Source organism: Oncorhynchus mykiss, chromosome 17 (genome assembly GCF_013265735.2).
Source record: "Oncorhynchus mykiss isolate Arlee chromosome 17, USDA_OmykA_1.1, whole genome shotgun sequence".
Taxonomy (NCBI): Eukaryota; Metazoa; Chordata; class Actinopteri; order Salmoniformes; family Salmonidae; genus Oncorhynchus; species Oncorhynchus mykiss.
This window is the reverse complement of record NC_048581.1, coordinates 9,277,713-9,349,801: the sequence shown is the minus strand read 5'-3', so window position 1 is coordinate 9,349,801 and position 72,089 is coordinate 9,277,713. Positions and strand designations below refer to the sequence as shown.

The following is a 72,089-nucleotide window of genomic DNA, read 5'->3' as shown; positions in this document are numbered from 1 at the left end:
TGAGGACGAGGCTGGGGATGCTGTCTGGGCCTGCAGCCTAGCGAGTGTTAACACGTTTAACATGTTTTACTCACGTTAGCTGCAATGAAGGAGAGCCCGCAGGTTTTGGTAGTGGGCCGTGTCAGTGGCACTGTATTGTCCACAAAGCGAGCAAAGAAGTTGTTTAGCTTGTCTGGGAGCAAGACATCGTGGTCCGCGACGGGCTGGTTTTTCTTTTGTAGTCCGTGATTGACTGTAGACCCTGCCACATACCTCTCGTGTCTGAGCCGTTGAATTGCGACTCCACTTTGTCTCTATACTGACGCTTAGCTTGTTCGATTGCCTTGAGGAGGGAATATCTACACTGTTTGTATTCGGTTATGTTTCCGGTCACCTTGCCCTGATTAAAACCTCTCTGGGATATGTGGGACACTAGCGTCCCACCTGGCCAAAAGACAGGGAAAATGCAGAGCGCAAAATTCAAATAAATTACTTTAAAAATCAAACTTTCATTAAATCACACATGCAAGATTGCAAATTAAAGCTACACTTGTTGTGAATCCAGCGAAAGCAAAAGATGCTACTTTCTGAGGATAACACCGTAGTAAACAAAGAAAGAAAAGCATTTTTCAACCCTGCAGGCTCGACACAAAACGCAGAAATTAAAATATAATTCATGCCTTACCTTTGATGAGCTTCTTCTGTTAGCACTCCAATATGTCCAATAAACATCACAAATGGTCCTTTTGTTCGATTAATTCCGTCGAAATATATCCAAAATTTCCATTTATTTGGGGCATTCGATCCAGAAAAACACCGGTTCCAACTTGAGCAACGTGACTAAATATCTCAAGTTACCTGTTTTATTTTTTGTATTTTTTTATTTCACCTTTATTTAACCAGGTAGGCTAGTTGAGAACAAGTTCTCATTTACAACTGCGACCTGGCCAAGATAAAGCATAGCAGTGTGAACAGACAACACAGAGTTACACATGGAGTAAACAATAAACAAGTCAATAACACAGTAGAAAAAAAAGAAAAAAGAGTCTATATACATTGTGTGCAAAAGGCATGAGGAGGTAGGCGAATAATTACAATTTAGCAGATTAACACTGGAGTGATAAATGATCAGATGGTCATGTGCAGGTAGAGATACTGGTGTGCAAAAGAGCAGAAAAGTAAATAAATAAAAACAGTATGGAGATGAGGTAGGTAAATTGGGTGGGCTATTTACTGACGGACAATGTACAGCTGCAGCGATCGGTTAGCTGCTCAGATAGCAGATGTTTAAAGTTGGTGAGGGAGATAAAAGTCTCCAACTTCAGCGATTTTTGCAATTCGTTCCAGTCACAGGCAGCAGAGAACTGGAAGGAAAGACGGCCAAATGAGGTGTTGGCTTTAAGGATGATCAGCGAGATACACCTGCTGGAGCGCGTGCTACGGGTGAGTGTTGCCATCGTGACCAGTGAACTGAGATAAGGCGGAGCTTTACCTAGCATGGACTTGTAGATGACCTGGAGCCAGTGGGTCTGGCGACAAATATGTAGCGAGGGCCAGCCGACTAGAGCATACAGGTCGCAGTGGTGGGTGGTATAAAGTGCTTTAGTAACTAAACGGATGGCACTGTGATAAACTGCATCCAGTTTGCTGAGTAGAGTTTTGGAAGCTATTTTGTAGATGACATCGCCGAAGTCGAGTATCGGTAGGATAGTCAGTTTTACTAGGGTAAGTTTGGCGGAGTGAGTGAAGGAGGCTTTGTTGCGGAATAGAAAGCCGACTCTAGATTTGATTTTAGATTGGAGATGTTTGATATGAGTCTGGAAGGAGAGTTTACAGTCTAGCCAGACACCTAGGTACTTATAGATGTCCACATATTCTAGGTCGGAACCATCCAGCCATCTGTAAACTTTGCCAAAACATTTCAAACGACTTTTGTAATATAACTTTAGGTATTTTTTTACGTAAATAATCACTAAAATTGAAGATGAGATGATCTGTGTTCAATACCGGAGGAAAACAAACTGTAGCTAGCTTTCTGATCACGCGCATGTATCTAACAGTACACTTCAAGTGACCCTCGTTCTGAACAGGGCTACTTCTTCCTTACACAAAGGAAAAACCTCAACCAATTTCTAAAGACTGATGACATCCAGTGGAAGCGGTAGGAACTGCAAGAAGGTCATTAAGAAATCTGGATTCCCAATGAAAATCCATTGAAAAGAGAGTGACCTCAAAAAACAAAAATCTGAATGGTTTGTCCTTGGGGTTTCGCCTGCTAAATAAGTTCTGATATACTCACAGACATGATTCAAACAGTTTTAGAAACATCAGTGATTTCTATCCCAATCTACTAATAATATGCATATCTTATCTTCTGGGGATAAGTAGCAGGCAGTTGAATTTGGGCATGCATTTAATCCGGACGTGAAAATACTGCCCCCTGTCACCACAAGTTAAAATCAGTGGTTTGAGCTTTCAGTTTTGCGCGAATGCTGCCATCAATCCATGGTTTCTGGTTGGGAAATGTTTTAATAGACGCTGTGGGTGCAACATCACCGATGCACTTGGTAATAAACTCGCTCACCGAATCAGCATATTCATCAATGTTGTTGTTCGACGCTATGCGGAACATATCCCAGACCACGTGATCGAAGCATTCTTGAAGCGTGGAATCCGATTGGTCGGACCAGCGTTGACCAGACCTGAGCACGGGTGCTTCCTGTTTTAGTTTCTGTCTATAGGCTGGGAGCAACAAAATGGTGTCGTGGTCAGCTTTTCCGAAAGGAGGGCAGGGGATGGCCTTATATGCGTCGCGGAAGATAGAATAACAATGATCCAGGGTTTTGCCAGTCCGGGTGGCGCAATCGATATGCTGATCAAATTTAGGGAGCCTTGTTTTCAGATTAGCCTCGTTAAAATATAAATATTATTGATACCATTTGAAATAAAACACTTTGAAGTCTGTGGAATTGTGAAATAAATGTAGGCGAATATAACACATTAGATCTGGTAAAAGATGTTCCATCATTTTTGAAATGCAAGAGAAAAGCCATTGTTACACTTTGGAGTCTAGGCGCAATTTAGATTTGGGCCACGAGATGGCAGCAGTGTATGTGCAAAGTTTTAGATTGACACTGCATGGGGCTGAAACTGTAGAACCCAGTTCCTACATTTGAATATAAAAATGGACTTTATCGAACAAAACCATGCTACATTTTAACTCTGGGAACCTCAGGATGACATATCAGCACAAGATTACAGAATGTAAGACTATTATAAACCTTCAGAGGTGAATGTATCAAACCAGTTGCCATGATAAAAGTGTTTTGTTGTTGTGCGTTCTCCTCCAACAATAGCCTGGTATTATTTTCACTGAAATAGCTACTGTAAATTGGACAGTGTAGTTAGGTTAACAATAATTTAAGCGTTCTGGTCATATAAGACATGTCTATGTTTTGGGAAATGTTCTTGTTACTTACAACATCATGCTAATCACATTAGTGCACGTTAGCTCAACCGTCCCGTGGGGGGACACAGATCCCATAGAGGATTAACGCCTTTTTTTAAATGTTCGCCTAAAATGACATACCCAAATCTAACTGACTGTAGCTCAGGCCCTGAAGCAAGGATATGCATATTCTTTGGTACCATTTGAAAGGAAACACTTTGACGCTTGTGGAAATATGAAATGAATGTAGTAGAATATAACACAAGAGATATGGTAAAAGATAATACAAAGAGAAAACAACCGTTATTTTGTATTTTTTATGTACCATCATCTTTGAAATGCAAGAGAAACGTCATAATGTATTATTCCAGCCCAGGTGCAATTTAGATTTTGTCCACTGGATGGCATCAGTGTATGTGCAATGTGCAAAGTTTTAGACTGATCCAATGAAGCATTGTATTTTGTTTTATGACTTCCCAAATCTGCCTAATTTGTTTATTAATAACTTTCATTGTTCAAAATTGTGAACTCTCCTCAAACAATATCATGGTATTATTTAATTGTAATAGCTACTGTTAATGTGACAGTGCAGTTAGATGAACAAGAATTTAAACTTTCTGCCAATACCAGACATGTCTATGTCCTGGGAAATGTTCTTGTTACTTACAACCACATGCTAATTGCATTAGCCTTCGTTAGCTCAACCATCCCGTGGAAGGGCAACCGATCCTGTATCAAAAAAATATAAAGGAAAATTATTGGATGAAACATTGAATTTGGTATTACTGCTATTATTCAATTGAAACAATAACAGATTCACTACATGGAACAACAAATAATCCCGCCCAATAATCTAAAATTAGTTTGTTTCTGAAGTGTCTGTCCTATATATGAGAGATATAAGAAAGATCAGGAAATTCACTTTAAGACCACAAGATGTCACCATAAAAAAAATCCCAACACTTTCCCTGGCTTCCACTGCTCTTACTCAACAAAAATGTCCTTTGTCTCATCACAACTTTTGGAGATATTTCATTAAAATGATTTTGTGGTAAATTGATCAAATCTTTTCACATTTTGAAAAAGTTGTAGATATATTCCAATGTTAGATCTATAGCTGTTTCTTAAATATGCAAGTAAGAAAGCCTTAAGATAATGAATCCACTTGTTTAGAGAGGGGCAGTTACCCTGGTACATTAAAAAACACCCCTTTCCTAAAAACAACATTTCATTAAATAACTAAAAAAAGAGTTAACTGTAGCCATGTATTTCCCTTTATAGTTTGTCTAAGCAGGACATTCATCTACATATATATTTTTTTCTACAAACGTTGCTTTTTTTGTGTCAGCAAATAGACATTGCTAGTTTCCCTCTAGTACCCTATTTATTCCCTTAGTTCAGTTTAGTGCCTATCTCCATAACACATTATTATTTTCTTACTGGTACCGGGGACCTTCAGACGAGTCTTGTGAGGCTTGTGGGCGTCATAGAGCAAACCAGAGAACACATCTGTCCACAGAGGGGTCATATAAGTGAAGCCCAAACCGTTCTCACGCTACAGACAGAAGTTGGAAAAAGAGGCTGCACCGACTTCAGACGAGTCTTGTGAGGTTTGTTGACGGAAAACGCCATTGTGTTCGGGAAGTCTCATGGTCTGACAAACATCGCTTGAGATCTAACAGTTTTCACAGCAGATGCGGAATGGCGATATCGGCAGATGCGTTGGATTGAGACATGCAGCCCATGCAACAAAAAAACAGATACAATATCTCTAGCTTAAATTGACAGATTTTGATTATTTGTTTTATGTTAGATTTCTGGGGAAATTGTAGGCGAAGGGTTAATGTTTTGTTTTCCAGTGCTAAATGTTTTAATATGTTTTTGTTGCCTTAATGAACATGACCCGCCTCATGGGCCTTGCTAATTATTGCAAATCTCCAAACAACATTTAGTATAACTCTTCTCCAATAGAGGGCGCTAAACGCCCAGACTAGAAAACGCTACACAAGGGGCCTTTCTTTTGCCTGCCACTGCAAAGGTTAGTGGAGGTGCCTGAAAGAGATCCTGGCGGGGAATCAGAGGAGTCTAAAGTATTGAGGAATCGGAGGAGTCTAAAGCATTTGGGGAATCGGAGGAGCCTAAATCATTGAGGAATCGGAGGATCCTAAAGCATTGGGGAATCGGAGGAGTCTAAAGCATTGAGGAATCGGAGGATCCTAGAGCATTGGGGAATCGGAGGAGCCTAAAGCACTGGGGAATCGCAGGAGCCTAAAGCATTTGGGGAATCGGAGGAGCCTAAAGCATGGAGGAATGGGAGGAGCCTAAAGCATTACCTAAACAAACAGTTAATAATGACCACAGTTAACCTCTCCACCCTGACTGTTGTTAAGTTGGCATGTAGTGAGGGCTTTCCCTGACAGCTGGTTGGCTAGCATATTTATAGATGACGTGTGTGAGTGTTTTAGGAAATTGGGGATCAACGGCTGTACTCAGCAAGGGCTTCCCCTGGGCTGTCTGGCAGGAAGTATTTATGTACTAACGTGGTGTGTGTGTGTGCTCTGTAGAGGGATCACTGCAGTAGATATGAGTGTTTAGAAGGAAACACAATGGAACATCTTTCAAAATGTTTATCTTAAGTGTATGATTATTGCCTTTTAACTGTGTCCCATGTCTGCCAGAAATGATTGCCTTTCAGGGCTGAATTACCTTTATTACATTACATGGAATTGATTGTTTGTAATTTATGTTACTTAAAACCTCTTAAGGATACGCCCCCTTTTTTCAACATTCGCCTAAAATGACATCCCCAAATCTAACTGCCTGTAGCTCAGGCCCTGAAGCAAGGATATGCATATTCTTGGTACCATTTGAAAGGAAACACTTTGAAGTTTGTGGAAATGTGAATGTTGTATGTGCAACGTTTTAGACTGATCCAAGGAACCATTGCATTTCTGTTAAAAATGTTGTATCAAGACTGCCTAAATGTGCCTATTTTGTTTATTAATAACTTTTCATATTCAAAATTGTGCACTCTCCTCAAACAATAGCATGGTATTCTTTCACTGTAATAGCTACTGTAAATTGGACAGTGCAGTTAGATTAATGCAGTTATACTTTACAATGCCAGGATGTCATACTCATTCAGGCTTTTCATCTACTATGAATTCCCTGCACACTATTGAGGAAGAGAATAGTCTTTTCAGACTCAGAATATTGGCACATTGAACCATGTCACAGACTGTAGAATAAAACTCTGTGGATGGAGCTGAAACAATGATGTGACATCTGTTCTGCCATCTTGATGCACGTTCCCCATAGCCTTCATTAGATCATGCCTTCTCAGTATGGACGAGCCTAGTATGTTGATATTTGCCACTTAATGCATGTTGTAAATAGAATATACTGGTAGTACATAACATATACATTGAGTATACAAAACATTAGGAACACGTGCTCTTTCCACAACAGACTGACCAGGTGAAAGCTATAATCCCTTATTGATGTCACTTGTTAAATCCACTTCAATCGGTGTAGATGAAGGGGAGGAGACAGGTTAAAGAAGAATGTTAAGCCTTGTGACATGGACAGTGTACGTGTGCCATTCAGAGAGGGAATGGGCAAGACAAAATATTGAAGTTTCTTTCAACAGGGTATGGTAGTACTACCACATTGAACAGTAGATATGAGGTTCTGTTCTGCATCTTTCTTTCAACACCAGACCCACTACTGGTGGGCGTGGCCAAACAGCATTTCATTTTTCCTGGCAACCCTTCCAAAGAGCCTATCGGCATGGACGTGGCGTCTCATTGTAGATTTGGAGACTTGGTGACCCGAAGACGCGACCAAGTTCTGTTATTCTCCAACTTTCGGGCCTTGGATATTTCTTTGTTTCCACAACCGTCTTCCTCACTGTGTGTGGGGATAAGATTCACTTGTGCAACAGAATATTTGTATTAAATTGTGCTGTCAATGTTCACTTGAACCAGGTGTAAAGGACGTCATGCTGCTTGCTTAGCGATCACCACTTCCTCCTTATTCGGAACATACCGAGGCTCAAACTCTGGACCTCCTTCTCACAAACACATGACCTCTATCTCACAAACACATGACCTCTATCTCACAAACTCAGGACCTCTATCTCACAAACACATTACCTCTATCTCACAAACACATGACCTCTATCTCACAAACACATGACCTCTATCTCACAAACTCAGGACCTTTATCTCACAAACACATGACCTCTATCTCACAAACACATGACCTCTATCTCACAAACACAGGACCTCTATCTCACAAACACATGACCTCTATCTCACAAACACATGACCTCTATCTCACAAACACATGACCTCTATCTCACAAACACATGACCTCTATCTCACAAACACATGACCTCTATCTCACAAACACAGGACCTCTATCTCACAAACACATGATCTCTATCTCACAAATACATGACCTCTATCTCACAAACACATGACCTCTACCTCACAAACACATGACCTCTATCTCACAAACACATGACCTCTATCTCACAAACAAATGACCTCTATCTCACAAATACATGACCTCCTGAAGAGTCTTGACCAGTCGCACCACCAAAAAGCTAACAGTTCAGCAGCACAAGTGGAGACACTGCAGGCTGAGGACTGAGTTTCAGCTCCCCATCTGCTACACAAGCAATAACAAGTCTATACCCGATTAGGAAAAAAGTATTTTAATGTATTCGGTAATGTTACACTTATCCAGGTTTACCAGAGGGTTCAAATTGCAATGATTTAGAGGCTAGATGGCTTCGTCAGCAGAGCGGAGGCGTCACAGTTTTATGAGATGGATATAAATATAATCCACAGTGACGGGAGAGGTTGGAATGAAGGCCCAACAGTCAGCCAACACAGACTAGATACATGGTGTCAGAAGGCAGTCATGGAGCAGTGAGCAGTTACCTACTCTGTCAGATTACTTTAGTTGCAGGTTTTGTGAAATCTGTGTTTCTGAAACCCAATGGCCACCCTCCATGCTGACAACATTGAAGATGCATGCTAGATCTCAGATTTGATGTTTATTAACATATCGGCTGACTACATCATATAGTATAGCAATCTGACGTGGCTCACAACTACTGCTTGATGCACTGCAAGCAAAAAGAGACTCTAGAATCATGATCCTATCTGACCTAAAGAGAAATGTCCTGCCTCGGGCCATGGAGTGTGAGGGCAAGTGTCAGACACATTGGTCCCACACTGATGTCACTTCCATGTTGTGATTTTGAACATAATTAGTGTTGAATAAGTTCTGAAAGAAGAGGAAGCATTAACTAGTTCTGAAAGAAGAGGAAGCATTAACTAGTTCTGAAAGAAGAGGAAGCATTAACTAGTTCAGAAAGAAGAGGAAGCATTAACTAGTTCTGAAAGAAGAGGAAGCATTAACTAGTTCAGAAAGAAGAGGAAGCATTAACTAGTTCAGAAAGAAGAGGAAGCATTAACTAGTTCAGAAAGAAGAGGAAGCATTAACTAGTTCAGAAAGAAGAGGAAGCATTAACTAGTTCAGAAAGAAGAGGAAGCATTAACTAGTTCAGAAAGAAGAGGAAGCATTAACTAGTTCAGAAAGAAGAGGAAGCATTAACTAGTTCAGAAAGAAGAGGAAGCATTAACTAGTTCAGAAAGAAGAGGAAGCATTAACTAGTTCAGAAAGAAGAGGAAGCATTAACTAGTTCAGAAAGAAGGTTGCTTAGAAAGTCACTGTCTGTATGCCGGGTATGTAGGTATTAGGGGTGATTCCTCAAGAAACTAGAACAAAAACAAGACCACGATGTTGGAGATGATCACATTTAATCCATAGAGGGTCCTTTGGAGGAAGGATTGTTGACATATATTTGACATTAGTTAGTTTTTTTGGGGGGGTTAATATTTATTTTTCACAAACAACACAAAAACAGAACACCAACTACACAAAACATTCTCTAAGATGGTCAACATACAATTTCTAAATTCGGATTTTAAAGCATAATTGAGAAATAATTAAATGAAGTTGGATCATATGTGACATTTAACGACCCTGTTAAAAATCAGGTATGTGGTTCTGGGTAATGGCTGAATGGAACATTACGAGAGTGTGTTGTGTTGTGTGTCTCTATACAAGTTGATTTTCTAAGTTGCATCTACAGTAAATTGTTGTCATATTGGCTTAGATGTGATGTTAGAAAGATTTTAAATGAACATTGAGCATTGATCAATGCCTTCTTAAGAAGTTGGTGGCCACTAGCTTCTTAATGTTTTGCTGCGCTGTTATGAACCGGTGGCCACTAGCTTCTTAATGTTTTGCAGCGCTGTTATGAACCGGTGGCCACTAGCTTCTTAATGTTTTGCTGCACTGTTATGAACCGGTGGCCACTAGCTTCTTAATGTTTTGCTGCGCTGTTATGAACCGGTGGCCACTAGCTTCTTAATGTTTTGCTGCGCTGTTATGAACCGGTGGCCACTAGCTTCTTAATGTTTTGCAGCGCTGTTATGAACCGGTGGCCACTAGCTTCTTAATGTTTTGCTGCGCTGTTATGAACCGGTGGCCACTAGCTTCTTAATGTTTTGCAGCGCTGTTATGAACCGGTGGCCACTAGCTTCTTAATGTTTTGCAGCGCTGTTATGAACCGGTGGCCACTAGCTTCTTAATGTTTTGCAGCGCTGTTATGAACCGGTGGCCACTAGCTTCTTAATGTTTTGCAGCGCTGTTATGAACCGGTGGCCACTAGCTTCTTAATGTTTTGCTGCGCTGTTATGAACCGGTGGCCACTAGCTTCTTAATGTTTTGCTGCGCTGTTATGAACCGGTGGCCACTAGCTTCTTAATGTTTTGCTGCGCTGTTATGAACCGGTGGCCACTAGCTTCTTAATGTTTTGTTACGTTGTACCTAATGAACACAACCCTGATTCTGATCCAACAAGTTGAGTACAACATTATTTATGAAGTTGCAATATTAAAGTTGACTTTTATTATGACTGTTTGATATATTATGACTTTTTGGTACATGGCCCTGTTCGTGGGATAAATTGCAGGACTATGAAGCAGAGGCTCCTATCATCAGGTCTTCAGTCATCCCAGATATAACAGCTGCTATAGAGGTCAAGGATATTACCAAAGCAGCAGTTAATAGTCGGTCGACTGCCCTTGAAAACCAACTTCTCCTTTGGGCAACGGCCTATGATCATGATATGAGTCAGGAACATTTACTCTAGTGTCAAAATTGACTACAAAGTGTAACTAGGATAATTAGGATAAATACAGGATAAATAATCATTCTGGTGTTGTGAAGGACAGCACTGTGACAGGGATCAACATCCTGGTTGGACTGGAGGATGGTACGGTACTGGTGGAAAGATATGGCTGGCAACAACACCTGACTCTGTACTTCAGGCCGCTGCCACAGTTCAAGCAGTACCAGCACTTCAGGTGAATATCATTTTCCTTGCATTGTATGAGGTTCTTCTTCTTATCTAAACTTGGGAGGTGAATTGATGTTGTGGAAGGTTGTAATGTCTTCTACATTATTTTTTGTTATTTCCTGTTTTACAGCTTTGATGCTCTGGAGCCTGGTGTTATTGTCACCAAGGAGCGTTCGGACCTAGTCAGGACCAGCTTTCATTTGCTGCGCAACGCTAACATCCTCCCATAGATGGTTTGCCTGTACGAGCACCACTTGGACTGGACACAGCTAGTCAAATGTATGTTTTTGAGAAGATCAGGGAGTTTAGTCAAATATAGATTCCCTTGTTCATGCGTGGTTCGGACGGACCAGTCATCAGCACTATCTGCAGTGCCTCTATTCAAATGACTCTCCTAACACTCTCCTGCTGCTCAGCCACTTTAACCACTGATTGTATGCATATAACTACCTCATCTATCACTGATATGGTTATTGATATTGTTCTTGTACATACTGTAGATTGTTTTATTTATATTGACACTATCGATTTCTGATATTGCTACTATGCAAGTAACCATTTGGCTGTACCATTTACACCTTCTGTAGAGACCCGTCCACCTGGCAAGATGTTGCTGAGGGGTTATAGCATTTCTTTCACATGACCCGTCCACCTGGCAAGATGTTGCTGAGGGGTTATAGCATTTCTTTCACATGACCCGTCCACTTGGCAAGATGTTGCTGAGGGGTTATAGCATTTCTTTCACATGACCCGTCCACCTGGCAAGATGTTGCTGAGGGGTTATAGCATTTCTTTCACATGACCCGTCCACCTGGCAAGATGTTGCTGAGGGGTTATAGCATTTCTTTCACATGACCCATCAATTTAGACAAGTGTGTTTGGGTAAGCTTCATCTAATATTTATAAAATGTTTTTATCTGGACACTTTCTGTTTACTGGGAATTTTTCCTTATTGTAGGCTACTACTTTTACTACTTTTATTCTTAATCTTTACTACACTACTCACTGTTTAGCAGAAGACCTCACATGTGCATTCTTAAACAAGTGGGTGGGGCTAGCTTAAGAGGGTGTGAACAATGCTGAATGGGTGTAGACAAAGGAGAGCTCTTCAGTAGGTACCAAAACATTCAAAGGCCATTTTCACAAAAGTGAGATTACAAGTTAATCAACATTGAAAGCAGAATTACTTTCCCATTGTTCCTAAAAAAAAATGCAGTTTATACCATTTTGTAGCTCTGAGTATCTACTTTTGTCCAATGTAAAAAACACAATTTCAGATTTTGCTTCATAAGATCGATTTGAGCAGGTTGGTCACATATCATGTTTCACCGAGTCATGGCTGAACGACGACACGGATAATATAGAGCTGGCACGGTTTACTGTGCACCGGCAGGACAGAGAAGCTACGTCTAAGACGAGGGGCGGGGGTGTGTGTCTATTTGTCAATAACAGCTGGTGCGCAATGTCTAATATTAAAGAAGTCTTGAGGTATTGCTCGCCTGAGGTAGAGCACCTCATGGTAAGCTGTAGACCACACTATTATTCGTAGCCATCTATTTACCACCACAAACCGATGCTGGCACTAACACCACACTCAACATGCTGTATAAGGCCATAAGCAAACAAGAAAATGCTCATCCAGAAGTGGCGCTCCTAGTGGCCGGGGACTTTACTGCAGGCAAACTAAAATCTGTTTTAACTCATTTCTACCAGTGTGTCACATGTGCAACCAGAGGGAAAAAACTCTAGACCACCTTTACTCCACACACTGAGACGCATACAAAGCTCTCTCTCGACCTCCATTTGGCAAATCTGACCATAATTATATCCTCCTGATTCCTGCTTACAAGCAAAAACTAAAGCAGGAAGTACCAGTGACTCGCTCAATACGGAAGTGGTCAGATGACGCGGATGATACGCTACAGGACTGTTTTGCTAGCACAGACTGGAATAGGTTCCGGGATTCACCCACTGACATTTTCAAACTCTCCCTGACTGAGTCTGTAATACCTACATGTTTCAAGCAGACCACCATAGTCCCTGTGCCCAAGGAAGTGAAGGTAACCTGCCTAAATGATTACCGCCCCGTAGCACTCACGTCGATAGACATAAAGTGCTGTGAAAGACTGGTCATGGCTCACATCAACACCATCATCCCAGAAACCCTTGACCCACTCCAATTCGCATACTGCCCCAATAGACGACGCAATCGCAATCACACTCCACACTGCTCTTTCCCACCTGGACAAAAGGAACACCTATGTGAGAATGCTGTTCATTGACTACAGCTTAGCGTTCAACACCATAGTACCCTCAAAGCTCATCACTAAGCTAAGGAACCTGGGACTAAACACCTCTCTCTGGAACTGGATCCTGGACTTTTTGACGGCCCACCCCCAGGTGGTAAGGGTAGTCAACAACACATCTGCCATGCTGATCCTTAACACTGGGGCCCCTCAGAAGTGTGTGCTTCGTCCCCTCCTGTACTCCCTGTTCACCCATGACTGCGTGGACAAATAGGACTCCAACCCCATCATTAAGTTTGCTGATGACACAACAGTGGTAGGCCTGATCATCGATAACGATGAGACAGCCTATAGGGAGGAGGTCAGAGACCTGGCAGTGTGTTGCCAGGACAACAACCTCTCCCTCAATGTGAGCAAGACAAAGGAGCTGATCGTGGACTACAGGAAAAGGTGGGCTGAACAGGTCCCCTTTAACCTTGACAGGGCTGTAGTGGAGCGAGTCGAGAGTTTCAAGTTCCTTGGTGTCCACATCACCAACAAACTATCATGGTCCAAACATACCAAGACAGTCGTGAAAAGGGCATGACAACACCTTTTACCCCTCAGGAGACTGAAAATATTTGGCATGGGTCCTCAGATCCTCCAAAAGTTCTACAGCTGCACCATCGAGAGCATCCTAACCGATTGGTATGGCAGAGGGTAGTGCGTATGGCCCAGTACATCTTGGAGCCAAGCTTACTGCCATCCAGGACCTATATACTAGGCGGTGTCAGAGGAAGGCCCAAAAAATTGTCAAAGACTCCAGTCACCCAAGTCATAGAGTGTTCTCTCCGCTACCGCACTACAAGCGTTACCGGAGCGCCAAGTCTAGGACCAAAAGGCTCCTTAACAGCTTCTAACCCGGGCCATAAGACTGCTGAACAATTCATCAAATGACCGCCCGGACTATTTACATTGACACCCCCCCATTTGTTTTTACACTGCTGCTACGCTCTGTCTATTATCTGTGCATAGTCACTTTACACATTCCTACATGTACAAATGACCTCTACTAACCTGTATCACCGCACATTGACTCGGTACCGGTAACCCTTCTATATAACCTCGTTATTGTTATTTTATTGTGTTACTTTTTATAATTTTTTGACTACTACTATCAGGTATGAAGGTAAGATCCAGATGCAGACCACGTTGATTAAACGATAATCCAACAGGGGCAGGCAATAGACAAGTCAAGGCAGACAGGGAGGTGGGGCAAACCAGAGGTTTCATCTGACCAAACCAGAGGTGGGGCAACAGTACCGGGTGGCAGGCAGGCTCAGGGTCAGGGTAAGGCAGAGGTCACTAATCCAGAGGGGGGCAAAGGTACAGGTCGGCAGGCAGGGTCAGGGGCAGGGTAAGGCAGAGGTCACTAATCCAGAGGGGGGCAAAGGTACAGGGCGGCAGGCAGGCTCAGGGTCAGGGTAAGGCAGAGGTCACTAATCCAGAGGGGGGCAAAGGTACAGGTCGGCAGGCAGGGTCAGGGGCAGGCAGAGTGGTAGGCTGGCGGGTTCAGAGTCAGGACAAGCAAGGTTCAAAAACAGGAGGACAAGAAAAGAGAGACTGGGAAAAGCAGGAGCTGAGACACAAAATGCTGATTGACTTGAACAAACAAGACGAACTGGCAACAGACGCACAGAGAAAACAGGTATAAATACACAGGAGATATTGGGGAAGATGGACGAGACCTGGAGGGGTGTGGAGACAGTCACAAAGACAGGTGAAACAGATCACGGTATCCCATCTGGTTGCACTTAGTGGGACTATCATTTGTTTTTCAAAAGGACAATGATCCAACACACCTGCAGGTTGTTTAAGAGCTATTTGACCAAGAAGGAGCGTGAGGCAGTGCTGCATCAGATGACCTGGCCTCCACAATCACCTAACCTCAACCCAATTTAGTTAGTTTGGGATGAGTTGGACCGCAGAGTGAAGGAAAAGCAGCCAACAATTGCTCAGCATATGTGTGAACTCTCTGAAGACTGTTGGAAAAACATTCCAGGTGAAGCTAGTTGAGAGAATGTCAAGCATGTGCAAAGCTGTAATCAAGGCAAATGGTGGCTACTTTGAAGAATCTCAAATATATGTTTAACCCTTTTTTGGTTGCTAAATGATTCCATATGTGTTATTTCATAGTTGTGATGTCTTCACTATTATTCTACATCCAGAGATGTTAGATCGGGTTCATGTCCGGGCTTTGACTGGGCAACTCAAGGACATTTGGGGCGGCAGGGTAGCCTAGTGGTTAGAGCATTGGACTAGTAACCGAAAGGTTGTAAGTTCAAATCCCCGATCTGACAAGGTTTGTGGTTCTGCCCCTGAACAGGCAGTTAACCCACTGTTCCTAGGCCATCATTGAAAATAAGAATTTGTTCTTAACTGACTTGCCTAGTTAAATGAAGGTAAAAAAAAATCAATTAAATAAAATTCAGAGACTTGTTCCAAAGCCACTCCTGCATCTTGGCTGTGTGCTTAGGGTAGCTGTCCTGTTGGAAGGTGAACCTTCACCCCAGTCTGAGGTCCTGAGCACTCTGGAGCAGGTTTCATCAAGGATCTCTCTGTACGTTTGGGGGTGGCAGGGTAGCCTAGTGGTTAGAGTGTTGGGCTAGTAACTGAAAGGTTGCAAGATCGACTCCCCGAGCTGACAAGGTACAAATCTGTCATTCTGCCCCTGAACAAGGCAGTTAACCCACTATTCTGTCATTGAAAATAAGAATTTCTCTTAACTGACTTGCCTAGGTAAATAAAGGTAAAAAATGTATTATTTGCTCCGTTCATCTTTCCATACAAACCTGACCAGTGTTCCAGTCCCTAACACTGAAAACATCCCCACAGCTTGCTGCTGCCACCACCATGCTTCACTGTAGGAATGGTGCCAGGTTTCCTCCAGACGTGACGCTTTGCAATCAGGCCAAAGAGTTCAATCTCAGTTTCGTCAGACCAGAGAATCTTGTTTCTCGTGGTCTAAGAGTTCAAGAGGATTTCGTATGCCTTCCGTCTAGGCCACTCTACCATAAAGGCCTGATTGGTGGAGTGCTGCAGAGATGTTTGTCCTTCTGGATGGTTCTCTCATCTCCACAGAGGAACTCTAGAGCTCTGTCAGAGTGACCATCGGTTTCTTGGTCACCTCCCTGACCAAGGCCCTTCTCCTCCAATTGCTCAGTTTGGCAGGCCGGCCAACTGTAGGAAGAGTCTTGCTGGTTCCAAACTTCATCCATTTAAGAATGATGGAGGCCAATGTGGTTTTGGGGACCTAAAATGCTGAAGACATTTTTTGGTACCCTTCCCCAGATTTGTGCCTCGAAACAATCCTGTCTCGGAGCTCTACGGACTATTACTTCGTCCTCATGGCAAGGTTTTTGCTCTGGTGAGCACTGTCAACTGTGAGACCTTATATAGACAGGTGTGTGCCTTTCCAAATCATGTTCAATCAATTAAATTTACCACAGGTGGACTCCAATCAAGTTGTAGAAACATCTCAAGAATGATAAATGGAAACAGGATGCATCTGAGCTCAATTTCGAGTCTCATTGCAAAGGGTCTGAATACTTGTGTAAATAAGGTATTATTTTTAATACATTTGGTAAAATTTCAAAAAACCTGTTTCCACTTTGTCATTATGGGATATTGTGTGTAGATTGATGAGGAATTTACTTGATTTTAATACATTTTAGAATAAGACTGTAACGTAACAAAATGTGGAAAAAGGGAAGGGGTCTGAATACTTTCCGAAGGCACTGTATTGCTGTGGAAGCTGGATGTATTTCTGACTCGCCTGTTTCTGAACATGGACATATTGGGCTTGTAAATGATCTGTTGCTTTAGTTTGCTTCCTGTAACTCTGCCATCGACTGTATGGGATCAACTTGGAGTTTCATGAACAGCTCAGCAGGTTTGATACCATCTCTATGAGGCAGGGTCAGAAAGCAATCCTAAACTACTTTAGGCTGCATGTATTTCTGACACCCAGTTTTGGATCATGGTCATGTTTGGAGAAGGTCACTAGGCAGGGGGTAATAACTGTGGACTTGTTAGTCCAAAGATCTGTAAAGCTTGCTGAAAAACACAACAGCTCCCCATTTGATCCAAGTGTTTATCCTTGTAAATGTATTAGATTAATATTACATTGACATTACACTGCATGCTGAAAGGGGGAGCACAGAGAGATCCGATACAGGCCAGCACATTATTTTGGCCTTATTAGTCGACCATGAGGTCCTCACATTGCTGACACCGTCATAGATTTACAGAGAGATATGTGACCTGGAAAATAAGATCTGAATTAACCGAGCCAAGATTGGATGTTTTGTAGGTCCATGCCACAGCATGTGACATTTCAAATCCAGATATAGACTTTAGTGGCTTTGACATTTTAATGGATTGAATCGTGTAAAATGAAATGCTGACGTGAGCCAAGGCTCTGGGGCGTCTCAGGCCAACTACTATGCGGGTCATTTTACAGAACAAAATGTATTGGATCAGCAGTTACTCTCCCTGCTAAAATACAAATGTACAATAAAAAACTCAACTACTTAATGACATCTGTCAGTTAATAACAGTATATCAGGGGGCTTCAACTCCTGTTCTGGACAGCCCATCCACATGGTGTGTCAGTTAATAACAGTATATCAGGGGGCTTCAACTCCTGTTCTGGACAGCCCATCCACATGGTGTGTCAGTTAATAACAGTATATCAGGGGGCTTCAACTCCTGTTCTGGACAGCCCATCCACATGGTGTGTCAGTTAATAACAGTATATCAGGGGGCTTCAACTCCTGTTCTGGACGGCCCATCCACATGGTGTGCAGGCTTTTATTCCACCCCAGCACTAACACAGTGGGTTCAGCTAAATCAAATGATCATAACCTTCAATTTAGCCCTTAATTACATTAAATCAGGTTGGGATTCCTATGAGTTGGAAGCCATCAGCCAATGAAGAAGAATAGAATTGACCACTCTAAAATGGAGATAGCCTCAATGGCACTGCCCATGATGTCACAGCTACTATAATGGCACAGATACAAATATGAGTCCTCTATCTATCTGTTGTTAACACCTCTCATTGGCTAAAATGGTCACACCTAATCTCACCTCGTCCCATTTACATTATTAGAGTGGTCACTAAAATATATTGTCAATATAATGAACAATCTTTGGCAAAATCAACTTGTTGTGAAGGTTCATGCCACCCCTACAGGACTCCCAATTGCTCCTAATTACCCTAGGCCACGCCCCTTCCCTCCACACCTGTTCCCACTTCCTAATCATCTCTCCACTGCCTATTTACACCCCTTTCATTCCCCATGTAGAAGTGGTGAGTAAAGTGCACATTCAAATTGTGTCAACGCCTTTACACCACCAGAAGAGAATTGGAGATGGCGGAAATTGAGGTTTTTGTTTGAAAATGCTTGTGAGTCGAGTGAAGCTAATAGTACAGAAAGTGAGAATGAGTTGGTTACCATGGCGAAGAAGAAGGATAACAAGAGAAGCAAAGCTGTGGTGGAAGAAAAGGTAATCACGAGACTCGTTTTTAGTCCGAGTGTAGTATTTTAGATCAATGCTACTGTTCTTTGATGAGTCTCTCCCTTCTCATTTAAAGTTAGGAGTCATGAGATACCCTGCTGGAGCTTTTGTTCACCAACCCCTTCAGTGTCATAAATGGAACCCCCTACGGAGAATGAAGAAGTGGTTCACTGCACTCAGTAAGGATAAATGTCATACTTCATTTCACTGCACATCTAATAAAGTCCCAACATCATTTGTACACGTGATACATTGCCTTAATAAGTCACACTGCAAAAGGGGAAACTATTGGCCTAACCCACTAAATGACAAGCTAATGTCTCATAGGCAGTTGTTTGTCTAAAGTTTTAAATGACAATTTTATGTTTCTACATTTCCACAACCTAACCTTCCTATTGGCCTTTACAAACCCCAACCCCAACTCCAACTCCTAAACCTTAATCAAACCCTCACCTCGTGCTCTGTGTTCCTGTTCCGCTGTGTAATAAATACTGAACCTGGATTCTTAATCTCAATCTCCTCATTGCATTCTGACCAATGAAAACATCTCAATACAATAAATCTGCTTTTTATGCCTCTGTTTTTAGTCTGGTTGGGGTGGGCATTCTATGTTGTGTATTCTAGGTTTTGTATTTCTGTGTTTGGCCTGGTATGGTTCCCAATCAGAGGCAGCTGTCGATCGTTGTCTCTGATTGAGAACCATACTTAGGCAGCCTGTTTTCCCACTATGGTTTGTGGGTAGTTGTTTTCTGTCTCTGTACCAAACAGGGCTGTTTCGTTTGTTCCGTTTTGTTATTTTTGTTCTAGTGTTCAGTGTAATTAAAAGATCATGAACACGTACTACTCTGCACCTTGGTCCTCTCCTTCTTCTCCCGACGACAATCGTTACAGAACTACCCACCACAAAAGGACCAAGCAGCGTGGTAAGAAGGAGGAATGGACATGGGAGGAGATTCTGGATGGGAAGGGATCCTACACATGGGAGGGATCGCCTCCCATGGGAACAGGTGGAGGCAGCCAGGAGAGCAGAGGCAGCAGGAGAGGTGAACCAGCGGTATGAGGTAAGACAGTGCAAGAGGCCTGAGCCAACTCCCCGTGCTTACTGAAAGAAGCGCAGTACTGATCAGGCACCGTGTTATGCGGTCAAGCGCAAGGTGTCGCCAGTACGCGCTCATAGCCCGGTGAGCTATAGGCCAGCCCCCCGCAAGTGCCATGCGAGAGTGGGCATCCAGCCAGGGCGTATTGTGCCGGCCCAGCGTGTTTGGTCTCCGGTACGCCGTTTCGGCCCAGGGTATCCTGAGCCGGCTCTGCATGCTGTGTCTCCGGGGCGCTGGGAGGGTGCAGTGCGTCCTATTCCTGCGCTCCGCCAGTGCCGGGCGAATGTGGATATTGAGCCTAAGGGAGAGGTGCGAGTGATATGCACCAGATCTCCAGTGCTCACCCACAGCCCGGTTCAACCTGTGCTTGCACTCTGGAGGGTCCGGGCTAAAATGGTCATCCAGCCTGGAGGAGTGGTGCCAAGGCTGCACACCAGAGCTCCAGTGCTCCCCCACAGCCCAGTCCTTCCAGTGCCTCCTCCACGCACCAGGCATCCTATAGGTCTCCCCAGTCTGGTGGGTCCTGTGGCAGCGCCACGCACCAGGCTGTCTCTCCGTCTCCTCCCTCCAGGTTCTCCCATCTGTCCGGAGCTGCCAGAGCCGCCCGTCTGTCCGGAGCTGCCAGAGCCGCCCCTCTGTCCGGAGCTGCCAGAGCCGCCCCTCTGTCCGGAGCTGCCAGAGCCGCCCGTCTGTCCGGAGCTGCCAGAGCCGCCCGTCTGTCCGGAGCTGCCAGAGCCGCCCCTCTGTCCGGAGCTGCCAGAGCCGCCCGTCTGTCCGGAGCTGCCAGAGCCGCCCGTCTGTCCGGAGCTGCCAGAGCCGCCCGTCTGTCCAGAGGTGCCAGAGCCGGCCGTCTGTCAGGAGCTGCCAGAGCCGCCCGTCTATCAGGAGCTGCCAGAGCCACCGGTCAGTCAGGAGCTGCCTGAGTCGCCCTTCTATTCGGGGCCTGCTGCAAGGGTCCCCAGTCCGAGGTCGGCAGCGAGGGTCACCGCTCCAAAGGCGCCACTTAAGTGGACCAAGACTATGGTGGAGTGGGGTCCACGTCCCGCGCCAGAACCGCCACCATGGACAGATGCCCACCCAGACCCTGCCCTATGAGTTTAGGCTTTGCGGCCGGAGTCTGCACCTTTGGGGGGGGGGGGGGGGTACTGTCACGTCCTGACCTTAGTTCCTTTTTATGTCTCTGTTTATTTTGGTCAGGGCGTGAGTTGGGGTGGGCATTCTATGTTGTGTATTCTAGGTTTTGTATTTCTGTGTTTGGCGTGGTATGGTTCCCAATCAGAGGCAGCTGTCAATCGTTGTCTCTGATTGAGAACCGTACTCACGTAGTTGTTTTCTGTCTCTGTACCAGACAGGACTGTTTCGTTTGTTCCGTTTTGTTATTTTTGTTCTAGTGTTCAGTGTAATTAAAAGATCATGAACACGTACCACGCTGCACCTTGGTCCTCTCCTTCTTCTACCAATGACAATCGTTACACAATCCTTTGATCTATATTTAATTCCTTTATTTGGGGGGATTTGCCTGTATTGTGTTGTTAGGTATTACTGCACTGATAGGAACATAAGCGTTTCGCTCCACCTGTAATAACATATGTAAAATATGTGCTACGTGACCAATAACATTTGATTTACAACTAATCATGATCTCAATTTAGCCCTTAATTACTTGAAATCAGGTCCAGTATGTTAGTGCTGGAGTGGAAGAAATACAATTCAGTTCAATCAGGAAGTAAACAAAATTCCAAAATGTCACAATGCTTTAAAATAGACATCATTTCAGTTCACTTCCTGAATTGACTTGAAATGACCCCTGATCTGCATTGTGCGAAGGCCCATGGTTGTGAAGTCAGATGAGGTCTTTGTAGCCAAATGCACAGTTGTCTAGTTGGGTATGACAGCTGTACATATTCCCCTGACACTGATCTAAGGCCAGTATTATCCGGGAAGGTAACTTCTGCCCAGAGCAAGTTTGGAGTTAAACATGTCCCTCAAATATAAAAACGCAGGTCATATATCATGCAAGATCTTTGCACATTAAAATCAATATCATAAATGTTTCGTCTGCATGGTGCTAATGTTCTCTCCACCCACAAACACGGCAAGTAAATATCTTGTCTAATAACTGTGGCATCGGTGCCAGAATTAGGCTGCGTTGGCAGATATACCAAACAATAAACCCTGGCTGCAGTGAAGACTAGAGCACAGTCCAAGAAATGAAAAGGCCTTGATGGGATCCTTCCAGATGGTCACCCTGCTCAACTAGTGTATCCAGCAGATATGAGGCTTCTTGTACTGATGTGCTGTGTGGACACTGGGCATAAAGAATGAATCAATATCAATACATACCAGTAGATAAGGTAATCCAAGCAATAACAATAACCCTAGAGAGGGAACAAATAAATGAAACGGATGGCGTTTAAACCCATTCTGACACAAAGAGAAGAGTCAGGTGTGAGAGACAGAGACCTACACAATCTATACATACATCCACTTTGCTGTATGTTCCCAGTCCATGTCCCCAGTTACTGCCAATAGAGGAGCAAACTTGTGGACACCTAAAAAATAACGTCCTTCTCTGTTATGGACATGTTCATTTTATTACACCTTTTAGAACCCCACCTTCCTGCTGAATAGTTCAGAACAGGACACACACACGTCTGATACACCTTGGAATACAAGGCATAACCAATATCTTTCAGTGTTTTTGTTTTCCCTATGACTCACCTAAGGGGTCTTGCAAATCACCCCTAACAACCCAAAAGTACCAGGAACAACACAATTAGAAATAAAAATAAAAACCACCTTACTTACATAAATATTCAGACCCTTTGCTATGAGACTTGAAATTGAGGTCAGGTGCATCCTGTTTGCATTGATTATTCATTAATCAATGCAAACAAGATGAAACAAGATTCTCTGGTCTGATGAAACCAAGGTTAAACTCTTTTGCCTGAATGCAAAGTATCACGTCTGGAGGTAACCTGGCACCATCCCTACGGTGAAGCATTATGTTAGGGACTGGGAGACTAGTCAGGATCAAGGCAAAGATGAACGGAGCAAAGTACATAGAGATCCTTGATGAAAACCTGCTCCAGAGCACTCAGGACCTCAGACTGGGGTGAAGGTTCACCTTCCAACAGGACAATGACCCTAAGCACACATCCAAGACAACGCAGGACTGGCTTCGGGACAAGTGTCTGAATGTCCTTGAATGGCCCAACCAGAGCCAGGACTTGAACCCAAATTAACATTCCTGGAGAGACATGAAAAATAGCTGTGTGAAATGTTCCACAAAGCTAAAAGCACTCCTACCGAACTCTGTTCTTTTGTTGGGAACATTGTATGTAATGACTTCCTATCAAACTCTGTTCTTTTGTTGGGAACATTGTATAAAATGACTTCCTACCGAACTCTGTTCTTTTGTTGGGAACATTGTATAAAATGACTTCCTACCGAACTCTGTTCTTTTGTTGGGAACATTGTATGTAATGACTTCCTACCAAACTCTGTTCTTTTGTTGGGAACATTGTATGTAATGACTTCCTACCAAACTCTGTTCTTTTGTTGGGAAAATGTTATAAAATGACTTCCTACCGAACTCTGTTCTTGTGTTGGGAATATTAAATAAAATGCTAAATATGAGAGGGCTCTGACATTGTTTTTTTTAAAGTTTAGTTTTCAGGGAACATGTGGCTTTATAAAATTCTTCCTCAAAATATGCCACATTTTCAGTACTTGAGAACAAATGAGCAAACCCCTTCTACCATGTATTAAGTGCCTGTGTGTTATCAGAGTTTAACCCCCCCCCCCCCCCCCCTCTCTCTACCAACTGAGTCACACTGGACAAAACTATAACACCAAATGTTTCATACCACACGTCTAAAGTTTCGATGAGTTCTAACAGTGTTCTTGGTGCCATTTCAGACCAGAGGAAATCATTTTCCATGTTTATTTGCTTACTTGTATCCCTTTGCAGGGGATGTGTATGTTGCCCCGAGTGATGCTCTGTGGTCTCTCAGAAACTTCATGTCCAACAGAAAAGGTCATAAATAAAGGTCATCGTTGAAGCCAGCTCAGCTGCTAAGCAGTTAACTTCAGAGTGTAATAAACGTTTGAGGCAGTTATATCCCTGTCAGCAATATGAGTGGATAAGATTATTGAAATACTGTACTGGTGATATGTGTCATAAGAATCCTACTGGACCGTTTTAGCCAACTGAAATGTGAGACGAATAAAAGTGCCTCCAGAAGTCTTCATTAGGAACATGGATCCTTCCACATATTGAGCCCCTTTTGGGGTAGTGAAACATGGGTTCTTCCACATAATGAGCCCCTTTTGGGGTAGTGAAACATGGGTTCTTCCACATATTGAGCCCCTTTTGGGTAGTGAAACATGGGTTCTTCCACATAATGAGCCCCTTTTGGGTAGTGAAACATGGGTTCTTCCACATAATGAGCCCCTTTTGGGTAGTGAAACATGGGTTCTTCCACATAATGAGCCCCTTTTGGGTAGTGAAACATGGGTTCTTCCACATAATGAGCCCCTTTTGGGTAGTGAAACATGGGTTCTTCCACATATTGAGCCCCTTTTGGGTAGTGAAACATGGGTTCTTCCACATAATGAGCCCCTTTTGGGTAGTGAAACATGGGTTCTTCCACATAATGAGCCCCTTTTGGGTCGTGAAACATGGGTTCTTCCACATAATGAGCCCCTTTTGGGTAGTGAAACATGGGTTCTTCCACATAATTGAGCCCCTTTTGGGTAGTGAAACATGGGTTCTTCCACATATTGAGCCCCTTTTGGGTAGTGAAACATGGGTTCTTCCACATAATGAGCCCCTTTTGGGTAGTGAAACATGGGTTCTTCCACATAATGAGCCCCTTTTGGGTAGTGAAACATGGGTTCTTCCACATAATGAGCCCCTTTTGGGTAGTGAAACATGGGTTCTTCCACATAATGAGCCCCTTTTGGGTAGTGAAACATGGGTTCTTCCACATAATGAGCCCCTTTTGGGTAGTGAAACATGGGTTCTTCCACATAATGAGCCCCTTTTGGGTAGTGAAACATGGGTTCTTCCACATAATGAGCCCCTTTTGGGTAGTGAAACATGGGTTCTTCCACATAATGAGCCCCTTTTGGGTAGTGAAACATGGGTTCTTCCACATATTGAGCCCCTTTTGGGTAGTGAAACATGGGTTCTTCCACATAATGAGCCCCTTTTGGGTAGTGAAACATGGGTTCTTCCACATAATGAGCCCCTTTTGGGTCGTGAAACATGGGTTCTTCCACATAATGAGCCCCTTTTGGGTCGTGAAACATGGGTTCTTCCACATATTGAGCCCCTTTTGGGTAGTGAAACATGGGTTCTTCCACATATTGAGCCCCTTTTGGGTAGTGAAACATGGGTTCTTCCACATAATGAGCCCCTTTTGGGTAGTGAAACATGGGTTCTTCCACATAATGAGCCCCTTTTGGGTAGTGAAACATGGGTTCTTCCACATAATGAGCCCCTTTTGGGTAGTGAAACATGGGTTCTTCCACATAATGAGCCCCTTTTGGGTAGTGAAACATGGGTTCTTCCACATAATGAGCCCCTTTTGGGTAGTGAAACATGGGTTCTTCCACATAATGAGCCCCTTTTGGGTAGTGAAACATGGGTTCTTCCACATAATGAGCCCCTTTTGGGTAGTGAAACATGGGTTCTTCCACATAATGAGCCCCTTTTGGGTAGTGAAACATGGGTTCTTCCACATATTGAGCCCCTTTTGGGTAGTGAAACATGGTTTCTACCACATAATGAGCCCCTTTTGGGTAGTGAAACATGGGTTCTTCCACATAATGAGCCCCTTTTGGGTCGTGAAACATGGGTTCTTCCACATAATGAGCCCCTTTTGGGTAGTGAAACATGGGTTCTTCCACATATTGAGCCCCTTTTGGGTAGTGAAACATGGGTTCTTCCACATATTGAGCCCCTTTTGGGTAGTGAAACATGGGTTCTTCCACATAATGAGCCCCTTTTGGGTAGTGGAACATGGGTCCTTCCACATATTGAGCCCCTTTTGGGTAGTGAAACATGGGTTCTTCCACATATTGAGCCCCTTTTGGGTAGTGAAACATGGGTTCTTCCACATAATGAGCCCCTTTTGGGTAGTGAAACATGGGTTCTTCCACATAATGAGCCCCTTTTGGGTAGTGAAACATGGGTTCTTCCACATAATGAGCCCCTTTTGGGTAGTGAAACATGGGTTCTTCCACATATTGAGCCCCTTTTGGGTAGTGAAACATGGTTTCTACCACATAATGAGCCCCTTTTGGGTAGTGAAACATGGGTTCTTCCACATAATGAGCCCCTTTTGGGTCGTGAAACATGGGTTCTTCCACATATTGAGCCCCTTTTGGGTAGTGAAACATGGTTTCTACCACATAATGAGCCCCTTTTGGGTAGTGAAACATGGGTCCTTCCACATATTGAGCCCCTTTTGGGTTGTGAAACTTGGAATGAAAAAGTTTTATTTCACCTAATTTTAACATTCCGTCGTAAAGAGAACACGTTCAACTTAATAAAACACGTTTTCCCATCTCAAGAGGTTCAACTAAAATAATACTATAGTAAGTGCCTCTTCTCGACCCGCTGTTGCCACCTGCTTTTACACCAAGATTTGACTATTAGATGTTCAATGTTGGCATTGAAAAAAATATTTCAAAAGGAAAAGGATTCATCATATTAAAACAAGAGTTCAGATCACGTTGACCTTAAAATGAATCACTAATCACATTAAATAAATAATAATCTTCCAAAATGTATTTGTCAAAAGCAACAAAACAACTAGCAATGAGAAAATGATTGTGGAGGTTAAAATCTTCCTAGAAGTCACAGAGGGTGCACATAGGGACATTCCTAAATGCATTTTGCCACTTTAGCAAGTCTATTTATATTAGAGATCAAAGCATTTCATAACAGGCTATAATAGGCTTTTAAAATGCAATATTGGTTCACCATTTCTACTTAAAATGTCAAAGGGATGCTAAAGGGACTCATTTCGTGGAACAACTATCATACTGTTGATAAACTACATAACCAAAAGTATGTGGACACCTGCTCGTCAAACATCTCATTCCAAAATCATAGGTATTCATATGGAGTTGGTCCCCCCTTTGCTACTATAAAAGCTTCCACTCTTCTGGAAAGGCTTTCCACTAGATGTTGGAACATTACTGTGGAGACTTGCTTTCATTCAGCCACAAGAGCATTAGTGAGATCGGCACTGATGTTGGGCGATTAGAACTGGCTCACAGTCGGTGTTCCAATTCAGCCCAAAGGTGTTCGATGGAGTTGAGGTCAGGGCTCTGTGCTGACCAGTCAAGTTCTTTCACACCGATCTCAAAAAAAACATTTCTGTATGGGCCTCGCTTTGTGCACGGGGGCATTGTCATGCTGAAACAGGAAAGGGCCTTCCCCAAACTGTTGCCACAATGTTGAGGGCACAGAGACACCTAGAATATCATTGTATGCTGTATCGCTAATATTTCTCTTCACTGGAACTTAGGGGCCTGAACCATGAAAAATAGCCCCAGACCATTATAGCTACTCCACCAAACTTGACAGTTGGCACTACACATTCGGACAGGTAGCTTTCCTCCAAACCCAGATTTGTCCGTCAGACTGCCAGATGATTTTGCGTGATTCATCACTCCAGAGAACGTATTTCCACTGCTTCAGAGTCCAATGGCGGCGAGCTTTACACCAGTCCAGCTGGCGCTTGGCATTGGACATGGTGATCTTAGGCTCCTGTGTGGCTGAAATTTGATGAACTGGCTTGTTGGAAAGGTGGCATCCTATGACAGCGCCACGTTGAAAGTCACTGAGCTTTTCAGTATGGCCATTCTACTGCCAATGTTTGTCTATGGAGATTGCATGGCGGTGTGCTCGAATTTATACACCTGTCAGCATTGAATCCATTCATTTGAAGGGGTGTTCACATAGTTGTATGTATGTTTATATATAGTTTACCTAAACATTATTTAACAGTTTTATGAGCTACTGAAAGCCTAAATGTTTCCATTCTAGCTTTTAAATATTCATTTAATATGGTTCCATCAGGGTGATAAATCAAATGAAGCAAAGCACGAGGTAACGACCATCTACGTCACAAGCATGAGGTGAGGAGACAGTTCAGATGTGTTTACAAGCTAAATAATATAAATAACAGGTGAACATATATATAAAGTTGTTGATGAGGATTAATGCCACTAAAATGGAACTAAATAAGGTCAGATTAGATTTAATGAAAACAATTTCAGGATATTGGGGTAACATGGATTCCACTACAGTATTTGAGGGTCAGTCATAGTAACATTGGAATCAATTAGATTAATCAAACTTTTGATATTGTCATAACTATTAGTAATGAAATCTCATTTATGTTAATTCATTGAAATTCAATTCGGAGACAAACATTAAAAAGTCATGTAATGGGAGAGTGGTGCTCCTGGAAGTGGGAGGTGCTAGTGAGACACAGACACACAGAGGTCTCTCATCCAACTCATGTCCTTTCCCAGAGTGGTCCATAATTAACTTTTGCTTGGTTGGCACTTCCAACCAGATATAAGGAGGCTGAGGCCCCAGCATCCATGAGTCAGATACCTTCTTCCTCTGTGGTAAGACCTCTCCACCTCCTTAGATTTTTAAATGTATCTCGTCCTTGCACTCAGCATCTGAGGCAGTAGCTAACTGCACTGTTTGAATTGAGTTCTGTAAGATTTTACAATATAAAAAAAAATCTGTGACTTTCATTTACAGTCAGAAGTGGTGCTCCTGCACTTGAAAGGGTGTTCTAGAATGTAACTGGGTTTTCAGGGGAATTTATTTGAATTCCTGACTGAATGTCTGGATGTGTAGTAAATTAAAGTTACCAGTTGCACCTGTAGTTGAATTTGACATGTAATGATTGAGTTAAATGTTTTCTAGCCCTTCAGGGGTTCAATGATAAGGCTTTAGACTTGTGTGTTTTCACAACACTCTCATGTTTCACAGGGTCCTCCAATAAGTACACATTAATCTGTAGGAAGGGGAAAAAGAAGGTGAGACATGGTTTGACTCTTCACATAAAAAGTGATGAAAATATTCTGAGAGAGATACCGCTCACCTAACTCTGTTGACTGGGGAGGAAGCACCACAGAGTCAATCATGTTTCTTGTTTCATCTCTTTCCTAGTTATCCGTCACCATGAGTACGGACGCAGAGATGCAAGTCTACGGCAAGGCTGCCATATACCTTCGTAAGTCTGAGAAGGAGAGGATGGAGGCACAAGCCATGCCCTTTGATTCAAAGAACTCCTGCTATGTGACAGACAAGGTGGAGCTGTACCTTAAGGGTTTAGTCACTGCCAGGGCCGACGGGAAGTGTACTGTAACAGTTACCAAACCTGACGGCAGTAAGGAGGTAAGTCTGATCTGAAAAGTATTCAAGTTCCAGTTTGTGCAATCACTCTAATTCTTGAAAAGTCAACTAAATGCAAAAACAAACCTCCAATGTTTTTTGTAAGCAGAATATAAACTTCAAAGACATCAATTTTAATGCTGCTATTTAAAAATGATATGTAATTTCTCATGTTGACTAGTCAAGAATCACCAGATATGTGTCAGTGGGTGATAACTAAGTAGTTGGATTAAATGTGGATATGCATTTTTTAAATGATTCAACTTGTATTTAATGAGTAAAAATCATTCAGTCATGTCCAGTTTGATCTGTGTGTAATCTAGATTTCTGACTGTTTCAGGAAGGAAAAGAGTTCAAAGATGCAGACATCTATGAGATGAACCCCCCTAAGTACGACAAGATTGAGGACATGGCCATGATGACCTACCTGAATGAAGCCTCTGTGTTGTATAACCTCAAAGAGCGTTATGCAGCATGGATGATCTATGTAAGAAACCTGCACATACAAGCACACACATACATGAAGATAATAAACACACACATACATGAAGAAAATAAACACACACATACATGAAGATAATAAACACACACACATGAAGATAATAAATACACACATACAGTCCTACACATAAATGAACGGTAGAAACCAAAACATATCAATACAGTAGACCCACATCAGTTTACCAAAGTACACCCACATTCTCACATAAATCCAGGTAAAAGTCAATCTGACTTTGTTAATCTCCTAAATTAATTATGCTTTCATCCAGACCTACTCGGGGCTCTTCTGTGCCACGGTGAACCCCTACAAGTGGCTCCCAGTGTACGACGAAGAGGTTGTCAACGCCTACAGAGGGAAGAAGAGGGTGGAGGCTCCACCCCATATCTTCTCCGTCTCTGACAACGCCTTTCAGTTCATGATGATTGGTACGAAATCTCATGGATGGATGGTTGGATCAATCAATCACATTTATTTATAAAGCCCTTTTTACATAAGCAGATATCACAAAGTGCTTATACAGAAACCCAGCCTAAAACCCCAAGACAATCTAAGAAAAAACCTAGAGAGGAACCAGGCTCTGAGGGGTGGCCAGTCCTTTTCTGGCTGGAGATTATAGGCCATACAAGATGTTCAAATGCTCATAGATGACCAGCAGGGTCAAATAATTATCACAGTGGCTGTAGAGTGTGCAACAGGTCAGCACCTCAGGAGTAAATGTCAGTTGGCTTTTCATAGCCGAGCAGTCAGAGGTCGAGACAGCAGGTGCGGTAGAGAGAGAGAGAGATAGGGAGAGTCAAAAAACAGCAAGTAGCACATCAGATGAACAGATCAGGGTTCCATAGCCGCAGGCAGAACAGTTGAAACTGGAGCAGCAGCACGACCAGGTGGACTGGGGACAGCAAGGAGTCATCAAGCCAGATAGTCCCGAGGCACGGTCCTAGGGCTCAGGTCCTCCTCCGAGAGAGAGAGAGAGAGAGAGAGAGAGAGAGAGAGAGAGAGAGAGAGAGAGAGAGAGAGATAATGCTTAAGTTCATACAGGAACCAGGAACTAAGACTATAATTTCACTGGACTTAAAGGTCGAGACCAAGTCGTCGTCTCTCACATGGATAGACAATCCATAAAAATGGAGCTCTATGGATGTCCATAAGTGTATATAGATCTCAAAGTCCATAAGTGCTAATGGATGGATGGATGGATGGATGGATGGATGGATAGTTTGTGTGTAAAATCAAATCAAATCCAATTCAAATATGCTTCAGAGTGTTCTCATCTAGGTTCGAACAGTTTGCTGGGAATGTCAGATTTCAGTTTCCATGAATGGAAAATGTTCCAAAATTAAATTAATGCGCAATAATACCCATAATGTTGCTTGAGTATGATAAGCAATATGTTTTTTGGTTCCAGATAAGGAGAACCAGTCCGTCCTGATTACGTAAGTTGTTTACTAAAATGTCACTTGAGAAAGTGTTTCTATTGTAATAAGTTGGGTCACTTGGTGTGATGAAATACATGACATTATGAATGGATTAGAGCATCAGGTTATGTGTAATAACGAGTCGATGAGAAGGATTATTTGTTAAAGACTTATGTCAGAACACAGGTTAACAGTGTATTTTTCTATGCTATTTCTTAGTGAAAGCCAATCTGACACTCAAACATGTAACTAAAACCCCTCTTTCTCTGTCATATAAACCAGCGGAGAATCCGGTGCAGGAAAGACTGTCAACACCAAGCGTGTCATCCAGTACTTTGCCACCATTGCAGTGTCTGGTGGCAAGAAGGAAGCAGACCCCAACAAAATGCAGGTAAGTTGTTCTTATGTTTGACTTTTAATCACATTTCAGTTTGGTTTTCTGAGCAAACTTTTTTTCCAGCTGTGAATCATGTTTCAAGAAATTTGTTCAAGTCATGGAGAAAAACAAACTTCTACCACTTTTCCCGTTTCTGAGCAACATATGTTTGTCTCAATCAGGGGTCTCTTGAGGATCAGATCATTGCAGCTAACCCTCTGCTGGAGTCTTACGGTAATGCCAAGACAGTGAGGAACGACAACTCGTCTCGCTTTGTAAGTATGAAGGGCATACTGTGGAAGTTACCTCATATTGGAAATATATATTTCAGTAGTTCCCTATTGTTATATCAATAGATGTCCAACAAACTGTAACATTTAAAGGCTCTTTCAAAATAAAATGTTGATTTATTTTTATTTGACCTATTTCAAACCCCCATGCTCTACTACAGGGTAAATTCATCAGGATTCACTTCCAGGCTGGTAAACTGGCTAAAGCTGACATTGAGACCTGTGAGTTGGTTTGATTGGTTCTAAATTCTTTCCTAAATTCACAGATTATTTTTTGGAGATCATATCATCAAATTTGATTTCATCTTGTGTTTTTCTCTCTCTCTCTCTCTCTCTCTCTCTCTCTCTCTCTCTCTCTCTCCCTCTCTCTCTCTCGCTCTCTCTCTCTCCCACTCTCCCTCTCTCTCTCTCTCTCCCTCTCTCTCTCTCGCTCTCTCTCTCTCTCCCCCTCTCCCTCTCTCGCTCTCTCTCTCTCTCGCTCTCTCTCTCTCTCTCCCTCTCTCTCTCTCTCTCTCTCTCTCTCTCTCTCTCTCTCTCTCTCTCTCTCACTCGCACTCTCTCTTTCACCCTCAGACCTGCTGGAGAAGTCCAGAGTGTCCTTCCAGCTGCCCGATGAGAGAGGCTACCACATCTTCTTCCAGATGATGACAGGCCACAAACCTGAGCTAGTTGGTACGACAAAGTAGAGTTTTAGCGGAAATTATTCCCAACCCCATCTATGGAATATATAAAACATATTAATAATCCACACTAATAATAATATTACAATGATTACATCCAAGGTAACAAGGCATCTAGACATGGGTCAGGTCTCTGGGAAATATCTATCAAGTAATGCACTGTGATGCACTAGTCCACAAGTCTCAGTCTCCTCTTGATGCTATTCATTATATACTACATGTATCCTTGAGTCCATCTATTGAGTAAAGGAGGGAGAGATACTGTAAAGTAGGACAGCAGAATTCTAAGAGATTTAACTGACAAGCTGTTCTCCTTTGTCCACAGAATTGGCGCTCCTCACCACCAACCCCTACGACTTCCCCATGTGTAGTCAGGGTCAGATCGCTGTGGCCAGCATCAATGACAATGACGAGCTGGATGCTACAGATGTGAGTCAAACAAAGGGTTAACCAAACTCTAGATATGGAATGGATAGGACCACCATACACACTGAATGTACTGTGCAATTCCAACTTGGTGGCAGCTGGGAATTTTTATGTGTTTTTGTTTGATTCTAAATGCCTTGTGTTAGTTAGACATGTGCCTCAAGGAACTCTTCATGCCTTCACACTTCGCCTTGAGGCACATACATGTAAGACATTCACAAGAGAGCGCCACTAAGTGCCCTGTGGAACTGTGTAAAACTCATTTTGTGCTGCCATCTACTAATGGGTTGGCCAAGAGTCAAATCTATCCATCCCATTTGTTCTGCAGTGAGCAGCACAGAACTGTAGTGTAACTGACCAAACTACCGTTCAGTTCATCTCTGTTATACTTCCTCTTTAATGCCAGGATGCCATTACAATCCTGGGCTTCACTAATGAAGAGAAGCTTGGAATCTACAAGCTGACAGGAGCTGTAGTGCACCATGGCAACATGAAATTCAAGCAGAAGCAGCGTGAGGAGCAGGCCGAGCCAGACGGCACAGAGGGTGAGTCCCACTCACAGACAGACAGTGCCACATGAAAGTGTAATGGAAATTGTCCACTAAGGACGCACACTGTATGTAAATGAATCCATCTTTATTAACAGTTAACTGGAGAGTTTCACAAACTCAATACAATCTTGATGAAAACTCTGACAAGGGCGTACCTTTCAGTCCTTATATACTGCTACACAAACAGGTCATATAAGCATGATTTACCTTTTTAATTATTAACGGTGGTTCCTGCATGTAACCAATACCTCACAAGGTTTCTTCTCTCAAAGCCTGAGACCTTGAAACTGAGATACTCCTCTTGGTTCCCGGAGCAATGTTTTAGGCGTACTGCCAAATTGCTTATACAGTGATAGTGAGTACAATCAGTCACTCACACGAACCCAACAGAATTGGTAATAAGAAAAAGCATTTTAAGAAAAAGCGGGCATTGATCTGAAAACACACAAACATAAAACGTTCCAGCACATTCCCTCCTTTTTATCACTTCCGTTATAATTACTGTAACATGTTAAGGTGAGCATTCGATTATGGTTGAAACTAGCAAAGGAGGTTGTATCAAAACACTTCTATAAAAGTAAGTGCAATCAACACATAAAATGACACATTATGACACTTTATGACACTTTACTTTCAAACCCTTCATTCTGGGTTGTACAATCTAACTTATCCTTATTCCAAAGGTCTAAAACTTTTAAAACCATTGTAGTTGAATGGTTTAACTTAAGACCTTCCTTTTCATACAGGTACACACATGCTTCATTACATAAGTTCATTTATGGAAAACATAATACACGACAGGGCAGAACTGGAGCTTTATATAGTATATTCATATGATATTTCTAGCATTAACTTTGTCGTTGTCTTATACTGTCGCCAGTGGCATGTTAGTGACACATCAGTATCTCAATTTCTAGTCTAAATTACTAAATAACATTTCAAAGTGTGCAGACCCCCACAATCAACCTAATACCCCCAAATAAACAATTTTGGACAATCCTAAATCAGTTACAGGTAACGGTTGACCGCCCCTTCTCCCTCCCAGCACTCATTCTTCTGGTGTCTCTTTGTTTTCTTCTTAAGATAGCGTTGCAGTTTATTCTCACGATGGTACACATGGAACTCATGCCTGTCAATGTGGATGGCCCTTGATAATGTCCCGATTTCAATATCCCCAAGCAGACGAAACTCTCACCTGAGAATCACAACTGTTCAAACCATTTCAAATGTCAAAGAGAATTACAACTGTTTGCAAATTGGCTTATGCTCCCCCTATCATATCGGCAACCTCATGGCAGAGTTACAAGGTTAGGGAGTCAGAGAACAGCAGACCAAATCTGGTGAGATGTGTATTGAAGTCAAACAACAACAGCAATCCACTGCTTACTAGCATTTACCAGCATTTACATATTATACTGAAATCTCACCCAGTGTCTCTAGCCTTTGAATGATCAGGCCTCACCAGAAAGTCAGAGCAAAGGTCATTCAACACCATTAAGTGAGTGTTCTTTCCCCTTTCAGAAGAACAAGAGTTATCAGTTTCCTTCAACTAGGACATCTTTCCTAGTAGGAAAACCCTCTCAATCACTACTGCTAATGCACATGGATCACTCTCAAACAATGTTCTGCTTTTACCCCTATTGTAAGGTTGAGAAACAAAACAAACATGATAACTTTCTCCTTATTGGAAGGCATTGTTTTCATTTTAGTCTAACAATGTTACTCTTAATAAAGAAGGATTTGTTTACATTGAGTGTTCGTCTTTAGTGGAGAATTTCCATTACAAAAGTCATGCAGGAGAGTTTTTGGAAACCAAATTCCAAACTCCAGAAATTATTTGAAATTATGAATATGGGAGAAAATCAAAACCTAACTCACAAAAAAAGTTATCCAAACTATTTTGTCAGTGTGACATCAGAAACAAGTGATCTAGTGTCACTGAGTCTGTTGTTGTTGGTTCTCTCTCCAGTGGCTGATAAAATCGCCTACCTGCTGGGCCTGAACTCAGCTGAGATGTTGAAAGCTCTGTGCTACCCCAGAGTGAAGGTCGGCAACGAGTATGTGACCAAGGGACAGACTGTGGCTCAGGTAAGACCAAACACAGCATCTAAAATTTTCTGAGGATGAGTGCATTGCTTTTTTAAAATTGTGATGCTGTTTATCCCAAGGTCTTATCACCTTATCACCAGACATGGTCAATAGCTAATGTATTCATTTGAGGTATTTTCATTGCAGGTTAATAACTCAGTCAGTGCTCTGGCCAAGTCCATCTATGAGAGGATGTTCTTGTGGATGGTCATCCGTATCAATGAGATGTTGGACACCAAGAATCCAAGACAGTTCTATATTGGTGTGCTTGACATTGCCGGGTTTGAGATCTTTGATGTGAGTATGAGACCAGAACAAGACAATTAGTTGTGATTCAGATTTATTACAATCTTGTATGATGAAATTATCCCTTTTAAAATTCCATCAACAGTACAACAGCATGGAACAGCTGTGCATCAACTTCACCAATGAGAAACTGCAACAGTTTTTCAACCACACCATGTTCGTCCTGGAGCAAGAGGAGTACAAGAAGGAGGGAATCGTCTGGGCCTTCATTGACTTCGGCATGGACTTGGCTGCCTGCATTGAGCTTATTGAGAAGGTAAGCTGTCTGTGAAGATTGTAATGGACCGCAAAAGCAAAGATCATAGTGAGCCCTGTGTGAGACATTATCACAGTGGTACAACGTATCTGACTGTTGAGAAGTTCATATGTTTCCTATTATTTGATCTGTAATCTGCAAATAGAATGTTTACTAAATTAATTAATGTGATCCTAAATAGAAATATCACTAATTTGATATACATCTCTTTTCGTAAAGCCATTGGGCATCTTCTCCATCCTTGAAGAGGAGTGCATGTTCCCCAAGTCTTCAGACACTACCTTCAAGGACAAGCTGTACGCCCAGCATCTTGGCAAAACAAAGGCGTTTGAGAAGCCCAAGCCTGCTAAAGGCAAGGCAGAGGCCCACTTCTCCCTGGTGCACTACGCCGGAACTGTGGACTACAACATCACTGGGTGGCTGGAGAAGAACAAGGACCCCCTGAACGACTCAGTTTGTCAACTGTACGGGAAGTCTGGAGTCAAAATTCTGGCTGCCCTGTATCCCCCTCCCCCTCCTGAGGGTAAGACTAGCATCACGTCACAATATTTAATTAAGCGCTAGTTACAACTCAGACCCAAATGTTCTTTTAAGTCTTAGAATGTATCACAATTTCTCAACGTTTATTACTAGGTTGATTTACTCATATACTTGGTTAATTTAATCATGTAGTAGGTCTTATTTAACACAATCTCATTGGCAGCATTTGCCTCTAGATAAGTGTGAAGTTAATCAGAGATTATCTGGTTTATAATTAGTGTGCTTGCTGAAGACAAGACCACTCTAGATTTCTTACATACTCTTCTAATTATTCTATTCATTCCACCCGCTCTAGGAAATGTACTTTTCTAGTTATCTTTAACTTTCCCACATTTTAACAGATAAAGCCAAGAAAGGAGGCAAGAAGAAGGGTGGTTCCATGCAGACTGTGTCCTCCCAGTTCAGGGTGAGCTTTTGAAATCTGCATATTCAGTCCTTCAAAAGGTGCATTGATTATCATAAATGATGTCTGAGAAAATGGTTTGTAACCCTCTTACAGGAGAACTTACATAAGCTGATGACCAACTTGAGGAGCACTCATCCTCACTTTGTGCGCTGCCTGATCCCCAACGAGTCAAAGACTCCAGGTACAAGAAATATTGAGTTAAATATGTCATCTTATCAGTACAGTATCAGTAACCTTAACGATCCCAATCTATTTATGAGTATTAAAAGAGACCTGTTTTGTTTTACCAGGTCTGATGGAGAACTTCCTGGTTATCCACCAGCTCAGGTGTAATGGTGTACTGGAGGGTATCAGGATCTGCAGAAAGGGCTTCCCCAGCAGAATCATCTATGCTGATTTCAAGCAGAGGTACATTCACACAAACACACACACACACCACATAAAATATCTGCTCCAAGGGTTTTCCCAGCATCAGAATAGTCTTACCTTTTACGAAATATAACCAACATATTAAAACTTGACATGTTAAAAATGTCTCCTCATTCAGGTACAAAGTACTGAATGCCAGTGTTATCCCTGAGGGCCAGTTCATGGACAACAAGAAGGCTTCTGAGAAGCTGCTTGGGTCCATTGATGTGAATCACGAGGATTACAAGTTTGGACACACCAAGGTCAGTCAAATACCCCCATCAAAAGCTGACTGGAGATATTTTATATGGTTTAATGGGTTTAAATTATCATTGAAGTTGTGTTTTGACAACTATGTTGTCAACTATGTTTAAAATGTTAAACCCAACTTTACCTTATAAAATCTCTCCAGGTGATCTATCCATCCTTTGTTCTATCTTTTTCATTTAACTAATGGAAAAGGTGGAAAAACATTGTTCTGTTTTTCTTCAAAGTCATACATCACAAGTATAGAAGAGAAACTAAACTCATTATCATGTACAGTGCCTTGCGAAAGTATTCGGCCCCCTTGAACTTTGCAACCTTTTGCCACATTTCAAGCTTCAAACACATATTTCAAACTTTTTTAACAAATCAAAAACTGAAAAATTGGGCGTGCAAAATTATTCAGCCCCCTTAAGTTAATACTTTGTAGCGCCACCTTTTGCTGCGATTACAGCTGTAAGTCGCTTGGGGTATGTCTCTATCAGTTTTGCACATCGAGAGACTGAATTTTTTTCCCATTCCTCCTTGCAAAACAGCTCGAGCTCAGTGTGGTTGGATGGAGAGCATTTGTGAACAGCAGTTTTCAGTTCTTTCCACAGATTCTCGATTGGATTCAGGTCTGGACTTTGACTTGGCCATTCTAACACCTGGATATGTTTATTTTTGAACCATTCCATTGTAGATTTTGCTTTATGTTTTGGATCATTGTCTTGTTGGAAGACAAATCTCCGTCCCAGTCGCAGGTCTTTTGCAGACTCCATCAGGTTTTTTTTGGCTCCATCCATCTTCCCATCAATTTTAACCATCTTCCCTGTCCCTGCTGAAGAAAAGCAGGCCCAAATCATGATGCTGCCACCACCATGTTTGACAGTGGGAATGGTGTGTTCAGGGTGATGAGCTGTGTTGCTTTTACGCCAAACATAACGTTTTGCATTGTTGCCAAAAAGTTCAATTTTGGTTTCATCTGACCAGAGCACCTTCTTCCACATGTTTGGTGTGTCTCCCAGGTGGCTTGTGGCAAACTTTAAACTACACTTTTTATGGATATCTTTAAGAAATGGCTTTCTTCTTGCCACTCTTCCATAAAGGCCAGATTTGTGCAATATACGACTGATTGTTGTCCTATGGACAGAGTCTCCCACCTCAGCTGTAGATCTCTGCAGTTCATCCAGAGTGATCATGGGCCTCTTGGCTGCATCTCTGATCAGTCTTCTCCTTGTATGAGCTGAAAGTTTAGAGGGACGGCCAGGTCTTGGTAGATTTGCAGTGGTCTGATACTCCTTCCATTTCAATATTATCGCTTGCACAGTGCTCCTTGGGATGTTTAAAGCTTGGGAAATCTTTTTGTATCCAAATCCGGCTTTAAACTTCTTCACAACAGTATCTCGGACCTGCCTGGTGTGTTCCTTGTTCTTCATGATGCTCTCTGCGCTTTTAACGGACCTCTGAGACTATCACAGTGCAGGTGCATTTATATGGAGACTTTATTACACACAGGTGGATTGTATTTATCATCATTAGTCATTTAGGTCAACATTGGATCATTCAGAGATCCTCACTGAACTTCTGGAGAGAGTTTGCTGCACTGAAAGTAAAGGGGCTGAATAATTTTGCACGCCCAATTTTTCAGTTTTTGATTTGTTAAAAAAGTTTGAAATATCCAATAAATGTCGTTCCACTTCATGATTATGTCCCAATTATTGTTGATTCTTCACAAAAAAATACAGTTTTATATCTTTATGTTTGAAGCCTGAAATGTGGCAAAAGGTCGCAAAGTTCAAGGGGGCCGAATACTTTCGCAAGGCACTGTACATTGTGTTAGAGTGGTATGGCTGCAGTTATCTGTATCTGTGTACATTATTAATCTACAACTGTACAATAACTAACAACTTAGACACAACCTCTCCCATGGTATGTTTGTAACAGTTGCAAAGCTTATGTTTAAATCAATCTAGTGGTGTTGTTCCCCTCTTTTGATTCAACCCTTTCTATCTGTGGTTCCATTGACCATGTTAACCTGTGTCTCAGGTGTTCTTCAAAGCCGGTCTGCTGGGTGTCCTGGAGGAGATGAGAGATGAGAAGCTGGCCTCTCTGGTCGGCATGGTCCAGGCTCTCAGCCGTGGATTCCTCATGAGGAGAGAGTTTAGCAAGATGATGGAGAGGAGGTGAGGAATAGTAGACATCTTGGCAAAGCTTTCTGTCAACTACCTGTATCTAATGCATTATGATTACATACTGTATATGCTGTGAGTTGTTCAGAATGAGAAAGTACATCTTATAATGGTCTACTAAAACTTTTGGGTTAATGCATTTAGTCCAGAAATGGATGTAGCAACTAAGGATTCTAGCTTTATGGCTGCAGTTTGGGATTTGGCTGTTCAATTGTCATTTAAATGTGTGAAATTTAAATATAAATTCTTGAAGAATATAAAATGCATCATGAGCTTAGCATAACCTGTCAGTCCTTGCATCGAGTCCGCTATCTGTGAATTTAGGAGGAGTTACATTTCCCCAAGCCCCCTTCCTCAGCTGTAAACAAACAATGACAGGTGGTTCTGTTTTGTTGTTCATCTAATCCCAGAATGTAGCTTTAAGTATGTCACTCACCATGTCACTCCATCCTTTCTGTCGACCAGAGAATCAATTTACGCCATCCAGTACAACATCCGCTCATTCATGAATGTCAAAACCTGGCCATGGATGAAGTTGTACTTCAAGATCAAGCCCCTGCTGCAGAGCGCTGAGACTGAGAAGGAGCTGGCCAACATGAAGGAGAACTATGAGAAGATGAAGACAGATCTGGCCAAGGCTCTGTCCACGAAGAAGCAAATGGAGGAGAAGTTGGTGTCCCTGACACAGGAGAAGAACGACCTGGCACTCCAAGTTGCATCTGTGAGTGAACAACTACCCTCGTATGGGCACATTTACATACACATGAATACACACACATACACACACATATGAACACACTGTAAAGTATGTTGCTGGCTCACACATTTTTAATGCCCATGTTATATATTGTATAGATTTCATGCATGTCTATTAATTTGCTCTGACCTTTTTGACTAAAGTGTATATTTTGATACAGGAAGTTTGGTCGCTGAATTTTTTTCTCCTGTTCTGAAATCAGGAAGGAGAGAGTCTGAACGATGCTGAGGAAAGGTGTGAGGGGCTCATCAAGAGCAAGATCCAGCAGGAGGCCAAACTCAAAGAGACGACCGAGAGGCTGGAGGATGAGGAGGAGATCAATGCTGAGTTGACTGCCAAGAAGAGGAAGCTGGAGGATGAGTGTTCTGAGCTGAAGAAGGACATTGATGACCTGGAGCTCACCCTGGCCAAAGTGGAGAAGGAAAAGCACGCCACTGAAAACAAGGTCTTGTGTCTTGCCATAGACAGTCTAACCAAACAATAATCAACTCAAAACATAGCTTAACAGAAATGGAATTCAAGTTGTATTGTGGGTGCAGGAAAAATGAAGACACAATAGTAGAATTTCAGTTGTGGGTTACTTCCCATCTAGTGTTGAATCTACAGTGCAGTAATTGTTGACACATTTCTAAACTAAATTAAATGAACGCAATATTTAACAAACTAAATCTCCCCTTTATGGTAAAGTATAATTATGTTGTCGCCATTTACAGGTTAAAAACCTGACAGAGGAGATGGCGTCTATGGATGAGAGTGTTGCCAAGCTGACCAAGGAGAAGAAAGCCCTCCAAGAGGCCCACCAGCAGACACTGGATGACCTGCAGGCAGAGGAGGACAAAGTCAACACTCTGACCAAGGCCAAGACCAAGCTGGAACAGCAAGTGGACGACGTGAGTGGAGTTTGACATTTTGGCCATGATAGTATGTAAGATGATATTATCTTCAGTTGTTTAGATTTTAACAATATATGTGTTTTTATCTTATAGCTTGAGGGTTCTCTGGAGCAAGAGAAGAAGCTCCGTATGGACCTTGAGAGATCCAAGAGAAAGCTGGAGGGAGATCTGAAACTGGCCCAGGAGTCCATAATGGACCTGGAGAATGACAAGCAGCAAGCTGATGAGAAAATCAAGAAGTAAACACAAACAAATGACAACAGTACCATGTGCTATAATGGTTGTTTTTGATTAATTATTGTAATTATGAATTAGCATTTGATTCAGTAAGGAAAGTGAATGGTATAATACTCTCCCTTTACACTATCGAACCAAAACCAACTCTGCAATCAATGTGTTTGTGTTTCTTAGGAAGGAGTTTGAGACCACCCAGCTCCTCAGCAAGGTTGAGGATGAGCAGTCTCTGGGAGCTCAGCTGCAGAAGAAGATCAAGGAACTCCAGGTACAGTACAGGATATAAGCTCCAGTACAGAAAAGCACAGACTTGAATCATTTCCTTAACAACATTATTCTGGAAGCACACATTTCCCGGTGGCTTCCGATGGCTGAGTAGGTTGGAAGATGGTGGTTCTGAACATTGTGGTTTTGGTTCCTGCATGGGACACTGTCTACTGAATATATTAGTGTAACTGGGTTTTTATTAAACACAATTATGCAAAATATACATACTATTATTATTTTGTGATGTTCAATTGTTTCAACTGTTTTGTAGTGTTCATCCCCCCCTGCTCCTGTCCCCTGTTCTAGGCCCGTATTGAGGAGCTGGAGGAGGAAATTGAGGCTGAGCGTGCTGCCAGGGCTAAGGTTGAGAAGCAGAGGGCCGATCTCTCCAGGGAACTTGAGGAGATCAGCGAGAGGCTGGAGGAGGCCGGAGGCGCCACTGCTGCTCAGATTGAGATGAACAAGAAGCGTGAGGCTGAGTTCCAGAAGCTGCGTCGTGATCTTGAAGAGTCCACCCTGCAGCATGAGGCCACAGCCGCCGCTCTGCGCAAGAAGCAGGCCGACAGTGTGGCTGAGCTCGGGGAGCAGATCGACAACCTGCAGCGTGTCAAGCAGAAGCTGGAGAAGGAGAAGAGCGAGTACAAGATGGAGATTGATGACCTCTCCAGCAACATGGAGGCCGTCGCCAAGGCTAAGGTGAGTAGTGATGTTTTGATCAAGAGTGTTGAGGAGGGTCAACTACATCACCATTCAAGTGAACTGAAGTTGACAGGAGTCCCACATATAAAGTAATGATGGAACATGTTTCACTAACAGGGCAATCTGGAGAAGATGTGCCGTACTCTTGAGGACCAGCTGAGCGAGCTCAAGACTAAGAATGATGAGAATGTTCGCCAGGTCAACGACATCAGCGGACAGAGGGCCAGACTCCTGACAGAAAATGGTACCATCAACAATGAACAACAAGCCAATGCTTTCCTTCAGCAAATACAATATTGTGTTGGGGGCTGTATCCACATAATTTATACTGTAATATTCCCCACCTAACATTGCCCTACGATACTTCAAAATAAATGTTCAATCTTAGAGAACAGAGACCCTATTAACAAGATGTCCCTCTGTCCCTGCAGGTGAGTTTGGCCGCCAGCTGGAGGAGAAGGAAGCCCTGGTGTCTCAGCTGACCAGAGGAAAACAGGCCTTCACCCAGCAGGTGGAGGAGCTGAAGAGGGCGGTTGAGGAGGAGGTCAAGGTAAGGGACCCAAAATGGACTCCGAAGTCCACAGAGTTTATACCTATATCTTCATGTAGACTGTGACTATGCCACCCTCTGAGACTCCAACCGTCTCACCACCCTCAGAGACTTCTACTGTCTCTCCACCCTCAGAGAATTCTACTGTCTCTCCACCCTCAGAGACTTCTACTGTCTCTCCACCCTCAGAGACTTTTTTCCATAATTTGTTTGACTATCTCGCTAATTATTCTTTACCTTTCTCTCTCACAGGCTAAAAACGCACTGGCCCACGGTGTTCAGTCTGCCCGCCATGACTGTGACCTCCTGAGGGAGCAGTTTGAGGAGGAGCAGGAGGCCAAGGCAGAGCTGCAACGTGGCATGTCCAAGGCCAACAGTGAGGTGGCTCAGTGGAGGACTAAGTATGAAACTGATGCTATCCAGCGCACAGAGGAGCTGGAGGAGGCCAAGTGAGTCGCACGCAACAGAAAAACTCAGATATGGTGTGGATGGTGAGGGTGGTAGGGGGCTCTGAGAAAATGTTACATCAATATGTATTGAAACATATCTCTCACTCCATTAAAACACCCTCTGTTGTCCAACAGGAAGAAGCTGGCCCAGCGTCTGCAGGATGCTGAGGAGACCATTGAGGCGACCAACTCCAAGTGCGCCTCCCTGGAGAAGACCAAGCAGAGGCTGCAGGGAGAGGTGGAGGACCTCATGATTGATGTTGAGAGAGCCAACGCATTGGCCGCCAACCTCGACAAGAAGCAGAGGAACTTTGACAAGGTGAAAATGAACAAAGCTATATTTTTTATCAATTGTATAATTCTTTCTTATTTCTAATTTAATAACGCTTCATCTATGACTTCTCATGAAAATTCCATGGATTCTCCTAGGTTCTGGCAGAGTGGAAGCAGAAGTATGAGGAGGGCCAGGCTGAGCTGGAAGGAGCTCAGAAGGAGGCTCGCTCTATGAGCACTGAACTCTTCAAGATGAAGAACTCCTACGAGGAGGCTCTGGATCATCTGGAGACTCTGAAGAGAGAGAACAAGAACCTGCAACGTGAGCATTTGACAGCAGTTCTATTTGGCTCATATTTGACTAGTGTTTTGAAAATGGAGGGAACTGTAATCATCAACTTTAATTTTACAACATTTCAGAATTGTCATATACAGTATAATTTGTATGTATTTTACTTGTAGTTGGTATTCCTTTGAACATTCCAAATAAGTGGTCGGTGATTCGATTTGCAAGATCCTATGAAGTGCTGTTAATTAATTACTGTTAATATGATTTAATGTCAAATTCAGCACATTGGAATATCCACTGAAACCCCCCCAAGTCTAATCTTCTCGTGTGTGTGTGCAGAGGAGATCTCTGACCTGACTGAGCAGATCGGAGAGACTGGCAAGAGCATCCATGAGCTGGAGAAGGCCAAGAAGACCGTGGAGACAGAGAAGTCTGAGATCCAGACCGCTCTGGAGGAGGCTGAGGTACAAACTACAGCTGTTTGATGGGGAAAGCAGTGTTAACTAACCAATGCAAGCTATAGTGAAATACTCTCTGTAATGGAGTTTATTGTAGTCAGTATATATTTAATTCCTGCATCCAAATGTATTGAACACAATTGGCCTGACTGCTTCTGTTTGTCCAGGGAACACTGGAGCACGAGGAATCCAAGATTCTGCGTGTGCAGCTGGAGCTGAACCAGATCAAGGGTGAGGTGGACAGGAAGATCGCTGAGAAGGATGAGGAGATGGAGCAGATCAAGAGGAACAGCCAGAGGGTGGTTGACTCCATGCAGAGCACCCTGGACTCTGAGGTCAGGAGCAGGAATGATGCCCTGAGGGTGAAGAAGAAGATGGAGGGAGACCTGAACGAGATGGAGATCCAGCTGAGCCACTCCAACAGGCATGGCCGCTGAGGCCCAGAAACAGCTGAGGAACGTCCAGGGACAGCTCAAGGTAAAGGGACTGGGACATCAGGTTCAAATACATGAACATGGAGAGGGATTTGTTTGTGAATCTGTAGAAAATAATAGAACAGAGGAATTGAATAGAGTGGACAATGCACTGTAGAAAGTTAGGGATACTGGGTAAATTCTTCTCAGTGAACATTTCTATCACCCATCCTATCACCCCTACTTCCACAAGTCCTAATGAACGTATGTCATTGTGAACCCCAGGATGCCCAATTGCACCTTGATGACGCCGTCCGTGTCGCAGAAGACATGAAGGAGCAGGCAGCCATGGTGGAGCGCAGAAACGGCCTGATGGTGGCTGAAATCGAGGAGCTGAGAGTTGCTCTGGAGCAGACAGAGAGAGGCCGCAAAGTGGCTGAGACTGAGCTGGTAGACGCCAGCGAGCGCGTTGGACTGCTGCACTCCCAGGTATGGGTCAAAGCCATTTCTAATGAAACTCAAACAAGAAGTTTCAACACATCTTGCTTTGAGAGTTTCTTTATTTCAGCATTGTAAGTTCTCTTGAGAGTCAAACAAATCATCTTGTTTAATCTTCCAGAACACCAGCCTTCTGAACACCAAGAAGAAGCTGGAGACTGACCTGGTGCAGGTGCAGGGAGAGGTGGACGACATCGTCCAGGAGGCCAGGAATGCAGAAGAGAAGGCCAAGAAAGCTATCACTGATGTGAGTCCTTGAATTACTTCATCTTGATTTGTTCCTAAGGTCCAATGGTAGCTGAACTGGTTAAGAACAACAAAGATCTCAGAGGGATGTCATGATTGGTGCCAATTGGTGCATAAATTAAACACCAATTTATGCACCACGGTGAAACGACCAGTTAGGAACCAATATACACAGGCAGGTAGGAAAGCAAAGGCTAGCTTTTTCAAACATAAATTTTAATCCTGTAGCACAAACTCCAAAATGTTCTGGGACACTGTAAAGTCCATGGAGAATAAGGGCATCTCCTCCCAGCTACCCACTGCACTGAGGCTAGGAAACACTGTCACCACCGATAAATATACGATCATCGAGAATTTCAATAAGCATTTTTCTAACCCTACCCTGGTCTATAGCCCTGCACCCCCAACAGCAACTTGCCCAAGCCTCCCCCATTTCTCCTTCACCCAAATCCAGATTTCTGATGTTCTGAAAGAGCTGCAAAATATGGACCCCTACAAATCAGCCGGGCTAGACAATCTGGACCCTATCTTTCTAAATTATATGGCACAATTGTTGCAACCCCTATTACTGGCCTGTTCAACCTCTCTTTTGTATCGTCTGAGATCCCTAAAGATTGGAAAGCTGCCGCGGTCATTCCCCTCTTCAAAGGGGGAGACACTCTAGACCCAAACTGCTACAGACCTATATCTATTCTACCCTGCCTTTCTAAGGACTTCGAAAGCCAAGTTAACAAACAGTTCACCAACCATTTCGAATCCCACAGCACCTTCTCCGCTATACAATCTGGTTTCCGAGCTGGCCATGGGTGCACCTCAGCCACGCTCAAGGTCCTAAACGATATCATAACCTCCATCGATAAGAGACAACACTGTGCAGCCGTATTCATCGACCTGGCCAAGGCTTTCGACTCTGTCAATCACCACATTCTTATCGGCAGACTCAACAGCCTTGGTTTCTCTAATGACTGCCTCGCCTGGGTCACCAACTACTTCTCAGATAGAGTTCAGTGTGTCAAATCGGAGGGCCTGTTGTCCGGACCTCTGGCAGTCTCTATGGGGGGTGCCACAATTCTCAGGCCGACTCTTTTCTCTGTATACATCAATGATGTCGCTCTTTCTGCTGGTGATTCTCTGATCCACCTCTACGCAGACAATACCATTCTGTATACTTCTGGCCCTTCTTTGGACACTGTGTTAACAAACCTCCAGACGAGCTTCAATGCCATACAACACTCCTTCCGTGGCCTCCAACTGCTCTTAAATGCAAGTAAAACTAAATGCATGCTCTTCAACCGATCGCTGCCCGCACCCACCCGTCTAGCATCACTACTCTGGATGGTTCTGACTTAGAATATGTGGACAACTACAAATACCTAGGTGTCTGGTTAGACTGTAAACTCTCCTTCCAGACTCACATTAAGCATCTCCAAACCCAAATTAAATCAAGAATCGGCTTTCTATTTCGCAACAAAGCATCCTTCACTCATGCTGCCAAACATACCCTCGTAAAACTGATTATCCTACTGAACCTTGACTTCGGCGATGTCATTTACAAAATAGCCTCCGACCCTCTACTCAGCAAATTGGATGTAGTCTATCACAGTGCAATCCGATATGTCACCAAAGCCCCATATACTACCCACCACTGCGACCTGTATGCTCTCGTTTGCTGGCCCTCGCTTCATTTTTGTCACCAAACCCACTGGCTCCAGGTCATCTATAAGTCTTCGCTAGGTAAAGCCCCACCTTAACTCAGCTCACTGGTTACCATTGCAGCACCCACCCGTAGCACGCACTCCAGAAGGGTTATTTCACCGGTCATCCCCAAAGCCAACTCCTCCTTTGGCCGCCTTTCCTTCCAGTTCTCTGCTGCCAATGACTGGAATGAATTGTAAAAAATCACTGAAGCTGGAGTCTTATATCTCCCTCACTAACTTTAAGCATCAGCTGTCATAGCAGCTTACCAAACATTGCACCTGTACACAGCCCATCTGTATATAGCCCACCCAACTACCTCATTCCCATATTGTTATTTATTTTTTGCTCCTTTGCACCCCAGTACCTCGACTTGCATATTCATCTTCTGAACATCTATCACTCCAGTGTTTAATTGCTAAATTGTAAATATTTCGCCACTATGGCCGATTTATTGCCTTACCTTCCTAATCTTACTACATTTACACACACAGTATATAGACTTTCCTATTGTGTTATTGACTGTACGATTGTTTTTCCCATGTGCAACTCTGTGTTGTTTGTGTCGCACTGCTTTGCTTTATCTTGGCCAGGTCGCAGTTGTAAATGAGAACTTGTAAATGAGAACTCTCAAATCGCCTACCTGGTTCAATAAATGTGAAATAAAAAATAAAAAATAATTTTCCAGGCGGCCATGATGGCTGAGGAGCTGAAGAAGGAGCAGGACACCAGTTCTCACCTGGAGAGGATGAAGAAGAACCTGGAGGTCACAGTCAAGGACCTGCAGCACCGCCTGGATGAGGCTGAGAATCTGGCCATGAAGGGAGGCAAGAAGCAGCTCCAGAAACTGGAGTCCAGGGTGAGTTATCAGCAGGGTGGATTTGGGGTTGGATTAAAAGACCGTTTGCTGGAAAAGTATTTGATAATGTAAAATACACAGGAGAATTATGTCATGACTTTCTCTCATTTAACCCACCTAGATCAGGAGTTCCCAAATGTTTTAGCATCAGGGACCCCTTCATAATATCAGAACCCAACTCTTACTTTAGAGTGAGATATAAATATTATCCACACAGTTTTACTACGACTTCAGCAGTGCATGGTCGGACTAATCAGGTCTTGGCCCCTGGGAAAGAACATGTGACAGTCCCCTCTCTTGGCCCCTGGGAAAAGAACATGTGACAGTCCCCTCACTTGGCATCAGAGGGAATATTTTCCAGTTTTAAAGCATAAATTACAGTGCAATTATGTTCAAAACAAAAACATTGGGAACATGTTACTGTTATGTTGTGGAGTTGAGAAGAATTGGAGCCAAGACCTTCAAATAAAGTCAAGATATACAAATGTATTTATCTAGTTGTTTCATTTAAGCTTGGCGAACTTTGCGAGCCCCAATAACAGAAGCAAACTCGTAATATTAAAACAGGCGAGTGGCGGCCTCTATTGGCCATACTGGTACTGCAACATGCACTGCTAAATGCATGACAAAATCGGTCAAATAAAAAAAGAGTCCTATATATTATAACTTCAAGAAGAATTGATTTTAATTTTTAAAATAATTGTTGGAATAGTGAGCCGACCAGTATCCCTGTGAGCGTCCCATGCCCATGTTGTACATCTAAGGGTTAAGAACATAAATAGTGGATGAATAATATTACATTGTATTGTATTGGACCTTCTAATCTTGTTCCACAGATCCTTGGTAGTTTCATCTGTTGTTGCTAGCAATATTCATGAACAAATTTAAATGTAAATTCCACTTTGGGAACCACTTGGAAAAGTGCATAATGAAAGACAACAATTGTGCCTCCTTGACTGGGTAGAAGACTCTACCTCTGTTTTACAAAGATTTGTTTCACCACCTCAAATGCCTAAATGTGTTTGTTCCACAAAGGTGCGTGAGCTCGAGACTGAGGTGGAGGCTGAGCAGAGAAGAGGTGTAGATGCTGTCAAGGGAGTCCGGAAGTATGAGCGCAGAGTCAAGGAGCTCACTTACCAGGTAAGAGAAAGTGCATTCTTCACACACTTGACACTTACACAGAGAGGTTTGTGTATAAAACTATACTGACATTGATTCTTTGATGTTTTCCCACAGACTGAGGAGGATAAGAAGAACGTTAGCAGACTTCAGGACCTGGTAGATAAGCTGCAGATGAAAGTGAAGGCCTACAAGAGGCACGCTGAGGAGGCGGTGAGTCACTGACAAAACTTCATGTCCATACAGTTTGACGTGTTGCTACAGCAACAACACATCAGTCAACAATGACAATTGACAGTGCAAGTAAATGCTGATGAAATGATGCACATTTCTAAATGCCTCCTATTCGTTACCAACTTAAAGGAGAGGGGTTGAATGTGAATTAGCTGCACCAGGGGCTGGTCTAGTGATGTGCTGGAGGCAGTGGTTTGATCCCCTGTTCTGCCACTCACTTCCTCTGCTGTATCATCTAGCTCCCTGTATACATTGTTATCCTAAATCTTGTATTTTATTTTTAAATGTCTTTAAAAACAGAATATTAATTTGCTGCCTGAAGCTTCAAACTTTAAATTCTGATGTTCTGCTCTCCCTCTCTTTTCCTCACCCAGGAGGAAGCAGCAAACCAGCACATGTCTAAGTTCAGGAAGGTTCAGCATGAGCTGGAGGAGGCTGAGGAGCGTGCTGACATTGCTGAGACTCAGGTCAACAAGCTCAGAGCCAAGACCCGTGACTCTGGAAAGGTACAGAACTGCTGCTAAACCTGTACCTGACTCATGTTCAGATATGATCACATCAACACCACCTATGATTCAGTCTTCACAGAGGTCAATACTGACCTTTTACACACAAATGTATTTAAGATCTCTAAGAAGAACATTCCAGGTAAGGCTAAAAAAGGAAGGTTAGATCTATCCATATATTTATCATGTTCATTATTGTTACTGATCCATTATAGTCTATCCATATATTTATCATGTTCATTATTGTTACTGATCCATTATATTATTTATTTATTCTTACAGGGAAAAGAAGTTGCTGAATAAACAAGACCAAAGTATTGAAGATCAAAGTCTTACCATTTTCCTGTGATGCATAAAATATGATTTTCATGGTGAAATGTTGAGCGTTGATTAAAAACATGTGGATCTACATACACTTCCTTTGTGACTATAGACTTATTACTCAGCAAACAGCTTTTTCATACAATAAAAATATTGTACTTTAAATAATGGAGCAATCTGAGATTCCAACAACAACAAAGCCTTCACATCAGCTGAGGGATTGGAATGGAGAAAATTAACCACTCAAATTAATTGACTGAGCTATGGATGTAAGGACTGACCAGCTAAACATCAAAATGGTAGTTTTAACCATTTACACTGAGGGGAATTGACCTATATGGACAGGCCCAAATGTAAATGTTTCTAAAAGAAAAATATATGAGAAGAATATGCATAACCATGGTAGCAATTGAAAGGGAACACTTTGAAGATGGCATTTTTTCTTAAGTGAATTTTTGTATTAGAATTTTGTAACAGATTATGCACACATTCATTTGTTGTGGAAACACTATGTAAACATAAATTGAGATTTTAGTTCTGGGTTAACCAGTATTATGTAAACCAGAGGAGGCTAGTGGGAGGAGCTATAGAGCAACGGGCTCATTGTAATGGCTGGAATGGAATTAATGGAACAGTGTCAAACATGTTGTTTCCATAGGTTTGATACCGTTCCATTCATTCCATTCTAGCCATTACGATGAGCCGGTCCTCCTATAGCTCCTCATTCCTGGAAAATGTCACTTTCATAGGGTATAGAATAGTCTGATTATGCTGCGTTCAAAACAACTGGGAACTCGAAAATCTCAGACTTTGGTGCATTCAAGACAACTGGGAACTCTGAGAAAAAAATAGCTCAGACTGGGAAAAATCGGTTTGAACATCCAACTCAGAATTCCAAGTCGGAAACTCTGGCATCTTTCTAGAGCTCCGACTTTCCGACATGAAGATGTATTGATCACATCTTTACGAAAAATTATATCGTTGAGAGGGATGTGGCAAAAGGAATGGCAAATAAGTCTGGCTGCACAACCGATTGAAAAAAATACTGCATATTGAGAAATCGTGACTAAACTGAATTAAATGAAGAAACTATGACACAAAGATAAATGACAAAGAACGATAGTAAAAAGTTTTGGAGCACCTTCAATTACATTTTGGAAAAAAAAGGCAAACTCAGTTGAATTTTTCAATGAATCAGATGGCTCAGTCATCACAAAACCGACTGATAATGCCAACTACTTTAAAAAAAAATTTCATTGGCAAGATTGGAGGCAAATGGAGGCATAACATGACAACAACAAACGCTGACACTACACATACAAGTATATGTGACCAAATTGATGAAAGACAAGAACAGTAACTGAATTCCGTAAACTGAGTGTGAAGAGATGAAAAAAATATTGTTGTCTATCAACAATGACAAGCCACCGGGGTCTGACAACTTGGATGGAAAATGACAGAGGATAATAGCGGACGATATTGCCACTCCTATTTGCCATATCTTCAATTTAAGCCTACTAGAAAGTGTGTTCCCTCAGGCCTGGAGGGAAGCTAAAGTCAATCCGCCACCTAAACAATCCGCCACCAATTGTGCAAGTTCTCCCACTTAAAAAGATGAGAGGCCTGTAATTTTCATCATAGGTACACTTCAACTATGACAGACAAAATGAGAAAAAAAATCCAGAAAATCACATTGTAGGATTTTTTATGAATTTATTTGCAAATTATGGTGGAAAATAAGTATTTGGTCACCTACAAACAAGCAAGATTTCTGGCTCTCACAGACCTGTAACTTCTTCTTTAAGAGGCTCCTCTGTCCTCCACTCGTTACCTGTATTAATGGCACCTGCTTGAACTTGTTATCAGAATAAAAGACACCTGTCCACAACCTCAAACAGTCACACTCCAAACTCCACTATGGCCAAGACCAAAGAGCTGTCAAAGGACACCAGAAACAAAATTGTAGACCTGCACCAGGCTGGGAAGACTGAATCTGCAATAGGTAAGCAGCTTGGTTTGAAGAAATCAACTGTGGGAGCAATTATTAGGAAATGGAAGACATACAAGACCACTGATAATCTCCCTCGATCTGGGGCTCCACGCAAGATCTCACCCCGTGGGGTCAAAATGATCACAAGAATGGTGAGCAAAAATCCCAGAACCACACAGGGGGACCTAGTGAATGACCTGCAGAGAGCTGGGACCAAAGTAACAAAGCCTACCATCAGTAACACACTACGCCGCCAGGGACTCAAATCCTGCAGTGCCAGACGTGTCCCCCTGCTTAAAGCCAGTACATGTCCAGGCCCGTCTGAAGTTTGGTAGAGAGCATTTGGATGATCCAGAAGATTGGGAGAATGTCAAATGGTCAGATGAAACCAAAATATAACTTTTTGGTAAAAACTCAACTCGTTGTGTTTGGAGGACAAAGAATGTTGAGTTGCATCCAACGAACACCATATCTACTGTGAAGCATGGGGGTAGAAACATCATGCTTTGGGGCTGTTTTTCTGCAAAGGGACCAGGACGACTGATCCGTGTAAAGGAAAGAATGAATGGGGCCATGTATCGTGAGATTTTGAGTGAAAACCTCCTTCCATCAGCAAGGGCATTGAAGATGAAACGTGGCTCGGTCTTTCAGCATGACAATGATCCCAAACACACCGCCCGGGCAACGAAGAAGTGGCTTCGTAAGAAGCATTTCAAGGTCTTGGAGTGGCCTAGCCAGTCTCCAGATCTCAACCCCATAGAAAATCTTTGGAGGGAGTTGAAAGTCTGTGTTGCCCGGCAACAGCCCCAAAACATCACTGCTCTAGAGGAGATCTGCATGAAGGAATGGGCCAAAATACCAGCAAGTGTGTGAAAACCTTGTGAAGACTTACAGAAAACGTTTGACCTCTGTCATTGCCAACAAATGGTATATAACAAAGTATTGAGATAAACTTTTTTTATTGACCAAATACTTATTTTCCACCATAATTTGCAAATAAATTCATTAAAAATCCTACAATGTGATTTTCTGGATTTTTTTTTCTCTGTCATAGTTGAAGTGTACCTATGATGAAAATTACAAGCCTCATCTTTTTAAGTGGGAGAACTTGCACAATTGGTGGCTGACTAAATACTTTTTTGCCCCACTGTATATGTAGGAACATATGGAACAGACTCAGGCACCAGACAGTTGAACCATGTCATTTATATGTAGGAACATATGGAACAGACTCAGGAACCAAACAGTTGAACCATGTCATTTGGATGTGGTAGAAAGTGATTCAGAAGAATCAGAATCAAAATGTGATTCAGCACCAGAGGTCACGGTTGCAGGTGTTTACGACAAAGCAAGATCAATGTGTTACCCAGCTAACTTGCCTAAATATTCTGAAATAACTTGTTTTATAGAAATATATTAAGTGCATGGCATAATAAAACAACCAAAAACACATATCTAAGTTTAGCTTTCTTAATGAACCAGAAAATCAATAGTTATTTCTGGTTGCTTATCAAAGTTAGAGCGCTAACTCATTGTTCCTGCTATGTAGCAGACCCTTCTGGGCTGCATTCAGCAGGACACGTTGGACAACCTTCAGATAGAAATGTGTTTGGTAGAACAAACATACCTCTCTGGCATGTATAACAGTAGTTCAGAGTGGTCTGTAGTTGTTCAGAGTGCTCTACAGTGGTCTGTAGTTGTTCAGAGTGCTCTACAGTGGTCTGTAGTTGTTCAGAGTGGTCTATAGTGGTCTCTAGTAGTTCAGAGTGGTCTCTAGTTGTTCAGAGTGGTCTGTAGTTGTTCAGAGTGTTCTATAGTGGTCTGTAGTTGTTCAGAGTGTTCTATAGTGGTCTGTAGTTGTTCAGAGTGTTCTATAGTGGTCTGTACTTGTTCAGAGTGGTCTGTAGTTGTTCAGAGTGTTCTATAGTGGTCTGTAGTTGTTCAGAGTGGTCTGTAGCGGTGTAAGCAGACGTCTCCATTGAGGTGTGCTGTCAGGACAGTTCCCTGCGCCCCCCAACGGGCGAGCTGACACCCCAGCTCTGGGAACCAGACCCCCTGCTGGCCCTGACGCCCCCCAAGCTGCCACACACACACGGAGCCGGACCGGAAAACCCCAATCACACTGGATCCATGGACATCAACCTCCACCAGCCTAGGGAGAGAACACACACACAGAATAAACACACACCCACAAACGAGAGAGAGGTTAACACACAATTCCCTCTTCCTGCCAACTCTCCCTTTCCTCCTCCCCCTCTCACCTCCCGGTGCAGGCTTTGGGGAGGCCTAGTCTGGTTGCCAGGGCGACGGTGCCAGTCAGAGGGTTGGTGGCGACCAGCGAGAACAGAGCCCCTCCCTCTTCCTCCTCCACAGCACACAGGGACGGGTGTTGCAACAGGACAAACAGCACCCCCTGTAGGACGAACGGTGACATGACAAATCAAAATTCATTCAAAGTGCATTTCTCCAGGTCTCAACACACTTCACAAAAAAACACAAAAAAAACAACCAATAAAACAGGACAACATCATGACTGTACATACCATCACTATATCTACAAAGGTACCCCAGCACATTGACCCGGTACCAGTTCCCCGTGTATTTAGCCTCGTTATTGTTATGTAAATGTGCTGTTTTACTTTTTGATTTATTATTATTTATTTATTTTTTACTTTAGTTTATTTAGTAAATATTTTGATTAACTATTTCTTGAACAGCATTATTGGTTAAGGGCTTGTAAGTAAGCATTTCACGGTAAGATCTACACACCTGTTGTATTCGGCGTACGTCACAAATACAATTTGAGTTACACGTTGACTGTCTCAATTCTCTGTACTCTCACAATACACTTGTTCACTTCCCTTCATGGATTTAGAAGGAAAGTAGTGGACACTCCCTCTAACCCATGGATGGGTTATGGACAGTAAATGCTTTAAATGTGTGTGGGAGAGAGTGCACATAGAGAAAGGGCAGAGAATTGGGTGGTTTGGGACGCAGACACTGGGAGGTTTCGTAGGACAGAGTGGGACATGACAACCTGATCACTATTCAGTCAAGGTGGGTGGAGGCTGTTGGTTAGACATGGGGAATGACATGGTGAGAACACAAACACACGAAGATCAGAAACTCTCCCATGTCCTGTAGGTTCTCTCACACATTATAGTAGGAACGAACACACTCTTTCTGGTACAGATACTACACACACACACTCACGCAGAGGGAGTATCCTCGGAGGCAGGTCGTATCCGTGAAACCATCTCCCAGATTGATGCTCCGCAGCAGCTGCCCCGTCGTCACGTTCCTGTCACACACACACACACACACACGCACACACGAGCAGTTAACGGAGAAGATTCTCATTCAACTGTAAACAGGCTTGAGAAGGCATTTAGCAGATGGCTCTTATCCAGAGAGAGACTTACAGTCAGTGCATTCCACTAAGATAGGTGAGACAAGCACACATTAGTCATTGGAAGTAAAAGCGTTCCTTGATAAAGCAGCTGTCTACAAAACCAGTGTAAAGTGTCTTTGAAAACCTTTCAATTAGAGCATCCTGGTCCCGGGGACCTAAAGAGGTGTTTTTGCCCTAGAACGACACCACTTATTAAAATTATTATTAAAATAACCACAAGGGTGCCACCGTTTAGGTCCCCAGCACCAGGAAGCACTGAATTAGCTACGTTCTTTTGCTCACCACAGAACAACATGTCCTCCGTGGGTTGAGCCAATCAGAGCGTCAGTCTGTCCCTCCACCGCCGCCACGGTCTGCACGCGCTCAGTAGGACAGACCAAAGACAGGCAGGCCTGCAGCCTGAGAGAGGTCAGAAAGACAGAGATAGAGTACACACACACACAGCATTAACCATGCCAGACGACAGAAGACCCTGGTCACCCATGGTTACCTGCCATCCTGTGTCAGTGTGTAGACCTGCAGCGGGGTTGTGGCGACAGAGTAGGAGGAGCTAACCAGCCTTCGGTTGGACATGCCCACCACCATGTGGATCTCCCCCTCACACAGCACCGCCTGGGACAGACTGGAGCAGCACAGTACCCTACACACACAGAGATACATGTGCGCAGACACACACAAATATTAATATAAACATTTACAGACGCATGAACACAGAGACTGACAAGCAAAGAAGAAGAGAAAGAAGAACCGGGAAGAAAAAGAGGGATGGGGGAGTGGTAGCAGTATGTGTGTGGGGTGGGGGAGTGGTAGCAGTATGTGTGTGGGATGGGGGAGTGGTAGCAGTATGTGTGTGTGGCGGGGGGGTGTAGTACCTGGCCTCTCTGATTTCCAGCTGGCCCAGAGTCACACACAGAAGCCCAGGAGCGTCCGACACAGGAAACACTGACATCACTGACTTAAACACACACACACATACAATGTACACTCACTGGACAGTTTATTAGGTACACCTATCTAGTATCGGTCACCTCCAGAACAGCTTGAATTTTGGGGGGGTTTTCAACAAGGTGTGGGAAACGTTCCACAGGGACGTTGGTCCATGCTGATGTGATGTCATCACGCAGTTGCTGCTGATTGGACGGCAGTACATTCATGCTACCAACATCTCATCCCACAGATGCTCTACAGGGTTGAGGTCTGGGGACTGACCAGGCCACTCAAGTAAACTGAAGTCGCTGTTCCAGGTGATGCTTTTCCACTCCTCTCATCCAGTGTTGGTGACGGCGTGCCCACTGGAGCCTCTTCTTCTTGGTTTTAGCTGATAGGAGTGGACCCCGGTGTGGTCGTCTGCTGCAATAGCCAATCAATGACAAGGATCCATGAGTTGTGTGTTCTGAGATGCCGTTCTGCTCCGTTATTTGTCTGTTTGTGGCCAGCCTGTTAGCTTGCACGGTTCCTTTCACTCTCCTCCTCATTCAAGGGTTTTTCTTTATTTGTACTATTTTCTACATTGTAGAATAATAGTGAAGACATCAAAACTATGAAATGGCAAGAGTGTGCAAAGCTGTCATCAAGGCAAAGGGTTGATACTTTGAAGAATTTCAAAAATAAAATATTTTTGTTTATATTGATCTGTTTAACACTTTTTTTGGTTACTAGATGATTCCATATTTGTTATGTCCTAGTTTTGATGTCTTCACTAAAGAAAGGAAAACTCTTGAATGAGTCCAAACCTTTGACTAATACACAGCTGTTACACACACACTCATTAAACACAGAAACACCCATGAACAATATAAACTCACAGTTGTTACACACACACACAAAGACACACAACACAAAGTTACTTCTATGAAGGTCCAGGTGTGGAGTCGTCTCCAGTGTGGGGGGTTGTTCTGACCCCAAACACACACCTCCCACTCTTCTGCCACCGCTACACATACACCTACTGACAACCACGACACACAGCAGACATCCACCAGGCTGCCTCCTGCAGGGGCCTAGACACACACACACACACATTATTATTACACACACAGACATTCTCTGAAGTGAGTGGTGACATGGATGTTGAAATACACAACAATGGCTTGTCATCACAGTATTGACCTTCAGTGTGTGAGAGAGCTTTAAGACACCCTCCTCTGTCATCCCATCCCTCCTCTTCTCCTCTTTTTTCCTCAACGCTCTCTCCTCCTCTCCCTCTCCTCTCTCCTCGGTGGCCTGTCTGGTTGAGTGGAGAGAGGGAGCTGGCTGGCGAAGAAGCTGGATAGGGGGCGATGGAGGGGGTGTATTTGGGGTTGGAGGGAGAGATTGAGGCAGTAGTAGAGGAGTGGGAGGGAGCAAAAGTTGGGGCAGGGAATCAACCAGGCTGGGGTGGCAGAGAGCGAGGGAGGGAGGGGAGGAGGAGAGAGGGATGATTGGAGATGGGCAGGGAGAGAGGGAGGGAGGAGAGAGGGCTTGGGTGGAGGGACTAGAGGGGAAGGGGAGGGTCAGAGTAGGGGGACAGGGAGAGCAGGAGAGGGGGAGGGTCAGAGTGGGAGGGCAGGAGAGGGTCAGAGTGGGGCGGCAGGGAGGGCAGGAGAGAGGGAGGGTCAGAGTGGGGGGGCAGGAGAGGATGTGAGTCACCGCCTCTAAAGAAGGTAATGGGGGGCTGTCAGGGAGGGAGAGGGGTATGTTGGGGTTAGGGGTCAAGGGGCTAGGGGTCATCCCTAAGGAAGGTAAGGGGGGAATGGAGGAGAGGGAAAGGGTGTGTCCGTGAGGGGTGTGGCTGGTTAGGGAGGGGCTAAGGAGGAGCAGGGAAGGGCTGGGGGGGACAGCACACTCTGCATCTGTCTCCGTCCGGAGGGAAGGGCACTCAGTAGTGCACACGGAAGGACATTTGGTAAGGCACTCGACAGGGAACTCCGTAGGGCACGGAGAAAGGCATTTAGTCTTTGTGTGGAAGGATGGACACTCGGGAGGGCACTCGGTCTTGGTTTCAGTTTGAAGGGAAGGGCACTCAGTAGTGAGTCGGCCTGTCTGCTGGTCTACTGAAGGAAAGTCTATAGACTGGCCTACTAAAACGGTAAGCTGATGGCCTACAGGCTGGTCTACGGGGTGGTCTGTAGACTGATGGCCAGTAGGCTGGTCTACGGGTTGGTCTGTAGACTGATGGCCAGTAGGCTGGTCTACGGGTTGGTCTGTAGACTGATGGCCAATAGGCTGGTCTACAGGGTGGTCTGTAGACTGATGGCCAGTAGGCTGGTCTGTAGACTGATGGCCTATAGGCTGGCCTACAGAGTGGTCTATAGACTGATGGCCAGTAGGCTGGTCTACGGGTTGGTCTATAGACTGATGGCCAGTAGGCTGGTCTACGGGGTGGTCTGTAGACTGATGGCCAGTAGGCTGGTCTACGGGTTGGTCTGTAGACTGATGGCCAATAGGCTGGTCTACGGGTTGGTCTGTAGACTGATGGCCAATAGGCTGGTCTACAGGAAGGTCTGTAGACTGATGGCCAGTAGGCTGGTCTGTAGACTGATGGCCTATAGGCTGGTCTACAGGGTGGTCTGTAGACTGATGGCCAGTAGGCTGGTCTACAAGGTGGTCTGTAGACTGATGGCCAGTAGGCTGGTCTACAAGGTGGTCTGTAAACTGGCAAACTGAATGGTACTCCGAATGGAGGTCTGTAGAATGGTCTAGTGCGTCTGTAGACTGCTGGCCTATAGGGTGGTCTATAAGATGCTGGCCTAAAGATCTGTCTATAGACTGTTCTACCGGAGTGACGCAGTCTGTGACAGGAGGGGTGAGGCTGAGAGGGAGGGGCTCAGGCGTAGGCGCTTTAGACATCTGACCGCCTGTGTCGCCGTGGAGACCGTGGACCGAGCCTCTGTTGCGGCGACGACGCATGTTGTAAGGTGAGAAGGGTTCCGGTTCGGCAACGGCAGACGAGGCGCGAAGCTTCTGGAGCTTTAGCTGTCCGAACTGGTCGTCGGGGAGATGGAAATCCTGGAGGTCAAAGGTTGAGATGACGCGGCCCAGACTCCCAGGGTGCACTGCTGGTCCTCCAGGGGAGAGGGAGGAGGGCAGAAGGAGAGACCACACACTCTCTACACACACACACACACACACAGAACAAGAGTGAAAGGATGAAAAAGTTAGCTGATAATTGAAGTCACAGTGAAGTGTAACAGCCTTCAGATACACCACACGGCTCAGTCCCACCTTTGCTCTGCTTTGCTGTGTGAATGAGGGGAGAGACACAGCTCCTTCTGAAGATGGGATAAAGCTGTTCCTCCACACCTCCAGAGAGAGGCCAGCGCTCCGTACATCCACCCCCAGGGAGAGGCTGTGAGGCTGGGCTAATAGCGGCCGGGGTCTGGGTGTTGTCTGGGACTGGTGCTGGAGGATCCGAGTCCAAACTTAGAGAGCGGCCCAGTTTCGGCCTCCTTCCTCTCCTCCTCCGGCCTCTGATAGGCCGAACACTGCAGGCTCTGGAGGGTAAACTCTCACTCTGATTGGTCCCTGACTCAGCGGTAAGCATCTGATTGGCTGATGGCTCCTCGACCGGTGTGCGATTGGTCGGTGAGTTTGAGGTCAGTTGACTGGAGCACTGGCGGTGATTGGAGGGTTGTGCTAGTGATTCGGAGTGTGAAGTTGAGAGTGAGTGTGTGTTAGACATCCGGACCTTGCTCCTTCTGTGGTGCCCCCTGTTGAGTTGGTTCAGAATGACAGCCTGCAGGTCTCTGAAAGTAGCATTAACAAAACACCTTACATTAGATTTGTGAACCGCAGACAAGACGGAGCAGGCTCACACGGAACACCCTCACATTCAAATTACTGAGACGGCGTTTTGTTGGTGGTGGCGGAAAACGCTAAATGATGGAATTTCACGTGGACGAATGATTATGCATCCCTCCAATTGAGTTCCAGACACGTAAAGAATCTTTACAACGGCGCTATTATGGTGGCCACAATGCTTTAGATAGGCATTTCCTTTGGTTTACCTAATATACAGTGCATTCATCAAGTATACAGACCCCTGGACTTTTAACACTTTGTGTTACGTTACAGCTAGAGTTGAAACTGTGTGAACATTTCATATCACCATTATAGTGACCAAAATGATGACGGTTATCTGTATTATCAGTATTATCGCGGTTATCAGTATTATCGCGATATTGTTAAGATGTGCTGGAAATGTTGAAAAAGTAGTGATACACTGAAATCATTTCACCAAGTTTTATACTGAAAACCAACAAACAAATACAATTATCAGCACTATGCACTTTAAAATAATATCATTAACATTAAAGATGGCGCCACCAAGTTTCCTTAGTGCAGGTTTTAATGAACACAACCTTAAGCAACACAAGTAAAGCAATGTACATGTCAGAACAATACAACCATATGTAAACCCATCCAATGTACATGTCAGAACAATACAACCATATGTAAACACATCCAATGTACATGTCAGAACAATACAACCATATGTAAACACATCCAATGTGCATGTCAGAACAATACAACCATATGTAAACACATCCAATGTGCATGTCAGAACAATACAACCATATGTAAACCCATCCAATGTGCATGTCAGAACAATACAACCATATGTAAACACATCCAATGTGCATGTCAGAACAATACAACCATATGTAAACACATCCAATGTGCATGTCAGAACAATACAACCATATGTCAACACATCCAATGTGCATGTCAGAACAATACAACCATATGTAAACACATCCAATGTGCATGTCAGAACAATACAACCATATGTAAACACATCCAATGTGCAGGTGATGACATTAACATAACACAATATCTAAACAAATCAAACGAACAACACTGATTGTTTATCTCTTCTCGCCTTCATATAGAAACAAGGTGCTGCTGGCCTAACATCCTGTATGTCTGTTCTCTCCTTCATACAGAAACAAGGTGCTGCTGGCCTAACATCCAGTATGTCTGTTCTCTCCTTCATATAGAAACAAGGTGCTGCTGGCCTAACATCCAGTATGTCTGTTCTCTCCTTCATATAGAAACAAGGTGCTGCTGGTCTAACATCCTGTATGTCTGTTCTCTCCTTCATATAGAAACAAGGTGCTGCTGGCCTAACATCCAGTATGTCTGTTCTCTCCTTCATATAGAAACAAGGTGCTGCTGGTCTAACATCCTGTATGTCTGTTCTCTCCTTCATATAGAAACAAGGTGCTGCTGGTCTAACATCCAGTATGTCTGTTCTCTCCTTCATATAGAAACAAGGTGCTGCTGGCCTAACATCCAGTATGTCTGTTCTCTCCTTCATATAGAAACAAGGTGCTGCTGGTCTAACATCCTGTATGTCTGTTCTCTCCTTCATATAGAAACAAGGTGCTGCTGGTCTAACATCCAGTATGTCTGTTCTCTCCTTCATATAGAAACAAGGTGCTGCTGGCCTAACATCCAGTATGTCTGTTCTCTCCTTCATATAGAAACAAGGTGCTGCTGGCCTAACATCCAGTATGTCTGTTCTCTCCTTCATATAGAAACAAGGTGCTGCTGGCCTAACATCCTGTATGTCTGTTCTCTCCTTCATATAGAAACAAGGTGCTGCTGGCCTAACATCCAGTATGTCTGTTCTCTCCTTCATATAGAAACAAGGTGCTGCTGGTCTAACATCCTGTATGTCTGTTCTCTCCTTCATATAGAAACAAGGTGCTGCTGGTCTAACATCCAGTATGTCTGTTCTCTCCTTCATATAGAAACAAGGTGCTGCTGGCCTAACATCCAGTATGTCTGTTCTCTCCTTCATATAGAAACAAGGTGCTGCTGGCCTAACATCCTGTATGTCTGTTCTCTCCTTCATATAGAAACAAGGTGCTCCTGGCCTAACATCCAGTATGTCTGTTCTCTCCTTCATATAGAAACAAGGTGCTGCTGGTCTAACATCCTGTATGTCTGTTCTCTCCTTGATATAGAAACAAGGTGCTGCTGGCCTAACATCCTGTATGTCTGTTCTCTCCTTCATATAGAAACAAGGTGCTGCTGGTCTAACATCCTGTATGTCTGTTCTCTCCTTCATATAGAAACAAGGTGCTGCTGGTCTAACATCCTGTATGTCTGTTCTCTCCTTCATATAGAAACAAGGTGCTGCTGGCCTAACATCCTGTATGTCTGTTCTCTCCTTCATATAGAAACTAGGTGCTGCTGGCCTAACATCCTGTATGTCTGTTCTCTCCTTCATATAGAAACAAGGTGCTGCTGGCCTAACATCCTGTATGTCTGTTCTCTCCTTCATATAGAAACAAGATGCTGCTGGTCTAACATCCTGTATGTCTGTTCTCTCCTTCATATAGAAACAAGGTGCTGCTGGCCTAACATCCTGTATGTCTGTTCTCTCCTTCATATAGAAACAAGGTGCTGCTGGCCTAACATCCTGTATGTCTGTTCTCTCCTTCATATAGAAACAAGGTGCTGCTGGCCTAACATCCTGTATGTCTGTTCTCTCCTTCATATAGAAACAAGATGCTGCTGGTCTAACATCCTGTATGTCTGTTCTCTCCTTCATATAGAAACAAGGTGCTGCTGGCCTAACATCCTGTATGTCTGTTCTCTCCTTCATATAGAAACAAGGTGCTGCTGGCCTAACATCCTGTATGTCTGTTCTCTCCTTCATATAGAAACAAGGTGCTGCTGGCCTAACATCCTGTATGTCTGTTCTCTCCTTCATATAGAAACAAGGTGCTGCTGGCTTAACATCCTGCATCTTTGTTCACTTGAAACTGAAATGTAAAAATGTCAACATATTTACTTCGTCCTGTTTAAATAGGGATCTGCAAGGGGAGACAAAGTGCTCGCTGGCACTGAACACTCTCTCTGACTGCTGGTTGCTGCGATGCATAAAAGCTTCCTGGCAACCCTGGCAAGGCGAGGCAGCTCTGATGCAGAACCTCTCCACTACACCAGTGGATCCTCTTCAGCTGGAATGGGTGGCAGAGACAGGTAGACCTTGATCTCTTCTTTCACTCTGTCTTCTGGGGAGGTCAGAATCTGACCCTCTTCACCTCTCTGCTGCCTTGTTGAGGTAATCCTTCTCAGCAACCCAGCCAGGCCTTTCCCCCCCGATGCCGCTGTGGGGGTGGTGGTGGAGGCGCTGCTGGTGCTTTGTGGTTATTCCCTGACTTGTACAGCTGTCAGCTTCAAAGCCTCCTGGACACAGCGGTCAGTGTCAACGTTTGCAGCCTCAGGCTCATCTAACAAGCTCCTTTTGAAGCAGGGGTCAATGAAACAAGCCATGTGCATGACTCTCTTTGCCTTCTCTGTGGATGTTGTTAAGGTCTTCTCTCATTACCCTTTTCATCTCCTTAGTCAGGGACGGCTCCGTATCCGTTTCCACCAGAACAGGTGATGTGGTCCAGGACATATTCTCAAAAAAACTCTGATGTTGTGAGCAGAGTGATCTTCTGGGAAGAACTGTGTTTCCAGGCAGTTTGATTCCAGTTGCCAGTCTGGGGTGAGGTAATGGATAACTGAAGCTGATGTAGGGTTGACCACCCCCACTTTCACTGGTCCAGAGGTCAGTAGTTGCAGCAAACCATGTGCCTTGAGCCAAACTTTTTCCAACATCGGCTTTAACCTGGTTGTACAGGTTTGGGATTTCAGTCTTGGAAAATAATGTTGGTGATGGCACTTTTGTCGTGGGGCACAGCAACCTTCATCAGCCTCAGAAAGCCAGGCCTCTCAACACTATGAAATGGCATCATGTCCTTTGCAATGTAATATGAAAGGGCTGCAGTGAGGTCTTGAGCATGTGTTGATGTGGCTGCATAAGCAGCCTGCCTTTTAAATGGTTACTGGAGTGTCTGTGTCACAACTGTAGATGAGGAGGGACCAGTAGCATCACTGGGTTTGCTGCACGACCCTCTGTAAACAAGGGAATAACACATGTATTATTATTATTATTATTATTATTATTATTATTATTATTATGTGTTAGATTATAATTATAAACTCACACAGTCTATCTTCTGTGTTGCATTTGAGTATATGCAATGACCCCATTCACAATTGACATAAATACAAATGAGTCTTAAGAGGACAGTGATAGTAATTGCAGTGAGCCCAACAATTGACCTAAATACAGGAGTCTTGTATTGGAGTCTATAGTGTTTAACCTGTTATAACAATCTAACAACCAAGTCGTCGACTGACGGATTTTAAATGAACAAAACATGTTGTTTGGGTGACTAAACTACAGAACGCGTTATCGTGTGCAATGGGAGAATAGTCTGCAGACACACGACCCATACAGCAGATCAACGTGTTTTTACAGGACTAGGTAACACTGAACGCTTCAGTTTACATTATTGACAAGCTATTAGCAAGTTAGACCAACCATGACATATCCCCCAACCCCAAAGTCCCCACATCATGCATTGAGCTAAAAGTTAACTTACCTTGCATTCGCTATAAAGTAGTGGGTGATGGTCACGAAGATGACTCGAGAGATTTGAAGTGTTGCCACCTTTGGCAGCAATTATTTTGTTGCATGTTCTGCAGACAGGGTGACCATTTTCGATTAAGTTTCCCTCAGCACTCAGGGGAAAACCCTAAATACAACCACAGTTCAGATTTGGTCCTCTTAGAAGGCTGAAAAATCTCCAGAGCGCCATCACTGCCTTCCGCCATGGTTTCACACAAAACCAAACCCGCGTTGCATCAGACTTCTGCAAGCCGCGGTAATCAAACACAGTTTTAATCAGAATATACATTTGAAACGATAATACTAATCGCGGGGAATTTTATCGTGGTTAAATCGTGAAACCAGTAACCATTTAATCCCTAGCTACAGCCTTATTCTAAAATTTATTAAATGGGGGCCATGACACAAATGTAAAAATCATATCAAACATTCTTCCTCCCGATTAAATGTATGTGTGAGAATTGCCAGAACAATCAGAGATACCAAAAATATATATTGGTCCCACCCTGGCGTGGAATCACCCAGGCAACCTGTGGATCTGAGACGAAGGCATGCGTCGCCGTCTAGTGGTTCTGAAGTAGTACTCAACAATAGAGTACAATACAATACAATCAAGTATAAAAACAACAGATGTTAAAAGGTGACCACTAACCTGTGGCTCTGTGAAGAGGCCATGCGTCTTGTGGTTCTGATGTAGTATTCTACTGGGAACGGCAGACCTTCCACCAGGGTGCACGAGTCCAGGACTCGCCCAGTGTTACACAACCCAACAGCCCCTAACACGGAGACTCCCACAGCTCCTGAATCACTTCCCTCTTCTCTCTCATTCTCTCCATCTCTCCTCAGAGAAGGAAGGGGTGAACCGATCTCCTTCTGTCCATATGTCCTCTGTTCTTCTCTCTCCTCTCCATCGCTCTGTTTCATTGCCTCTTTATCTGGAATTTCCCTCTCATTCTCCTCCCTCTCTAGCTCTTTCTTTACACCCTCCTTCTCTTCCTCCATATTTCTCTTCTCTCCATCCTCTTCTTTCTCTGTTTGTGCTTCCAGCTCCAGCCCATCCTCGCTGGTCTCAGTGTCGTACCTCCCCCCTGCCCCCTCGCCGCCCTGGACCCTCCCCGTCCGCTCCCAGCGCAGCCGGCTTCTCCGTGACCTCAGCCGGAGGGAGTGGCTTCGTCTGTGAGGGTTAAGGTCAGGTGTCCGAGGGCAAGAGTCATCGACAGGGAGGAGGAAGCGGATGGACGGACTCCTCCGCCTGGGGTTCTCAGATTCCACCGGACACGATGCCGCCACAGTCGAGTCTGCACACATACACACACAGTACAATGTCATTTCCAATACACATTACAACCTGAATACAACCTGAACACACACACTACAACCTTAATAATATAATAGTGGTAAACTCAAATTTGCTAACATCACATTTTTTTTTTTTTTACAGCACTTCTAATACGGGCAGACTGACCTCCAGCGGGGCCTGGTGGTGAGGCCGAACCTGGGGCTGTCCTAGCAGGGCTACCAAGTGAGAGGGGAGGTAGAGCTGGGTTGGGAAAGGTGCTGGCAGGGACTGGGTCTGTCTGGTCCTGGAGGTTCTGCTCAGAGATCCGACTCCTCACATGCTTCCGCACGGCATCTGAACGCTCAGCTCGCTGTGTGTGTGTGTGTATAGGGGGGATAATGTACATCAATGTTGTCAAACGCGTGCAGTACTACACAACACAGGTATCAGTCATGGTTGTGGTACTTACTACACACACATACATAGCCCCCCCCCCCCACACACACACCAGTTACCACCTTTACACACCATATCTCTCACCTGTAATCTCCGAACTGTCCTGGAGTACTCCCTCTGTAGCAGGGCCAGTTTCTGCCTCAACTGGGGAGGGACACACACACACTTATCATGCTACTTGAGAAGGAAGATAAGCCTAGCTACATTACATTTTAAGACCGCTTACACAAGGCCCTACTATATGTAAACAATACACCTACCTCCTCCTTGTCATCGCAATGGAGCACGCGCTCCAAATTATCCTCCATTCTTGTCACGCGATCCTAACGGTCACCTTTGACAGTTAGCGAGAGGTTTTCCAAAAAAAAAAACTATAGATTTAGCAAGTGAACAAGAATCATAGCTAGCGTTAGCTGACAAACTAGCTAGTTAGCTAACTAGTGTTAGCTGACAAACTACTGCAACGTTAACTAACGTTACCTCACATTTTCAGAATAGTAGCTAGTAGCTAATTATTTGATAAAACGTACCATTCAAAGCCATTTGTTTCTGTAGTTATCGGCGTCAATATGCTAGCTAGTCACGTTTTTTTGAAGGGGGCAGGAAGGAATCCAATCCAGTCGCTGTTTTTTCTGGTTCAATCAATGAACAAAGCAGACCAGACCCAGCTGCTATCGCATTGGTGTCTATGGGAGCGCCACCCAGACCGTAAATTGATACTTTTTTAAAACGGCCTCAGTGAACTCTATTTTATTTATCCACCATTTTTGTCCAAACTCTCCCGCGAGTTCACGGTCCAGACAAGACCAATCGATAACCGAAAAAAAAATGCAACAGCCGGTTGACTGACTGCTTCTCAGAAGGAAGGCTGGCGAGGGTGGGTTATATCTTCTTCTTTGGTATCATGGCGTTCACACATTTTGTTTGTGGATGCCGCCACCTACTGTGCGATAGTGTGTGTTCAATCACGTTACATTTATGATACAAACAGAGGGAGAAAAAAATTGGCCACCAACCAGCCCGACACCTGTATACCACAGAGGAGGCTGGTTGGAGGAGCTATAGGAGGACGGGCTCATTGTAATGGCTGGAATGGAATACATGGGACGTTATCAAACATATACAAACCATAGCTGTGTTTGAATACTACACAATGAGTACATACTATTAGTTCATTTTAGTACACTGTAACCGAACGGTATCCTTTCAGTTGAGTACTAGCGCTTCACCTGTCTACCGGAAGTTGATGCTGTTGCTATGCAACTTCTTGCTAGCTTGTTGGCATAAAAAATAACTAGCTGAAATTTTACGATTTTGGTGTGTTTGTAAATTCAATCTGGAGTGCCAGAGTGAGCTCTGGGCCTTTTTGTAAATCAGGAGTAAGGTTCTGACCTCACGAGTTCTGACCTCACAATGGCAGTCAAGCACCCGAGCTAACTGGCTGGCTAGCTAGCTAGCTCCAAACACAAATGAGAGAACACCTCACTCTGACCATTTAACACTTTTTTTGGGCCTACTTTTACTAACACCGGCCATATATTCAATAGGTGTTGAGCGGCACACTCAAACGAGGGTGCTCTGAAATCGGAGTAGATAGACAGAATTATGAATTTGATGTATTAGTAGCCAACTAACTTTAAGTAACTAGCTAACATACCGGTACATACTGATGTAATGCTATGCTGATAAAGCTGATGTAAGGATAGCGTAGCTAACAAATTGTCAGCCAACATAACGTGTAACTTATTTGACAAGTCATTACTTTATTACATTTCTCAAAATTTTCTTAACATTTGACATAATTGGTTAAAGTAATGAATTTGTATCCACTCTCATCGGACTTCGGCTGCATATTTTATTTAATTTTCTTCAAATCTGAAAACATTGTGAAGCCACGCCTATTTTTGGAAGAATTGCATTATGGGCCCTAAAAGCACGGAAACAGTGTCCACTGCTTGTATACTTCGTATTTTGGCGAATTTAGTACGACATCTTGGAACTTTCAGTATACTAACTATATTCATACTATGACCAAAAAACATACTACATACTCAATTTACATCGCAAATAGTATGGTTAGTATGAGTATTCGAACAAAGCTCACGTTTGACTCCGTTCCATTTACTCCAGTCCAGCCATTACAATGAGCCTGTCCTCCTATAGCTCCTCCCACCAGCCTCCACTGGTATCCCACTATTTCATATAAATCTCATTAACATATAACTCTTCTTTAGTAAAATGTCATACACCCATGTAATTCTCTGCAGCTTCCACTTACACTCATTAAAAACCTACTAGCCCATTCCACTACTTTGACAATATCTGCTCCTGCACAATGCCAACAGCCTGGGAGGACGGGACACTACCTCAACAGACCCTGTAACTCTTTGATAGTCAAATCTCGTAAACCCAAATATTTCTCTGCAGCTGCCACCACAACATCTATTTTCTGTGTTTTACATTCCATTTCTGTGATACAGCTGATAACCATTACTATGAACGCTAGTGTTTACTTATTCAATCGCTCCCTATCCCAGTCTGCTGTCCCTACTGCTTCAAGATGTCCACCATTGTTCCTGTACCCAAGAAAGCAAAGGTAACTGAACTAAATGACTAAATGACCCAGCAGCACTCACTTCTGCCATCATGAAGTACTTTGAGAAGCAAGTTAAGGATCATATCACCTCTACCTTACCTGACACTGTAGACCCTCTTCAATTTGCATACCGCCCCAATAGATCAACAGACGATGCAATTGCCATCGCACTGCACACTGCCCTATCCCATCTGGACAAGAGGAATATCTATGTAAGAATGCTGTTTATTGACTACAGCTCAGCCTTCAACACCATAGTACCCTCCAAGCTCATCATTAAGCGTGAGGCCCTGGGTCTGAACCCCGCCCTGTGCAACTAGGTCCTGGACTTCCTGACGGGTCGCCCCCAGGTGGTAAAGATAGGAAACAACACCTCCACTTCACTGATGCTCAACACAGGGGCCCCACAAGGGTGCATGCTCAGCCCCCTCCTGTACTCCCTGTTCACCCATGACTGCGTGGCAACGCAGGCCTCCAACTCAACCAAGTTTGCAGACGTCAGAACAGTAGTAGGCCTGATTACCAACAATGACGAGACAGCCTACGGGGAGGAGGTGATGGCCCTGGTGGAGTGGTGCCAGGAAAATAACCTCTACCTCAACGTCAACAAAATGAAGGAGCTGATCGTGGACTTCAGGAAACAGCAGAGGGAGCCACACCCCCTATCCACATCGACGGGACCGCAGTGGAGAAAGTGAAAAGCTTCAAGTTCCTCGGCGGACACATCACTGAAAATCTGAAATGGTCCACCCACACAGACAGTGTGGTGAAGGTGGCACAACAGCGTCTCAGGAGGCTGAAGAAATGTGTCTTGGCCCCTAAGACCCTCACAAACCTTTACAGATGCACAATTGAGAGCATGTCAGGCTGTATCACAGCCTGGTACGGCAACTGCACTGCCAGCAACTGCAGGGCTCTCCAGAGGGTGGTGCTGTCTGTCCAACGCATCACTGGGGGCACACTGCCTGCCCTCCAGGACACCTACAGTACCGGATGTCACAGGAAGGCCAAAAAGATCATCAAGGACATCAACTACCCGAGCCACGGCCTGTTCACCCCGCTTACAATCCAGAAGTTGAGGTCAGTATAGGTGCATCAGAGCTGGGTCCGAGAGACTGAAAAACAGCTTCTATCTCAAGACCATCACACTGTTAAATAGCCGTCACTAGTCGGCTGCCACCCGGTTACTCAGCCCTGCACCTTAGGGGCTGCTGCTTTATATACATAGACATGGAATCACTGGTCACTTTAATAATATTTACATACTGCTTTACGCATCTCATATGTATATAGTGTATTATATTCAACTGTATTTTAGTCTATGCATTACTCATCTCATATATATATATATATATATATACACTGTATTCTATCCTATTCTACTGTATCTTAGTCTATGCATTACTCATTTCATATGTATATACTGTATTCTATTCTACTGTATCTTAGTTAATGCCACTCCGACATTGCTCATCCTAATATTTATATATTTCTTAATTCCATTCTTTTACTTTTAGATTTTGTGAATTGTTAGATACTACTGCACTGGTGAAGCTAGGAATACAAGCATTTCACTACACCCGCAATAACATCTGCTAACCATGTGACCAATAACATCTGCTAAATAGGTGTATGTGACCAATAACATCTGCTAAATAGGTGTATGTGACCAATAACATCTGCTAAATAGGTGTATGTGACCAATACAATTTGATTTGACTAACCTTACTGAAGCAAAAATCACTTGTTGGCCTATCTGCTGGCACAAATCTACTACTCACTCCGATCCTCTCAGGATCCCTCCACCTTGACCCATCCTCCTCTACTTTCTTCACCGCCTCAGCATATGACACTTTCTGGACAAATCGGACTCCAGCCACTTCAACCTGCCTCTCTCACACCTGACACTTCCGATCACCGGCAACCTTGGTACCCCTACAGTTGACACACACCACTTTATCCACCGAAACAACACAATCCTCTGTCCCATGCCTTCCTGCACACTTGCCACATCTTGCAATCTCCCTCCTACACACTGCTGCAACATGACCATAAACGTTAACCCGGAAACAGAGCAGTGGATTTGGCACACAAGCTCTAACAGGATAACGGATGTATCCTAACATGACTTTGTCTGGTAGAGACTGACTCAAAACTCAGAAGAACTGACAGTGACTCCTGTTTCACCACACTCACCACCGGGTCTGTGACGCACCAAACGGCAGGCGGAACAAACACCAGGAATCTTCAACTT

The 72,089-nt window shown here is 43.6% G+C and overlaps 2 protein-coding genes across 8 annotated transcripts; one reads left to right on the top strand and one right to left on the bottom strand.

Annotated features, from left to right (window-relative positions):
* Positions 1-28,411: 28,411 nt before the first annotated feature.
* LOC110513778 (myosin heavy chain, fast skeletal muscle) lies at positions 28,412-50,742 on the top strand. The gene is given in 42 exon segments (XM_036948820.1): positions 28,412-28,428; positions 28,805-28,851; positions 28,985-29,212; positions 29,550-29,696; positions 29,980-30,136; positions 31,117-31,144; positions 31,409-31,517; positions 31,685-31,777; positions 31,954-32,014; positions 32,366-32,464; positions 32,798-32,901; positions 33,305-33,443; positions 35,419-35,537; positions 35,685-35,834; positions 35,929-36,099; positions 36,319-36,622; positions 36,981-37,045; positions 37,139-37,226; positions 37,336-37,453; positions 37,593-37,716; positions 39,746-39,882; positions 40,354-40,609; positions 40,848-41,090; positions 41,359-41,535; positions 41,632-41,777; positions 41,950-42,040; positions 42,346-42,735; positions 42,856-42,982; positions 43,170-43,288; positions 43,541-43,737; positions 43,873-44,056; positions 44,167-44,332; positions 44,639-44,763; positions 44,925-45,182; positions 45,184-45,234; positions 45,456-45,659; positions 45,790-45,915; positions 48,298-48,468; positions 49,504-49,608; positions 49,705-49,800; positions 50,196-50,327; positions 50,610-50,742. Coding segments are annotated over 40 exon segments (5,814 nt in total). The 5' UTR covers positions 28,412-28,428; positions 28,805-28,851; positions 28,985-28,996; the 3' UTR covers positions 50,631-50,742.
* A 3,085-nt stretch (positions 50,743-53,827) lies between these two features.
* LOC110487204 (partner and localizer of BRCA2) lies at positions 53,828-68,374 on the bottom strand. Of its 7 annotated transcripts, XM_036948823.1 has the most exons (15): positions 67,770-68,342; positions 67,500-67,573; positions 67,324-67,383; positions 66,970-67,153; positions 66,157-66,802; positions 60,254-60,774; positions 58,160-60,138; positions 57,898-58,050; positions 56,923-57,005; positions 56,541-56,690; positions 56,333-56,449; positions 55,852-55,939; positions 54,900-55,051; positions 54,588-54,790; positions 53,828-54,507 (listed from the first exon to the last, which is right to left on the bottom strand). In XM_036948823.1, the coding sequence occupies exons 2-15, from the start codon at positions 67,545-67,547 to the stop codon at positions 54,500-54,502; spliced, it is 4,392 nt and encodes a 1,463-aa protein (XP_036804718.1). In that variant the 5' UTR covers positions 67,548-67,573; positions 67,770-68,342; the 3' UTR covers positions 53,828-54,499. The 7 variants fall into 7 exon arrangements, 5 of the variants coding, with proteins under 5 accessions (XP_036804718.1, XP_036804717.1, XP_036804721.1 ...); XM_036948822.1 differs by having other exon boundaries at positions 53,828-54,790; positions 67,770-68,277; XR_005036788.1 differs by lacking the exons at positions 53,828-54,507; positions 54,588-54,790; positions 56,923-57,005 and having other exon boundaries at positions 54,944-55,051; positions 67,770-68,369.
* Between the last annotated feature and the right edge of the window lie 3,715 nt (positions 68,375-72,089).

Coding starts and splice junctions, on each gene's coding strand:
- LOC110487204 (XM_036948823.1), bottom strand. CDS start 67,547: ATGGAGGATAATTTGGAGCGCGTGCTCCATTGCGATGACAAGGAGGAG. Junction 58,051..58,159: donor AGCTCTCTCACACACTGAAG/GTCAATACTGTG, acceptor GTGTGTGTCTAG/GCCCCTGCAGGAGGCAGCCT. Junction 54,791..54,899: donor CCCAAAGCCTGCACCGGGAG/GTGAGAGGGGGA, acceptor TTCTCTCCCTAG/GCTGGTGGAGGTTGATGTCC.